We start from the raw sequence: 70,862 nt of genomic DNA on the forward strand, positions 1-70,862 counted from the left end.
TTAAAGACTCTATATGCCCTTGTGTTTGAGTCATAACCGAGTAAAAAGCCTTCTACAGTCTTAGGAGCAAATTTAGATTTTCTACCTCTTTTAACAAGAATAAAACATTTGCTACCAAAGACTCTAAAATAAGAAATATTGGGCTTTTTACCGGTTAGGAGTTCATATGATGTCTTCTTGAGGATTCGGTGAAGATATAACCGGTTGATGGCGTAGCAGGCGGTGTTGACTGCCTCGGCCCAAAACCGATCCGAAGTCTTGTACTCATCAAGCATGGTCCTTGCCATGTCCAATAGAGTTCGATTCTTCCTCTCCACTACACCATTTTGTTGTGGGGTGTAGGGAGAAGAGAACTCATGCTTGATGCCCTCCTCCTCAAGAAAGCCTTCAATTTGAGAGTTCTTGAACTCCGTCCCGTTGTCGCTTCTTATTTTCTTGATCCTTAAGCTGAACTCATTTTGAGCCCGTCTCAAGAATCCCTTTAAGGTCTCTTGGGTTTGAGATTTTTCCTGTAAAAAGAATACCCAAGTGAAGCGAGAATAATCATCCACAATAACTAGACAGTACTTACTCCCGCCGATGCTTATGTAAGCAATCGGGCCGAATAGATCCATGTGTAGAAGCTCCAGTGGCCTGTCGGTCGTCATGATGTTCTTGTGTGGATGATGAGCACCAACTTGCTTCCCGGCTTGGCATGCGCTACAAATCCTGTCTTTCTCAAAATGAACATTTGTTAGTCCTAAAATGTGTTCTCCCTTTAGAAGCTTATGAAGATTCTTCATTCCAACATGGGCTAGTCGGCGGTGCCAGAGCCAACCCAAGTTAGTCTTAGCAACCAAGCAAGTGTCGAGTTCAGCTCTATCAAAATCTACCAAGTATAGCTGACCCTCTAACACTCCCTTAAATGCTATTGAATCATCACTTCTTCTAAAGACAGTGACACCTACATCAGTAAATAGACAGTTGTAGCCCATTTGACATAATTGGGATACGGAAAGCAAATTGTAATCTAAAGAATCTACAAGAAAAACATTGGAAATAGTATGGTCAGGTGATATAGCAATTTTACCCAATCCTTTGACCAAACCTTGATTTCCATCCCCGAATGTGATAGCTCGTTGGGGATCTTGGTTTTTCTCATATGAGGAGAACATCTTTTTCTCCCTTGTCATGTGGTTTGTGCACCCGCTGTCGAGTATCCAACTTGAGCCCCCGGATGCATAAACCTATAAAACAATTTTAGTTCTTGACTTTAGGTACCCAAACGGTTTTGGGTCCTTTGGCATTAGACACAAGAACTTTGGGTACCCAAACACAAGTCTTGGAGCCCTTGTGTTTGCCCCCAACAAATTTGGCAACTATCTTGCCGGATTTGTTAGTCAAAACATAAGATGCATCAAACGTTTTGAAAGAAATATTATGATCATTTGATGCAATAGGAATTTTCTTTTTAGGCAACTTAGCATGGGTTGGTTGCCTGGAACTAGATGTCTCACTCTTATACATAAAAGCATGGTTAGAACCAGAGTGAGACTTCCTAGAATGAATTTTCCTAATTTTGTCCTCGGGATAACCGGCAGGGTATAAAATGTAACCCTCGTTATCCTAAGGCATGGGAGCCTTGCCCTTAACAAAATTTGACAATCTTTTAGGAGGGGCACTAATTTTGACATTGTCTCCCTTTTGGAAGCCAATGCCATCCTTAATGCCAGGGCGTCTCCCATTATAAAGCATGCTACGAGCAAATTTAAATTTCTCATTTTCTAAGTTGTGCTCGGCAATTTTAGCATCTAGTTTAGCTATATGATCATTTTGTTGCTTAATTAAAATCATGTGATCATGAATAGCATTAACATCAATATCTCTACATCTAGTACAAATAGTGACATGCTCAATGGTAGACGTAGAGGGTTTGCAAGAATTAAGTTCAACAATCTTAGCATGTAGTATATCATTCTTATCTCTAAGATCGGAAATTGTAACTTTGCAAACATCAAAATCTTTAGCCTTAGCAATTAAATTATCATTTTCTACTCTAAGACTAGCAAGAGAATCATTCAATTCCTTAATCTTAGCAAGCAAATCATCATTATCATTTCTAAGATCGGGAATTGAATCAATACAAACATGAGAATCAACCTTAGCAATTAATCTAGCATTTTCATTTCTAAGGTTGTTAATGGTCTCATGACAAGTGCTTAGCTCACTAGACAATTTTTCACATTTTTCTACCTCTAGAGCATAAGCATTTTTAACCTTAACATGTTTCTTATTTTCCTTGATTAGGAAGTCCTCTTGGGAGTCCAAGAGATCATCCTTTTCATGGATGGCACTAATTAGCTCATTTAATTTTTCTTTTTGTTCCATGTTAAGGTTGGCAAAAAGGATACGCAAATTATCTTCCTCACCACTAGCATTATCATCACTAGACGATTCATATTTAGTGGAGGAGTTGGATTTAACCTTCTTCCTTTTGCCGTCCTTTGCCATGAGGCACTTGTGGCCGATGTTGGGGAAGAGGAGTCCCTTGGTGACGGCGATGTTGGCGGCGTCCTCGTCGTCGGAGGAGTCGCTAGAGCTTTCGTCGGAGTCCCACTCCCGACAAACATGGGCATCGCCGCCCTTTTTCTTGTAGTACCTCTTCTTCTCCCTTCTTCTCCCCTTCTTGTCGTCGCCCCTGTCACTATCACTTGATAATGGACATTTAGCAATAAAGTGACCGGGCTTACCACACTTGTAGCAAACCTTCTTGGAGCGGGACTTGTAGTCTTTCCCTCTCCTTTGCTTGAGGATTTGGCGGAAGCTCTTGATGACGAGCGCCATTTCCTCATTGTCGAGCTTGGAGGCGTCTATAGGTTGTCGACTTGGTGTAGCCTTCTCCTTCTTTTCCTCCGTCGCCTTGAATGCGACGGGTTGAGCTTCGGATGTGGATGGATCATCAAGCTCGTTGATCTTCCTCGAGCCTTCGATCATGCACTCAAAACTTACAAAATTCCCGATAACTTCCTCGGGGGTCATTTTAGTATATCTAGGATTACCACGAATTAATTGAACTTGAGTGGGGTTAAGGAAAATGAGAGATCTTAGAATAACCTTAACCATTTCATGGTCGTCCCACTTCGTGCTCCCGAGGTTGCGCACTTGGTTCACCAAAGTCTTGAGCCGGTTGTACATGTGTTGTGGCTCCTCCCCTTTGCGAAGTCGGAACCGACCGAGCTCCCCCTCGATCGTTTCCCGCTTGGTGATTTTGGTGAGCTCATCTCCTTCGTGCGCGGTTTTGAGCACATCCCAAACTTCCTTGGCGCTCTTCAACCCTTGAACTTTGTTATACTCCTCTCTACTTAAAGAGGCGAGGAGTATTGTTGTCGCTTGAGAGTTGAAGTGCTCGATTTGGGCCACTTCATCCTCATCATAGTCTTTATCCCCTATGGACGGTACCTGTGCACCAAACTCAACAACATCCCATATACTTTTGTGGAGTGAGGTTAGATGAAATCGCATTAAATCACTCCACCTAGCATAATCTTCACCATCAAAAGTTGGTGGTTTGCCTAACGGGACAGAAAGTAAAGGTGCATTTTTAGAAATGCGAGGGTAATGTAGGGGGATCTTACTAAACTTCTTACGCTCTTGGCGTTTAGAAGTTACGGAGGGCGCATCGGAGTCGGAGGTCGATGTTGATGAAGTGTCGGTCTCGTAGTAGACCACTTTCCTCATCCTTTTGTGCTTGTCCCCTCTCCGATGTGGCTTGTGGGAGGAAGATCTCTCCTTCTTCTCTTTGTGGTGCGAAGAAGATTTCTTCTCCTTCCCTTTGTTGGAGGAGCTCTTCTTCTTCTCCTTCCTCTTGGTGCGGGACTCTTCCGATGAAGTGCTCCTGTGGCTTGTAGTGGGCTTTTCGCCGGTCTCCATCTCCTTCTTGGCGTGATCTCCCGACATCACTTCGAGCGGTTAGGCTCTAATGAAGTACCGGGCTCTGATACCAATTGAAAGTCGCCTAGAGGGGGGGTGAATAGGGCGAAACTGAAATTCTCAAAAATAATCACAACTACAAGCCGAGTTAGCGTTAGAAATATAAATGAGTCCGCGAGAGAGGGAGCAAAACAAATCGCAAGCAAATGAAGAGTGTGACACGCGGATTTGTTTTACCGAGGTTCGGTCCTTGCAAACCTACTCCCCGTTGAGGAGGCCACAAAGGCCGGGTCTCTTTCAACCCTTCCCTCTCTCAATCGGTCCCTCGGACCGAGTGAGCTTCTCTTCTCAAATCACTTGGGAATCAAACTTCACGCAAGGGCCACCACACAATTGGTGCCTCTTGCCTCAATTACAAGTGAGTGCTTGATCACAAGAAAGAATCAAGAAAGAAGGAAGCAATCCAAGCGCAAGAGCTCGAAAGAACACAAGCAAATCTCTCTCTCTAGTCACTAGGGCGTTGTGTGGAATATGGAGAGGATTTGATCTCTTTGGTGTGCCTAGAATTGAATGCTAGAGCTCTTGTAGTAGTTGGGAAGTAGAGAACTTGGATGCAATGAATGGTGGGGTGGTTGGGGTATTTATAGCCCCAACCACCAAACTTGACCGTTGGTGGAGCTGTCTGTCGATGGCGCACCGGACAGTCCGGTGCACACCGTACAGTCCGGTGCCCCCGCCACGTCACCAGTGCCGTTGGAAATCGACCGTTGGAGTTCTGACTTCTGGGCCCGCCTTGATGTCCGGTGGCGCACCGGACACGTACTGTAGAGTGTCCGGTGCGCCAGCATGGGCGTGCCTGCCCTCTGCGCGCGCTGGCGCACAATAAATGCGCTGCAGGTAGCCGTTGGCGCCTGAAGTAGCCGTTGCTCCGCAGATGCACCGGACAGTCCGGTGCACACCGGACAGTCCGGTGAATTATAGCGGAGCGGCTGGAATGAAAACCCGAGGCTGGCGAGTTCCTGGGGCCGCCCTTCCTTGGAGCACCGGACATGTCCGGTGCACACCGGACAGTCCGGTGAATTATAGCGGAGTGGCCTCTGGAAATTCCCGAAGGTGGCGAGTTCGAGTTAGAGTCCTCTGGTGCACCGGACATGTCCGGTGGCACACCGGACAGTCCGGTGTGCCAGACCAGAGGCCCCTTTGCTCTTTTGTTGAACCCAACTCTTGGTCTTTTTATTGGCTAAGTGTGAACCTTTGACACCTGTATAACTTATACACTAGAGCAAACTAGTTAGTCCAAAGATTTGTGTTGGGCAATTCAACCACCAAAATTGTTTAGGAACTAGGTGTAAGCCTAATTCCCTTTCAATACGCTTTTTTGTTTTCATGCATGACAATCTGTTTCCTTTGGTCTCACATTCCTGCCATTCTAAATTTGTGTGCCGAATTGCATAAGTACCTACACCGCGTAGCATAATTAGTTTTAGTATATATCATAAACTATTTATAACGAGTATAGGTGCATGGATGTTGGAACGACCCTACATTTATAGAGAAAATAAAGCATTAAAAACGTTTTTTTCATACATGCCAATCCATTTTTTCATCGTACATTTTTCCATCCTAGTTTTGTGCGCATGCATCAGCTAACATATTTTATACAGTATACTGAATTGCATAAATATCTACATCATGTACCATATTTAGTATCAGTATATATCAAACTGGTCCTCACGAGCCTAGTTGCATGACTGTGGTAGTGATCCTATATTTATAGAGAAAATAAAGCATTTAAAAATAGAAACTGTTACACATTTTTTCCTAAATTTACGTGCAGGCAGGGAAACGTGTTTGACTCACGCATGCATTCATTTTTTTGCGCGCGCAGAGTGGGGTGGGTATAGGTGTACATTCGGGTCGCTCGGCCGGCCCGGCCCAAGCCTCAAAAGGCCCGTCTTGTTTGAATTTCGGGCCAGCCCGACCCATTTGAATTTCGGGCCCTGCCAGGTCGACCCACGGGCCTAGCCCACGGTCCACGGCCTGGCATATAATTGCTTAAACGTGACGTGCTCATTTCGGGTGGACCAAAATTATAAAAGCCCGAAATTCAATTTTGGCCCGAAAATCATATCAGGGCCCGAAATTCAGTTTTTGGCCCGAAATTCACATCAGGGCCGGAATTCACATCACAGCCCTAAATTCGAAACAAATTTAATAAAACAAATAAAAGATAAGACAAATAAACTTGACCAAAAGCAAACTTAATATTTGTATGAAGTTACCAGAGCTATGCAATGACTACCTCGTTTACAAATCATTTTGTTAGAAGGAAAAAGAGTATAATCAGCTCTATAAAAAGTTCATAAGTTCAGTTCATTATCTAATGTTCATAACAAAAGTAAAATTACATCACATACTCTAATTCAAAGCTACAAAAAATATCTAACTAGCATTATCTCTAACTTTGTGTTCATTATAAGTACATAAAAGTTTGGAATGAAGTGTGGTTTTAATAAATATATGACCATTCTCGTGCCTTATATGAGCCATTTCGTGCCTGCCTAAAACGGGTCGTGCTCGTGCCCGCCCATGGGCCGCGACCTCGGCACAAACTCGGCTCGATATATCGGGTCGCGCAGTCCTGACACTAAAATATTTCGGGTTGTGTCGTGCCTGGGTCGTGCTTTTTTCGTGCTTCGGGTCGGCCCATCAGGCCCGGCCCAAATGTACACATATATGGGTGGTGGCGCACCCGACAGCCTGGTTTGGAAAGTGGGTGGGCGCGCTGGCCTGGACTAGGTCAGAGGGGTGGTCGGCCTAGGCTTCCTCTAACTATTTGAATCCAGGGCTTTTAATATACCTACTATATATATATATCCTTTACAGTCTCATCTAAAAGATTTCATCCCCAATATCTCCATCGTCTCCAACAATGTCCTCTAAATCACGTCCTCTATACGTAAATACCTATATTAGAGACATTTTTATTTTTATTTTTTACATATGTATTTGTCGTACTCTCAAATGTATTGTACATATTTTAGTTTTGCAATGCCGATTTGTCGGTATCCTCGATATGGGATACCACTCCTGCTATGTCCAGGTGAGAACCCAATGGCTGCCATCAAGAAGTTCCGGGGTGGCCAGTCCGACACGGGGTTAAGGCCCATCATATGAAGTTGTGGTCTAGCCTAGGCTCGTTTTTGGGATGGACCGCCTCCGCCACAAGCCCCATAAAGGGAGGAATCGACAAACCTCAACTATAGGTCACAGTTCCTATGAGTGAAACCTGGACCACCTCATGGACTCATCGGATTCCTGGAGAAAGATGTTCGAAGGAGCCCCACGACCCTGAAAAGAAGACACTCTCTTGTTGCAGCACCGAATCTCTGGGATAGTTCTCGGACCAGTATATGACCTCAACTCCGGACCCAGCTCCCTTGTAACGTGCCCTCCCTTGGATTATAAAAGGGGAAGCACTTGCGATGCAGAGTGGAGGTCGATTGACACTCTGACCCACTACTCACAAGCTCTCAAGCAATACAACTCATAGTGGATATAGAGTATTACACTCTGTCGGCCTAAACCACTCTAAATCCTAGTGTTTTCATATTCATCAGTTGGGTCAGGTAAATCCCTAAGTCCCTCCTAATCTTAGGATCAGGGCGGGTGCACTCCGACACCGACCTAAGGATTTCCCCTCCAACATTTGGCGCGCAAGGTAGGGAGCAAGCTCTAGATCCTGGCCCCTTGATTGATATGACATCCCGCTCACCTTCTAGCAAGCACGACCAAGGCGATCTTGCCGACATCTGGCGCAAGGTGAAGAAGCGACGCCTCAAGCGGCTCACCATTGATCTCAAGCAGCGCCTTAACAGGCGCGCTGCTGCCATCATACGACGGGCGACAGAGGCCTTACCCATGGCGTTTGAGGTTGCTTTCTTTGGCACCCCGCCAGGCTCCACTGCGCTCGAGGTCGCCACCATTGGCCTCCAGCCGCACACAGTCGCATTCGAGGTCGCTGTCATCGGCCAACAACCAAGCATGGGTGAGGTTAACCCCACCAGCTGGCCACTAGGTTCCATGGTACATGGAGCCGTCACCCCCAATCCAGGGAGTGACTTCTTCTACCTGCCAATGGGTTTCAGGAAGCCATGACAACAGGGGTACGCCTTTGTAAGCATGGCTTCCTCGCTGGAATCCATTGGTAAGGTGTCGTGGGCCGCACTAAGGGTTGCGTGGCTTGCTGCGTCGACTTACACCCTCGCCCTCTAGCGGACGAAGTGGTCCTCGCCATCGGCCTCCAATCAAGCCTCATGGCATGCTCAGGCTCCAATCACATCGGTGGAGCCCAGCAATCAAGCCAGTAAAGGTTGTGCCTTCGCCAACCTCAACATGATGGAGGCGGGCTACCGGCTGTTAGGAGCGCACCCACGTGACCCTCAGGCCATACAAAGGCGAGGCCAGGGCTCACGTTGGCTCGCAGTGGCTAAAATTAGCTTTAAATTTTATGCGCATCCATGTTAAAATATTAAATTTCTCATATAAGCCGAATGTTTTAGGAACATCCTTAGTGACATCTGACCCTTATCCTCGTTTTGTGTGGAGGACCGTGTGTTGTTAGTTAGGAAAAAAATAATAGATAGTATGAAAATAATATTTTATGGTTGTAGTAGGGTATAAGAGAAGAATTTAGACAGGTTGATGATGTGACGCGATAATCTATACTACTTATTAAGAAGGTAAGAGTAGTCTGCCGTCCCCCGTTCCGCGCGCAGAAAAAAAATCAAACCATGGCTGCTCAAGGATCGAACCTTGGATCTATTGAGCAGAATGCCTAGACTTCCACCCTCTAGCCAACATGACTCATGTTGAATTGTGTACAACTTCAACTAAGACGTCTTTTATGTTTAACCCGCCGTCCACTCTGTATGCTCACTGAGTCTAGAAAAACATTTATAGCTTGGCCCCTGATCTTTCTGGAATTTGGGACGCAGTCCAGGAAATAAAGAAAATAGGGAAAAGGAGTTTAGAAATTGATTTTTAGTTTAAAAATAATTGCATAAACCCATTTAATTCATGGAAATTTCATATTAAATCCAAATGAGTTCATTCCAATTTCTATAATTCTATAATATTATTTTTTTATCACATAATACCTATGTTTTGTCATGAAAACAACAATAAAATTGATTTCCTAATTAATCCTATATCAAATACATAGAAACTTTGGAAATTCGTAACTTCTCCATTTTAATTCCAAATTGAATCGTTCCAGTTGTGTTAGTCTCGTATAAATATTTACTACGCAGTAACAACATTGATTATACCATGTTTCATACTTTTATAATTAGATATTTATTTATCCTATGTTAATTGGGTTAATCTATGTCTATTGGATTAATTTATTTAATATATAAATATAATATTCTAACTTTATGGTTATACGATATTTGACCATTAGTCTTGCAAACACACACACTTACCTTTTTGTTTAAGCAAAAGCGTATGGTGGTACGTGTCCGATGACTAACGATGTACGAGGGAATTTATTCCGGTATGTGTGAAACGTGCTCTCCAATAATGAGACCATGCAGATCGTGACATATATCGAAGTCTGCATGATACTGATGGTTGCAATGTAGTGGTGAAACAGATAGATTATAAATAACCAAATTTATGTATGGTCAGGATCACAAATTGATTATGAAACATTTTCTCATAACGGTATAATATATATTTTGTATATAAGTTATCGTAGTATATTGGTATTTTATATTCCCGTTGCAACGCACGGGCATTCAGCTACGATTGATATAGGCATATAGAAACAGTAATCTATACTAACTATTAAGAACTTACTGTAGACTGCCCTCGCCTCCCTACGCCCGCCCACCCGCACGTCGCAAACCTGCAAACCCCACCGCGACCAAGGCGAACCGTCCTCCCGCTCGCACACCGTAAGCCCGCAAATCCCGCCGCGGCCATGGCGAACCGCCCTCCCGCCCGCCCTACCGCCCGCACGCAGCAATCCCGCCCGCCCAACGCATGTCGCGCGCCCACCTAGCGCGACCTGTGGAACCCTGCAGCCGCCCCGAACCAGCCCAAAGCGAGACCGGAGGGGCACGAGTGCCACCACCTTGATCCCGCCCGCTCCTCCCCAGATATCCTCGCCATTGTCGCCGCCATGCCCGGATTCGTGCCCTACTCGCCCAGATCCGACCACGACTTTGATTTCCCAACCGACGCAGGAGCGGTGGGTCTGACCGGTCGCGACCCGTCTTCTCATGGGCGCTTGCTGGTGTGGTTTGTTGATCAAAATGGGGATGGTGGCGGGCTTGCACAACCGCAACGAGTTCGTCATGATCCGCCATGACGACGATGCGCCAGGCCCGGTACATCCAGCCAATCCAGTGCCGCCCTCGCTGCCTGCTTCAGATTCAGTTTCTAGCGGCTCATGTCGTGCACGCGCGTCTGTCGCAGGATCTGGGCCGAGGTGTTAGTCTTTAGTCTAACGCTTGGGGTTCGGCCCTCAAATGCGGTCGCTTCTGCGTGCCTCTGCTCGTAGATTTTGCCTGTCCATTTCAGCGATGCTTCCGTTGCGCCGTGTAAGTCACAATTGCCTTTGTTTATGACTACTACACCATTGAATTAGTTCATCTTATGTAAATTCGAAATTACCTTCCTGGCATTTTGATCTTAGCCTCGACTTTAAGACTAATAGACACTTGATCGTAGGTTGATTTTTACAGGCTGTTGCTCACCAGTAAAGTGCATGAGTCACTTAGGTGTCCTGTAATGCTGAATTTCTGATTGCATGTGTGCTGACTTTGTCGTTATCTCGCTAATGCAGGCTAAGCCCACAAAGAGTGCGAATGGGCAGGTCTGCCAGATTTGTGGTGACTCTATAGGTGTTTCAGCCACTGGCGATGTCTTTGTTGCCTGCAATGAGTGTGCCTTCCCTGTCTGCCGCCCATGCTATGAGTATGAGCGCGAGGGGAACCAATGCTGCCCCCAGTGCAAGACTAGATACAAGAGACAAAAATGTTGGTTTCCTGGCAACTTCTTTGAGTGTGTGTAACTTGTATGAAGCTAGCATGACGGAGTTCACATCACATGCTTACTTTACGTGAATAAAAGGTTCCAGGCTTGCAGCATAGTGGATATGCCTTATGATAATGACATTCGACAACCTAGATTAAGCCATCTACTTCATTTTATTCTCTATAACAGTAATTAACGAATTCTTCTTACTTCCTCTGCACCAACAACTACGACGGTAAGCGACCATGCCCCTCGTTCCAAGATGAATCTGACACGCAATCTTGTGCTCATGGTCGTCATGCGTCGTTTTTTCTGTTTCGTTAGGGGACTACAAGAACAAGGATGGTGTCAAGGGCCTGTGCGTCGTGGGCGCCATAAAGAACTGTACCTCCCAGCTCCCCACCTATGGGAGATCTTCTCCCCCATAATGTAATGTCGCTACTCTGCTACTCGTATGTGCATGCTCCAATTCTGCAAAGTTTTGGACAATTTGTCATTAACAGTCATGAACGTTGCTTTTCAGCAGTGCAGATAATATAACACAAGCGCTCATGTTCCTCTCGCACTTCATCAGAGACATACACCAGGTAGTACAAACCGCAAGCAAGGTTTGATGTGCTCTATTTGGTGTGTTTGATCAGATCAACAATGTGGCTGATCGCTCATGCTACTGATTGCTAACACAACTACTACCTGTACTCCATAGCCACTTCACTCCGACAAAGGAGGGAACACCGTCGACTTCCACTGGTACGCAAGGAAGACTGTTTTACACTATGTATGTACATCAAATACTGGACATCATCAGTCATGATCTTGAAATCTATAGGAACCTAGATGCTAGGGCATGCTCTGTTTTGTTCACTAATTGCCCGGTTTGGAACGCCAACATCATCTAGCCGACTAAAGACGACTTCTATGGAGACAGCGTAGCCGGTTACATCGACACACTGAAGAAAAACATAATGATATGGAACTAGGATAAGAGTTTTCTATAGATAGAGAGAAAGAGAGAAGCTAAATGTTAATTATTCAGACCTTTATTCGCTCGGTAGCACAGAGAATGGTCGGAGAAGTGTCCAGCTGGGAAGCATGCAGCAAGAACCAGACTGTATGTCCAGATATGTATATATGATTTGCTTCACATTCAGATTTTTTGTGCTTGGGCATTTAATTGATCTTTGTATGTTGTTGCATCGAGTGTTTTTTCGTTGATTAATACAATAATTTTCATAATTTTCTTTATGTTTCAAATCCTTCGTAAAGTAAGATTACTCTCTGAGTTTTTGAATGGTTATAAATAAATATCGCAAGATATGCGTCTGAGAGCATCATTGCATCATGCCACTGAGCATACAAGGGTGTTAAGGAAGACTCAACCCTAGAAGGTACTACTAATACTAGCACATTAAATTAATGCCTACATTCCTGTTCTGTAGTATGCACACCGGATTTGTATTGTTGTCGTACTATTGATGCATGATTTTAACTTGAGGGGGCAAGAATACGCTAATTAATTTGTGTTTATGTTCTTGGTGCAGATCCCTATTTCTTATAAATCTTATCTCTACTGTTCCATTCACCTCTCTCTCCTCTCCCACATTTAAACGGTAAAAATCTAAAATTATGCAAGAATAAAGATTAATAATTTGTGAGTCGTGGCAATGCACGAGCACCTGACTATGTTTGGTTAATGCATGTCTGATTTCTGTTGACGAGTGTTTCAAACAACAGCTGTAGGTTTGGGGCAGTCAACTTGTGTAGGCATTGGTGGTGACCCGTTCAATATCACATATACACATTTTGAGATTAAGACCTCATATTTTAAGCAAAAGCCTTCCTTTTTTAAATCTATTATGAAATATCTTGTCATGGATTTTGTACTTTGCTCTGTGGAATTAAACCCTTGTCTGGCATTATCTGGTACTTGAATACTTAAAGTGTATTTTTTTATTCCAAATGCTACATACATATGTTTTTCAGTCAACACAACTCCATCTCATTTTGTAGTTTTCTTAGTGTTCAATACTATTTGGATTCTATTAAGTCAGAAATAGCAAAGATAACATAGAAAGGTGGACTTCCAAATGCAGAAGCAATTGGAAAATTGTACATCTTATGCAACTTGATCGAACTGTTATATTTTATATCTTTTGTTTAGCATTTTTTAATCCACATGTAATTCTCTATCATATAAAACTCTATATTGATTCTTTAAAATAATTTATATGAATTTGATAATGTTTGTCACAACTCACACGAATTCTGTATACCATAATGAATTGATGGTTGAGAGACTATGCACGAGGCATGCAAATTAACAAGACTCATACAAGCGTCGAACAATGTGCTGATGATGATCAGAGACACAAGGGCAGCACATGATCAGGTCTTAACATGTTTGGCTTCCGAAGAGCCTTTTCTCCAGATCCCCAAGGAAGAAAAAGATCCGGTCAGATATATGTCGATGCTCATCCCAACGTACATAAGCTATCAATGGTATTATATGTTCCCGTTGCAACGCACTAACAACGGGCGTCAAACAAACCCAATCCTACCTGGATTCTATACGGCAACTGCAGTATCAAACCAAACACCACTGATGGTACAGTAATTACCTCTCCGACCAACATTGCTCCCCCCTCTGCCTGCGTGTGGGTCAAATGCGAGGGAGGCACAAGCTCATTCCTTTTGCACGCCTTTAAAGCTATCCCCACACACATTCTCGTCGATCACTCTTCTTCCTCCTCCGCACACGCGCACATGCGACCAGAGCTTAGCTCAGCTTAGCTTATAGCAGTATAGCTTATTGCTTATACTGTCTCCCCCTCGGCTTCGTCGCTCGGAGGTGTGCACACACACAAACCGAAGCCCTTGCCCTCCCATCCCCCTCCAAACGCGCGCAACCATGGAGAGTGGCGGCATCATTGCGCCGTGTACTCCCCAATGATTGATCTCTCATCGTCTCTTCTTCCAACCACCTCCTCGTCCTCGCACTCGCACTCGCACTCGCCCTTCTCTCTTCCCTGCCCGGCTGCCCGCTTGTCTCCCCAAAATGACCAGCAACAGCAGCCAGAACATGAGCAGCTGCAGCACCGGCGGAAGCGACGCGGCGGTCGGCGGCGGCAGCTGGCTCGGCTTCTCGCTGTCGCCTCACATGGCGGCGACCATGGACGGCGCGGCCGACGGCGTTCCGGTGCAGCACCACCACCACGAAGGCCTCTTCTACCCTCCCGTCGTCAGCTCCTCGCCCGCGCCCTTCTGCTACGCTCTCGGCGGCGGCCAAGATGGCCTCGCCACGGCGGCCGCCAATGGTGGCGGGGGGTTCTACCCCGGGCTCTCCTCTATGCCGCTCAAGTCCGACGGCTCCCTATGCATCCTGGAGGCCCTCCACAGGAGCGAGCAAGAACGGCACGGTAATAAGCATTCAAGCTAGCTCCTCAACCAATCATTCAATGGCATTGTTTCTAGCTAGGCCGGCATGAGATCTTCCGAGCACTAACTAGCTCGATCGTACTTGCTACAGTCGCGTTCTTGGTTGGTTCGTTCGTAAGCTAGTACGCTTGTTTTTTTTTTCCTATGCATCTTGGATGGCTCTCTGACAAGTCCTTGTCTCGTGATCGGTCAGGGGTGGTGGTGTCGTCGTCGTCGCCCAAACTGGAGGATTTCTTGGGCGCGAGCGCGAGCACGGCGATGGCGCTGAGCTTGGACAGCTCCAGCTTCTACTACGGCTGCGGCCACGGCCACGGCCACGACCAAGGCGGGTACCTGCAGCCAATGCAGTGCGCGGTGATGCCCGGCTCGGGCGGGCACGACGTGTACGGCGGCGGGCACGCGCAGATGGTGGACGAGCAGTCCGCCGCGGCAATGGCGGCGAGCTGGTTCTCCGCCCGCGGCAATGGCGGCTACGACGTCGACGGCGCCGGCGCCGGCGCCATCGTGCCGTTGCAGGGCCACCCGCACCCGCTCGCCCTCTCCATGAGCTCCGGGACGGGGTCCCAGTCCAGCAGCGTCACCATGCAAGTCGGCAGCGCCCACGCCGACGCCGTCACCGAGTACATCGCCATGGACGGGAGCAAGAAGCGCGGCGCCGGCAACGGCGCTAGTGCCGGGCAGAAGCAGCCCACCATCCACCGCAAGACCATCGACACATTCGGGCAGCGCACGTCGCAGTACCGCGGCGTCACCAGGTATCCTCCCAACTCCCGACCGTCCGTACGCCGTCGCTGTCGCAGGCGCGCGCGACCCGCAGCATCCGGCGCCCGTGCGATCGAGTCGCTCACTGGCCGCGTGGTTTCCCACCGTGCAAAAGCAGGCATAGGTGGACGGGGAGGTATGAGGCGCACCTCTGGGACAACAGCTGCAGGAAGGAAGGGCAGACCCGGAAAGGCCGGCAAGGTACGCGCCACTGCCGCCATGGCAGCCTACGCCATTCAATCTCAGTCACTTCACCTAGGAGTAGTAGTAGCAGCAGCAGCAATTTCCTGAGCTAGAGCCTGATGAACTGCGCTCCCGTGTCTCACTCAACCTGCGCCCATGGGATTGGCTTAACTTCTGGGACGTACTCCATCCACTACGGCAACTCCCCCCTGCACTGCAGTTTATCTCGGTAAGTACGCGCTTCGTATCTAATTACTGCAGTTTATCAGGTGTCTCTCTAAACAAGAGGTCTCAGGTTTTGTCTCCTTGTGTTTTCTGGTTGTCTAGGCGGGTATGACGTGGAGGAGAAGGCCGCGAGGGCATATGACCTGGCGGCGCTCAAGTACTGGGGGACGTCCACGCACGTGAATTTCCCGGTAATGAACCGAAGACAACGATAGTCTGAGTCTGAGAATGGTGTTGTCTTGTTCACAATGTGTGCTGATTGATGATCTTGGTGTTGTCCATTTTAACGCGCCGCGCGGAGTCAGGTGGAGGACTACAGGGAAGAGCTGGAGGAGATGAAGAACATGACCAGACAGGAGTACGTCGCTCACCTGAGAAGGTACTGATACTATCTATCATCTGATGCTGTCTGTTTTGGTCGAACCGTAGCTTGCATGCTCACCATGGATCGCCATCTGTTCCAGGAAAAGCAGCGGCTTCTCGCGCGGCGCTTCGATCTACCGGGGAGTCACCAGGTTTGTGCACCACGGTCCACGTACGGCTGGATCATATCAATGCCAAACACACAGCCCATTTGCTCGAAGGTTTACTGAAACGAACGCTAGTATTTCCCGCAGGCATCACCAGCACGGGCGGTGGCAGGCGCGCATCGGCCGCGTCTCGGGCAACAAGGACCTCTACCTCGGAACGTTCAGTATGTGTTCGTCTTTCACCTTCTCACGCTTCCAGGTCGATCGGTATCAGTGCTGGAGAAGCCTGCGATGCAAGCTCAACTCCTATCTATCACGCATCATGGTCACCGCCGGTGTGTGACTGACTGCTCGCTGCCGGGCTATCCGTTGCCCGTCGCGCAGAGGCGTGTCGCGGTTTAAGGACGCAGGGTGTCCAGTCACAATGATCGAGAGCCGAGCGAGCCCAATGATGCCCCTGCTGGCTGCTCTCTGGCGACGCCCTGGTGGCCCTGGCCCCCTCTCCCAAAGAATGTTTTGCGCCCCTGCCCCCCCGCGTGCTTTTGGCTCCGTCGCGCATGCGCCGGCTCGCCGGCCCCATTCGCCTCGCTCTGGCGTATGCACCCGGCCTCCTTTTCCCTAAGGCTGGCGCCGCCGCAGTCGGGCGGGATCCGGGGGCGCTGCGCTTTGCGTTCGCACGCTCGGTCGCGCGCGTCGCTTTCGCGCTTTGCCTGTTTGTTTGACCGCGCTGCCCGAAAGCGCATTTCCGACGTCGTGTCGGCGTTTAAGCGGCTGTTAAGGCGGGAGCCGTTTTGGTGCAGGCACCCAGGAGGAGGCGGCGGAGGCGTACGACGTGGCCGCGATCAAGTTCCGCGGCCTCAGCGCGGTCACCAACTTCGACATCACGCGGTACGACGTGGACAAGATCATGGAGAGCAGCACGCTGCTCCCGGGCGAGCAGGTCCGGCGCAGGAAGGAAGGCGCCGACGCCGCGGTCTCGGAGGCCGCCGCCGCGCTGGTGCAGGCCGGCAACTGCATGACGGACACCTGGAAGATCCAGGCGGCGCTGCCGGCTGCCGCGCGGGCCGACGAGCGCGGCGCCGGCCAGCAGCAGCGTCAGGACTTGCTGTCGAGCGAGGCCTTCTCGCTGCTCCACGACATCGTGTCCGTCGACGCCGCTGCTGGTACAGGGACAGGGGGCATGTCGAACGCGTCCTCGTCGCTGGCCCCCAGCGTGAGCAACTCCCGGGAGCAGAGCCCGGACCGGGGCGGCGCCAGCCTCGCCATGCTCTTCGCCAAGCCCGCCGCGGCGCCCAAGCTGGCTTGCCCGCTGCCGCTGGGGTCCTGGGTGTCGCCGTCCGCGGTGTCCGCCAGGCCGCCCGGCGTGTCAATCGCGCACCTGCCGGTGTTCGCCGCGTGGACCGACGCATGAACAAACATCCGTGTCATTACCAGGGTACGGTTCTTTTGGTTTGCTTAGAGCGTGCTTTTTAGCTGGGTAAGGTTAGCTGCGTAGCGGTGGTCTGATCAGCATATGTGAGAGGAACTAGCCATGCGTGTCTGCTTTGGCCTCCTGCGATTCCTCCTCCAGTTGCGTTGCGAGGAGGTTTCTTTTTGTAATACCGGGGCTAGATAGCACAGCATGGATCTCCTCCTGTAGCCAACACTAATTTGGAGTAGGATGGTTAGTGTTGATCTCCTAACTTCAATTAGGAAAAATATGCCAAGTAAGATAAGTTTAAACCTGTGCGCTTTGCAATTCATCAATGAGCTGGGATTCAGACCTCAGACGCATGAGCAGATGAGCTAGGCTAGGGTCGTGCTAGCGGTGCTTCTACGTTCCCGTCTCCGGCGGCGGAGGCTTTCGATCTGATCTCTGATGTCCAGGTTCAGTTTCATATCATACGGTGCTCCGTGCTCGTGCTACTCAGCTAGATAGCCTGGACTCGCGGGACGAGATGACCGGTCGCACTGTTCCCGTGCAGTTGCCCCCCTCTCGGTCCATGTCGCCTCGCAACACCTGGAGAGAGGAGACGGCCCACGGCTCTGTCCGCACGTCCTCTCCGCTGCCCCGGTGACGCAGCGCAGGTTGGGTTGCCGGGAAATCAGCAAGCGCGGCCGGCGCCGCACCGCCCCAAAGCCGGGATCCGCTCCGCCGCCTCGTCCCTACTCCCGGGCCCCGGACCGCCCCCGCTTTCCGTCCGGTCATATCTTAGCGCCAGAGCCGCCCCCCCGCCCGCCAAACACGCGGACGCCGCCTAGCTCACAGCGACGCGCGGCGCGGTCGGCGCTGCTTGCGGTGTGGGCGGGGCGGGGGCATAGCGGCGAGCCCTGCGCCGGCGCTAGCCGCACGTCTCCCGTTTTTCCGTCTCCGTCGTCCACGGCTCCAGGCGACACGCTCCATGCGCAGGACCCTTACGCAGTTTCGTGCCCGTGCGCGGCATGCCGGGCGTCATACGCCCATATAGGCTCAGCCTGTTTCGTGGAAGTGCTTCCTGGGCTTAGGATCTAGTATTTAGGACAGCTCTCAAAAGCCAGAGCTGGCCAACCAGGAAGCCTAGTTGAAGGCCCGGCCCATGTAGCATTTTATTGGTGCCGGGTTATTGGCGACCCTAGGCATTACTAGCGCTAAAGGAATTGCTGGTGAGGTCCAAGGTCAGGGACCATACTATCCTCTGATGGCCGCCCTTTCCTAAGATCCCCTTTTGCGTCGTCGTACTGTGGCAACGACGATCCCTCAGTCAGATTTCAACACACAGACATCGAAAACCCCATTTATCAATGGTATGTATCGTAAACACTTTGTTCTGAGCCACTGATTGTTCTCTAATTCTTCTATTTGTTCAGAGCTATTATTGTTTGTTCAGAGCTTTCACTGAACCATTGATTTCACTGATTCTTCTTGCAGCATATGAAGCCCCATAAGTCAAAATAGAATTATGTACATAAAACCAACAACAGGTTGATAGAAATGGGAGAATGTGTTCCGTGCTCTCAAGTGAAACATTAGTTTGTGCTATTCGTTTTGTATACTCATACATAGTATGTCATGAAGACACATCAACTAATCTATAAATCGTGGTCTGTTCATTGCTGGAAGCAAGTTAAAAATGGTTGTTTGATTCATCTTTTAGACCGTCTGCATCAGTGTATCCAAAGTTTATCCAAAAAGGACTATTTTGCACTGTTTTATATTGTATACTGTTCGGAGTGAAGTTTAAATATAAGTATGCGGATGCGTAAGCTGCTGAAGATATTCTTGGTTCTAGTTTTCTGTAGTGTTTGCACTATCGCTGTTAGTCGGTAGAATAATATATGGATTATGGTTCAGTTTGCTTTCAGTGCACGTATGTATTTGGTGTTCACTACCTGTTTGAAACCAATGATTACAATGTATTTGAATAGCGTTGTGTGCAGTCATGATGGGCATGTTTATTTCAATGACGGAAGTACATGGTGATCAGATCATGTCGGCGTACGTGTGGCAACGCAAGCAAAAACGCCTGATTCGTCTCACCGGCAGCAATGACGCGAAGGAAGACGATCGTTTGTCGTGGCCCACATAGCTTGTTTCAAACTTTTTAGGGGTCAGTTATGAGAGCATCTCCAAGAGAACACACAAAATCTTCCTAAAACCAATATTAGAGATTAAACCCATTTTTTATTACTCCAACAGGACCCTCTTTATGCCCACATTTTTTCGTGTCCCGCATATATGACCTGTCGTCCCACAAGTATGAGGGAGAAGAAATATCTCCCAAACGCCTCGCACACGCATTCTAGAAGCGTGAAAATCACGTGAAATCTAGTGCACAACATGCAGCGATCTAGAAGGTGAAATCTCGTACGTTTGTTTATGGGCCAAGCCCTTTCTATCGAGTGAAAACATGGGTGATGCAACAAAAAAAAAAGACAATTCATGCCTTGGGTTTTTTAGCTGTCCCAGTTTTCACTTTTAGTCTTGTATTTGGGGAACTGCTGGAGTAAACAAAGTAATTCATTGCTACAAAAATTTAGTCTATTCCCAATAATCAGTTTTTGGGAAAAAAAAATAGTATCCTACTAGAGATGCTCTGAGTCGTTTGCTGCGGATTTTAAATTTTTGGGAATTTTTTACACCCTCCCATAACAAGTTTTGGGGAACAATTTTTAGCGACGTTTCTAAGTTGCTCTAAGGTAGCTAAATGGTGAGGTGTACGAGAGAGAAAGAGAGAGAGGAGAAGATGGCTATAAACTTAGTCTAGACACAAAAATTTAAAAAAAACTTTATTAGAGAGACAAATGGGGTCCTACATTAATAGTACTAGTATAATATCTGAGAGTTGCGACAGCACACAATCGTATTTGATGCCTACAAAATTTAATATCAAAATGAACATATGGTCTACATATTATATATTAATCTGGTAAGAATAAATATTGCACCTTATCTTAGACAAAAAGCCGAAAAAGATATACGTTAAAAAGAAGTCTAACCCTTTTATACAGGTCGCTCAGTCATTCAACTAGTCAGGTAATACGATATGAGAGTGTTGTGTTGTGTGTAGCTTCCTATCGTGTTGCACTTGACTGGTTTCTTAAGGCCCATCTATGAGGTGACGGCCCATTGTTAGGCTAGAAGCGAAGAAAAGAAATATATCTACACGCTTCGCATTTGACGCACGACACGAAACTAGTGCTTTAATGTATCAGACAAATGTTAAATACAAACGAATGAAGTAAATGGTAGACTACAAAGACCTTTACCGTCAAGGCCATCTCTAAAAAAAATGAGGCTCCATAGCAAACTCAACTCAACGGTAGACCCTAAATATGTATATGAAACTTTATATCTATAGTATAGTTAAGACATACTTTTACCCTCTTAAATAACTTAAATATGTATTGTTCCATATCAAATATTAATATTACAATAGTAAACACAGTGTTGACCTCATATTCTAGAGAATAACGTCAACCTAGATCACTATCGGAATCCGGGCCTTTGCCGAGTGCCGGAGGCTTTGCCGAATGCTTTTTGTCGGTCACTCGGCAAACTCCTGCGCTCGGTAAAGAGCTTGTTTACCGAGTGCAGGACACTCGGCACAGCGAAGCACTCGGCAAAGACGGCTCTCGGCAAAGGGCCGTTAGCGGCCGTCTACAGCTGACGGTCGTCAGTCTTTGCCGAGGGCCGGAAGCCGACACTCGGCAAAGTCTTCTCTTTGCCGAGTGTCAAATATCTGGCACTCGGCAAAGAGAGTCTTTACCGAGTGTCTTCTGTGGACACTCGCCAAAGCATATTTTTATTTTTTTATTTTGGCCACCAAACTTTTTGTCTTATGTTCCTACACTATGTAGACCTACATGTACCATTTTGGGACAATTATAACAGTGTTTTCTATAGCTAGTAGATTTAGTTCGTTTATTTGGATTTCTTTGGAAAATTCAGATTTGAACTACAGGTCACTCGAAACTTGGAAAATCGTGCATGTAAAAATGATATCCATGCTACTTAGCACAAGTTACGACCGATTTCAGGAGCGGACCGGAAACTTCGAGCATCATACTCACTCAACATGGCCGTGAACTTGCCATTCAGTTGTTTAAAAATTGTATAAAACACAGACAAAGTCAGAAAATCATGAAACCTGTCCACGTGTCATGATATCATATGTAGAGGCTGTGATAAAAATTTGAAAAAGTTTTGAGAAAGCTGTGACGCACTATGTGTACAAACCTAAGAGATCCACATTGAAACTCTATGATTTTATGTGTAGTTCTTTTAAGTTTCTACACATAATGTCTCACAACTTTCTCCAAACATTCTATTTTTTTTACAGCCTCTACATATGATATCATGACACGTGGACAAGTTTCATGATTTTCTGAGTTTGTTTGTGTTATATAAAAATTTTAAATAGCTGGATGACAAGTTCACGACCATGTTGAGTGAGCATGGTGCTCGAAGTTTCCGGTCCGCTCCTGAAACCGGTCGTAACTTGTGCTAACTAACATGGATATCATTTTTGCATGCACAGTTTTCCAAGTTTCGAGAGACTTGCAGTTCAAATGTGATTTTTTCGAAGAAATTCAAATAAACAAACTAAATCTACTAGCTATAGAAAACACTTTTCTAATTGTCTCAAAATGGTACATGTAGGTCTATATAGTGTAGGAACACACCACAAAAAATTTGGTTGGGAAAATAAAAAAAATGTATTTTGCCGAGTGTCCAAAAATGACACTCGGCAAAGGAGGGTCTTTGCCGAGTGTCAAGGCCATAGCACTCGGCAAAGAACCAAGACTTAGGCACCGGTATAGGTTCTTTGCCGAGTGTAATATCTCTGACACTCGGCAAAGAGGCACGCTTTGCCGAGTGCCGTACGTAGCACTCGGCAAAGAACCTGACATGGGGACCCTCCCTGACGGGTTCTTTGCCGAGTGTCATAGGTGGCACTCGACAAAGATTGATTCTTTGCCGAGTGTTGTCGGGCAGGCACTCGGCAAAGACGTCGTCTCCGTCACCCGGCTCCGTAACGGCTGCTTTTCTTTGCCGAATGTTGTCTGGCACTCGGCATGCCTGAAAAAAGTACTCGGCAAAGAAGGATTTGTCGATACACTGTATGCCGAGCCTTCTTTACCGAGTACGACACTCGGCAAATCTTTTGCCGAGTGTTTTTAAGGCTTTGCCGAGTGCTTAGCGGCGATTCTGGTAGTGGATGACGACGGTTCGGTGTAATCATAGATAAAAGTAGTGGTGGTCTTAGCGTCTACCTACTATTTGTTAATTGGTCAAAGAAAAAATTATAGGATGCCCCATCAATTTAGGGGCCATCTGCACAAACACATCTCTCATGTGTCTATCGATGGTCCTATTTACTGTTGGTAGTTGTCTATATTATTAAACTTGCTCCAAATGTGACTGGGTGGGTGTGGTGGCTACTCGAAAATACGTATACCGTCTCCAGAAAATAATATTAAATAATTATAATATATAATTAGTATCACTGATAGATAGTTACATTTATTTATATAATAAATTTATATGTAGATATAAATATGGTTAGTATTTTGTATAAATCTAGTAAAGCGTAAAATATGATGAACATAAAATATTATAACGGCATTTATTTTAGAACAAAGTACTTCGTACCCTCGCGAATCCATTTGCTGGACTGGGCTGCCAGCTATTTTATAGCTGGGAATCCTTAGACCGCGCGGTGAAATATTTATTTGTTGACCATTGAAGATGAGTCTGTATTCCGTGGACGCGGGGTTTGTACCGAGTGTTGCTCGCTGTCAACTGCGCGTCTTTTACGGTTGCAAGTTATTGCGTTCGCTCAGGTACGCACACGAGTACTTCATACATCAGGGGCAAAAAAACCCCACTCCACTCGAATTATTTTTTTAGCACTGGCCAGAGCCCATGCCCCAGGAGGGGCCCTGCAATAATGCATGACGTCACCATCGTCCAAGCAAATTGTGCTACACGGTAGGCAAAGACAAAAGCATCATTTAAAAGCAAGTTTAATAATATAGTCGGCTACAGGCTATAAAGACCTTTGCAGTTTATCTTATATCCGATATGTATAATCGTTAGCTCTTTACAATTAATATATGGTCAACTTGTCTCTCTTTTATAGAATTCTTGATTCCCGTATATAAACTAAACTAGCAGCGGCCGCTTGTACCGGATCGCTGGACTCGGCTGCGACCATGATTGGCGTGGCTCGAGAGTCGAGTCCGGTCCGGTCTGCCATAATCGCAAGAGGTGAAGTCCACGTGGCACTGACCGATCAGGGCAATCGCCCGTCCCTTGGCTTATACTGCACGACGAGGGGCGTCCGACGAACGCCGGGCAGATAAAGGGCGATGCACTCGATCGCCCATTATCATTCTCTGCTTGGGCGGAGGAGATCCCAACCACCACCACCACTGCACCACACTCCACACACCACCGCGCGCGCGCGTCCACCGCCCACGCACGGCCGCGCCACCAAACCCGTCATGTGAAACGCGCTCGCTCACGCCTCACGGTCATCTTCGTCCTCGACCAGCAGAAAATGCCTCGGCACGGCTCCTCCAGCTGTCCCGCACGCAGTCGCGGCGACGTGCGGTGTGCCGTGTGCATGGGCATGACGATTGACGACTCGGCAAGGGTCCAGCAGCGTTGCCAGTTCTATGCCATGGTGCGTAATGACGAGGACAGAAGGAGTCGAGTCTCGCTCGGTTACTCACAGCTCAGCTCCAGAGCAGGAGCCCACGTTCATGCCTGGCAGCTAGAGTTGTTAATAGCTTCACTCTTCATGCCTGGCAGCTGAAAGACAAACGTTCCATTTCATCCTACTAGTCCGGACTTCGGACCTAGGCCTGCAAATGGGGTGGGTGTAAATGGGTATTTTAGGTGGGTTTAAGAAATGGTTTTGTTTTGGTAGGTTGTGATGGGTTTTAATTATTAACGGGTTGGGTTGAGTGGGTTTATTTTATATTGTGGGTCAAAATGGTGGATACCCATGGGTATAGATGGATTTGTATAGGTATGAGTTTCCATGGGTATTCACCAATCAGACTACCACTTTAATCAGTACCATTTTATTTCAGATTTAGATAAGTCTTTGATTTCTTTAGTCACACACAGCACACTATACTATATCATTTTATCAGTACCATTTTATTTAAAAATGTGACCAACTATAAAGTTGCATAACTTTTTGATATCTACAAATTCTATTTTAATAGTTTCTACATCCGAGATCGTTTACAAAATTTGAATTTTAAATTTGAAAACTTCACACGAATTTTTCAATGATAAGATGATTTCAAATAAAAAAGTTGACAATTACAAAGTTTCATAACATTTCAAGACCTACAACTTTTATTTTGGTGGTTTTTCCATCCGAGGTAGTTTGAAAAATTTAAAATTCAAAATTCAAACATAGTTTTGCCTGGCAAGATGATTTCAAACCAAAACATTGTCAACTACAAAGTTTCATAACTCTTCAATACCTACAACTTTCACGTTGGTGGTTTTTTCTTTCGAGGTTGTTTTCAAAATTCAAAATTTAAATTTTTTAAATTCAGGCATAGTTTTTGTTGACAATATGACTTCAAATGAAAAAGTTGTCAACTACAAACTTCTATAACTTTTCAAGATCTACAAAGTTTATTTTGGTTGTTTGATTATTTGTTCATCTCACATGATAGTTCTAACAATATGCACAAATTCGATACATATCTCTCGTAGTTCCATAAACTATGAGAGAGATATAGATTTTATGAACAAATTTATTTTTAGTTTATCATATGAAGAAATGTTCAAAATATAAAATGTACATCATGATGAGTTATACAAATTTGTAGTTGAAAACTTTTTCATTTGAATTAATTTACTGCTTTAAAATGTGATTTTTAAAATGTGTATGCGGTTGGCTTGATGTGAGACAATAAGCTAAACCCACGGATTTTTCATGGGTTTCCACCCAATTACGGGTTGGTTTGGGATCAATAATGCTATTGGATGGGTTGGGTTTAACTTCCCTCTAGTATTTTTGGTTGGGTGTGGGATGAATATTAAAGTAATTAGATTTGGGTATGGGTGGGAGTGGATTGGATTTTTTGCCATTAGCAGGCCTATTCGGACCCACGTTCCTTGAGCAGGAGATTGCTTCTCCAGCTACTTCTACTGCAGCCAGTTGTCTTTTTTTTGGGGTGGGGGTGGGGTAGGAGGAAAGAGGAAAACGGTCCATAGAAATTTTACATGTATGTCTAGTCAGGGAAAAAAAATAAAAGTTCTGCTCGACAGAAAGAACCAGTTTGACCAGCTGCTGGAAGTAATCTTGATCCACAATGATTACGGGGCATATGAAGGAGACACAGATCTTCCAATCATGTGACACCGCGCTCGACAACTCCCAGCTTTCCCCAGCGTGGGACGGGGGGCAGGTACAACAAACACGTATGGACGAGCGCGGGATCTGGATCTCTACTCCCTACTTGTGCGCACAAGTGGAGCAGCAAGCAACAGATCAGCGTCCAGCAGCAAGTACACGGGCGTCTCCCTAATCCAGCGGCGACTCTCTGTTTACCTTCACCATTCGTACAGGCGAACAGGCCCACACACATGAAAAAACAAGAGAAAACTGTATCTACACCTCCGTACAGGCGGAGGAGGTTGCTCTCTCACGTGTGGGATACCATGCCGTGCAGCCAGGACAGATCCGGGAAGGCTCAACCGCACAACGCATGTTCCGAATCTCAGCCAAGAAGCGCCCAAGAGCTGCTGCCATGCCATGCCATGCCGCCGTGCCATGGCAGCCAGCCAGAAATAACACATCCCCCTCCTCTCCCAGCACTTCCATCCATGGTGACTCACCGTTTTTTTTTCCCCACACCTATCAATTTCCTGTTTTACACATTTCACTCGACCTGCTCGCCTATGAGGTCAAGGCCTACTAGCAAGAAGGACACGCCCTGGAACAGGAGGAAGTAGAAGTGTATGCCCTGCTTCGACAGCAGGCTCCGGGCGGCCGCGGTCAGGAGCAGCATCGACAGCGCCAGCTCCTTCTTGTATATCCGGTTGTGCTTCTCCTTCTTCTTCGCGGCGGCGTCCTTCCTCGACGCCGCCAGCTGCTGCTGCTGTTGCTCCTCCTTGGCGACGGCGTCGAGGTTCGGCGCGGAGCCCGTCCTCGTCGCGTGCTTCACAGGCTCCTTGGGCGGGGCCAGCGCGATGAGGTCGCCCTCCGACGAGCGGCCCGACTTCTTGGTCACCACCCACTCGTACGCGCTCCCCAGCTGGAACAGCCCGGAGATCATCGCGTTGAACTTGGTCACGGACATGGTGTTCTCGAAGAGCAGGTACGGGATGATGAAGGGGAACGACTTGGGGGACGGCAGGATGTTCAGCAGGGACATCAGGGCCGGGACGTAGCACACCACCCAGTCGGGGAGCTCGGCCTCCGGCACGAACATCGTCATCGGGAGGATGATGCAGAACAGCGTGAAGGAGTAGAAAGGCAGTATGAGCTTCCGGAGCAGGAAGAAAAGGAATATCAGGTTCGCCTTCTTCCAAAATGCAATCTGCGTCCAAGTGAAAGAGAGAGTGGACAGCACATTAGAGGTCCGGTATGGTAAATTGTGTTCACAGCAATTGTGTTCACATTAGAGGTCCGGTATGGTAAATTGGATCCATACATTCAGATCAAGAGCATGATACATAAAACATCTAGCTTTTCCATGCGTTCATTAGCATGTAGCCAAAGAAAACAAAGCATTACAAAGATATATTTTATTAGTGATAATTCGATCTTACTGAACATTATATGTTAATTGAACAGAATATGCCAAGCATGCTATTCAGAGTTGACGTTACACAACGCTGTTAAAAGAAGCAAAAATGAGGCCTTAAAAAAATTTCGAGATATCCAGCAAAGCAACAAATTTAAACCCTGATTGCAGTGACGATGATATTTCTTTGTGATTCCTACTGCTACAGATATTGATCGAATAGCCACGAATAGAATCCAAGGTTACATGATAGCACCAAAACATAAACCATAAATGTGGTGCCAACTATAGTGCTCTTGATTTAAATCATAATAACCATTATAGACACGGCAAGTTCCTCTCCAAAAAGGACATCAATAAATTTGCTTATTAACAGCATAAATTGAGTTACTATGTAGTGGATAAGCGATCATGTACAAGCATAAAGAGCATTGTCATACCTTGCATTTGATGATGTCCGGTAAACAAAGCCTGAATAGCTGCATTGGACCCGAATGCCACCGATGCTGCTGCTTCCTGTAAGCCTCATAAGACTCGGGCAATTCGCACTGGCACTGTCCACAATACAACAAAATCAGCTCAACTGACACAAGCAAACACCAATTAGAAGATTTTTCATATCAGATATCAGACTAGTACCTCAACGTCATTCAGGAATATAAACTTCCAGCCATGGAGATGTGCCCTAACAGCAATGTCCATATCCTCCACGGTTGTCCGTTCCAACCATCCACCTGAGTCCTCCAATGCCTTGATCCTCCACACCCCAGCAGTGCCATTGAACCCAAAGAAGTTTAAGAACACTCCATTCACCTGCTGTTCCACCTCAAAGTGGAAGCAAAGGTTAATATATTGCAACCGAGTCAGCAGGTTCTCATCCTTATTGACAAAGGACCATCTTGCTTGCACTAGCCCAAGCTCATCATTGTCCTGCAATGGTCCATTCGATGGATCAGACTTAAGGAGTACAAAAACGCAAGACAAACATCTGAAACTAAATTTCCCCGCAATTTACCTTGAAATGTGGCACAGTGCGCTTCAGAAAGTCGGGATGAGGTTGGAAGTCTGCGTCAAAGATGGCAACAAACTCGTACTCCTTCACATAGCTGCAGCTCATGGCCGACTTGAGGTTTCCAGCCTTGTAACCATCCCTCAGCACACGGTGCCTGTACACAATCCGGGCACCCTGCTGTTGCCATTTGGCCACCTCTTCTCTGATCAGAGTCTGTGTGAGTGGGTCGTCCGAGTCATCCAACACCTGGACCAAGAAGTTGGATTTGGGCCAGTCAAGGTTGCACACGGCCGCGATTGATTGTTGATACACCTGAAGAAACCCCAACAGCAAACCAATTGTCAAAAGACTGAAAGGTAGGTGACCAGATTTGCTTATTTAGAGCGAGAAAGACAGCACCAACCTCCTTCTCGTTGCACATTGGTATCTGCACAAGTACCATGGGGTAGTACCCGGCATCCGGGTCCTCCGCATCAGGCAATGCAAGCGACCTGGGCTTGGGCTTGATGCGCTTGATGTGAATGTAGAAGCAGCCGAGGCACTGGATGAGTCGGTCGGCGCTCTGGATGAGGAAGAGCACGACGCAGGCGTCGGTGAGGAACTGTATCCCCGGCGCAACGTAGGTGGCGCGGAAGCGCAGCCAGGAGGCGTACAGCGACTCGAGGCCGATGGCGGGGAGTGCGAGCGCGGAGGCGGCGAGGTCCCAGCCGTTGAAGTACGCGGCGACCTCGACGGCCAGGAGCAGCAGGGAGACGACGAGGAAGGCCTTGATGAAGGCGTAGAACCTGGAGCGCACCACGGGGCTCTCGCCGGCGGCGGCCACGACGCCGGCCTCGGCGTCGGTCCTCCCCGCGGCCACCCTGCGCCTGGCCGCGCCGCCGAGCGCGACGGCGGCGGAGGCCAGCGAGGCGAGGCACCCGGCGGCGCGGTGCGCCTTGAGGAGCAGCACCCACCTGATCTGCTTGGCGTTCTTGGTGCGGCCCCCCTTGTTGCGGCGGCCGGCGGCGGCGGCGGCGGCCAAGATGTCCTCGTCGTCGTCCTCCGGCGAGGAGATCTCGGAGATGGACCAGTTGGGGTTCTCCATCTTGACCACCACCGGCGTGCCCCGGTAGGCGTCGCCGCCGGGCTTGCCGCCCCAGAAGCCGCTCCACGGCGCCATCAATGGCCGGTCCAAGGAGCCGCCGCCTCCCCCGGCCTAGGCCCCACGCCTCTCGTTCTCTCGCCTCCCGAAATAGCCACGCAATCCGCCACACGCTAATCCTGGGCTTCTTTTTGCTTTTGGCTCCCCCCCAAGCTCCAGTCCAGTCCAATGCCAATCCCTCTTCTCACAGGAAAATCCCCAGAGGTTACTGGTACTAGTGGTACCCTGCAGAAGCTAGCTCCGCTCCACCTCCGTTTGAGAGTGAGCTTATGAAGGAAGAGGAGGGGAGGCGTGGGGTGGGGTGGGGAGCTGATGCTGCTGAGGCCTGAGCGGAGGGAAAGCGACGAAGGACTGGGAAACAGCTCAACACGTCTTGGTTGGGAGAGAGAGAAGAGAGAGATCCGGCCGAATAGAAGCCCCCAATATTTTACGATGTTTCTTTCTCTCGTCCTTCCGCATGTCTGTGGTCTTTCGCAGCCAGTAGTTTTTAAGATGAGTATTCCTACTTCTGCCCTTGGTTTGGTGAGGCTTTTTAATCTGGGCAGGAGGAGAAGGGCAGAAGAGGAAACATCATGATAACCTGCCTACCTGTAGCCGTTTGAATCAGCTTTTTCTTTTTTCTTTTTGTCGCCAGATTTCACAAGAAAAGAGAAATTGCGATATTAGGATCTCGAGAGTTTCGTTGGTCTTCTTGGCCTATCTATTTTCGGTACTGCATATTCACGTCTCAACTTTTGTTCTGTACTAATTGGCTGTGTGTGTTCTCATTTTTTCCCCATCCTTTTCTTTTCTTTTGACCTGGCTAGTGGTGCAGTGCAAGCTACCAGGGCGCTCTTTTCTCTCTTTTCAGAAAAAAAGAACAGTTGTTCCCTCATGTGCGCAGGAGGCACCCTTGGGCCATGCTATCGTAGAAAAGCAGTCCCTATCAAAACAAAAGTTACAAAGTAGACAATACTATACACGAAGCCACTTCCATTCCACCCCAGTCGAAAGGAAAATTCCACTGCATTGGTCAGCTTGTTCGCTGCGGCTTGCTGCGGCTGCAATCCGGCTGCGGCTGCGGCTTCTACAGTATTTTTCTCTCTATGGATTGCAGCTGCAGCAGTCCAAACAGCTGCAACAGTGTCGGCTTGTAGCCAGCCGAACACGCCCGGTAACTTTCACGGGACGAGCCCAAAAACCTTGCAGGAGACAGGTTTTACCCAAAAAATGTGTGCTGTTAAGAATCCTGTACGGTTCCTCAAATGGCGCATTTCGATGGATACATTCTATTGTCTCTGTTGCAAATGTCAAACAGCCGTTGGTTTCTGGTTGGCGCTAAACTGCAGCTGAATCCATAAAGACAAAATAGTGTAGAAGTCGTAGCCGTAACTGAACTGTATCGAACAAGTTGAGAGTATGCTCCAAAACCGACTAGTACGTATTTATTTGGTTCGATTTCGGGCAAAATTTGATCCGGCATGCTAAAAAAGGTAATTTTGAAACTAATCGCATAAGCGGCGATTTTATTGACGAGAACGAATATATTAATTGTAATTAGATCATGAGTGGCTCATAGGTGCTGCAGTAAATGCAGACTAATCAAAGGCTTAATTAAGACCAATAGATTCATCTCGTCAATTAGCTCCCGCATATGTGATTATTTTAATTAGCCACCCCCCCCCCCCCCCCCGCTTATAAAGTTATAAATTGTTTTTTTCTGTAAAACTAGTTCCCGTCCATCTAATTAGCATACAACCCCTACACGGTCCAAAACACGGTGCTAGCCTTAAGAGGACGTCAGGTAATTAACCGGTTCGCCGAGGTCCATGCTGCAAAAAAAAGGGAGGCCAAGGAGCCGTAACTCTTGACCTGTGCCTCCCCGTGAATACTGATGAACAGGTAGAGTAGAGGCCAACAGCTAAAACAGAGCTGGCCAGCCACGGCGGACATCACCACCGACGCGGCTCTTTCAAACTGAGCCGTCCGATGTGTCCCCAGGCGAAGGAAAGCGACGCCGGAGGAGAGAAGAGGAAGGAAAGCGAAGGCGGAGGAGGTGTCGTCGGACGCGGGCCCCGCGCCCCTGGGTCTGCAGACACGGCCATGCGGGCCCCGCTCCACGGTCGGTTGTCGCACGCGGGGTCGCGGGCGCGTTCCCGAATCGCCCGTGCTGCCGTGCCGTGCGCTGCGCCCGCCGCAATTCAATTCCGCTGCTGCAACTGCAACTGCAACACCACACTGTCCGCGGCCGCAGCCCGCCTCGCTAGCTCCAGCTAGCGATGGAAGGAACTGCTCAGTGCTTAGCCCGTCCCGTCCGTGGACAGTGCCCGTGCGAGCCAGTCCGGTGCAACCCCGACCCCGAAGCTAGCTGGACGTGCGGTGGATTGCATCTGCACACTGCGCAGCGCTGCATCGCGGGCGGAAGGAGGGTGAGTACGTGGACGTCCGGACGAGACAGTAACACGTGGCGTGGGCGCGTGAACGTGAACGCAGGCAGTAGATTGCTGGAGCAAACAAAAGCAGAGACGCATGTACGCTCTCTCGCTCTAAACACGGTAAGTACACGTGGTCCACCGTTGTACGGCTGGTTAATGAAGGTGCGGCAATGGCGCGCGTCGCCGGTATCCGTCGGAGGTGCATGGACGACCAGCCTCGCAGGCTGCTGGAGAGTGTAGGTGCAATGCCGAGAACGCGTGATCATCTGGTCACGCATAAAAAAAAAACTATCGTCGGGTCCGGTCGGGTCGGACCGTCGGAGTGAGGAGTCGGACTGCCTGCGCGCAAATGCCGAGAACGCGTGAGGACTGGAAGAAGGACACCAGGTGGCCTCGGCGACGAATATTCGCCTGGTTTCTATACTACTGTCCAAACGTCAACGGCAGAGAATTCCTGCAGCATCGACGAGGCCGCCCATTGTTTTTTTTTTCCACTCTCTCCCTCTTGATCGACCTTTTGATGCTACGGATTACTCTAGTGCAGGTGCAATGGCATTCCCCAGAAAAATTCATTCGTTATCCCTCTGGCTCGATCCACATGCTAAGTAGTATAGTAGGAATAACAGATAGAATTACTTCCGATGATCCGATCTTCCAGAAACGTTAGCACATCCGGGTCTCCCTCACCGTGAGGGCGTGCACCTGTTGATCGTTCTGACGTTTTCTCCAAAAACCTTTATTTATCGACTTGTTATTATATTATTAGGCACCGTTTGGTTTGAAAGACTAAGATTATTCTCTTCATTTTAGTTTTATTTAGTTCCTAAATAGCCAAACAATTGAACTAAAATAGGGACTAAACTACGTAAATCTCTAGTTACTTAAGAGGTGACTAAAAAGAACTAACCAATATTAATTCTACCGTTTGCCCATATTTATTTTAGTTGCACGAATAACGAGAAAATATTAAGGAACCTTTTAGTCTTCTTATGAGTCATTTAATGTATTCTAAATATTTTTATTTTCTATAACCAAATAGTGTAGTGACTAAAATTTACCAAGAACTAAGAAACTAAACATGCCTTATTATACATATACACTTGGGAGGGAAAACGCTTTCTGCTGGTCTCCCACATTTGCGTGCTCCCTGCTGCGCCGTCCAGGTGGCAGGTAGGGGGGAGACCGGATACGCCGCCCGGCGCATGGTTTGGCTCCGCCAGCCGACCGCAGTCCGATCCATGTGCCCTTCGTTCCCATAGCTCCTCCACCTGACCACCTGTGGCCATGGCTCTCGGCTGAAACATCGGGCTCGGGACGCGTCCTAGACTCCTAGTGAACGCGGAAGTTGGAAATGTCTCGATCGATATGTCTCCGGCCTTTAAGCAAAGTCGGACAGGGTCTTGTCGAGTCAAAGCACGAGAAATCAAAAGCGATTCATCGGAGGAAAAAGTGGGGGGAAGAAAAGGTGCGGTGCCGTCCACCCCGTGCTGCATGCAACTGCGCGTTCTCAGGGGCTCATCTATGTATGTTTATGGCCCGGCCGTACGGGGCGATGACAAGTTGATCAGAGCAAGTAGGACCCTCCCTCCATGCCGCGCACTTTAAACATGTGCTAACTTTGGTGAGCACATCGTATTTATTTTTACCGTACGTATGTTTGATCGCGCTTATCCTCTCACGTACTGGTAAAAACTTGTAATCCAATAATCTGGGGAAAAAAAAGAGCAGAGCTCCTCCTCGCATCGCTGAAGCTAACGACTAAGGGCTTGTTCGTTTAGCCCGGAATTCATCCCGAAATTGTTCCAGCTAATCAAACCTTGTATAAATTAGATAACCAATCCGGCTAGGAATAGTTTCGGGTGGCCAATCCCCAAGAACCGAACGGGCCCTAAACCGGAACGTCACATTTGGATCGGCAGTGGACCGACCGACCTTCCGGTCAGCATGCTTTCCTAACAGGCATCCGCGGCCCGGCCGCGAGCACCGCGATTTTTCTCGAGCCAATCCGGCGCGGAGTGGCCGGCCGCCGGCCGCGGCCGAAAACGAACGACGCACCACGCATGTGAGCGACAGTGAGACACTGTCGCTGGACCCGGCTGGGGGTCCTGGCATGTGAGATCCACAGTTATGGCGATGATGACAGTGCCGGCGGACGCTCGGAACACGGCCCTAAAAACACAGCTTCCCTGGTAACTACTACACTGCACACCCTGCCAAGTGCTTATCACACGCAGCTTCTTCACTGCTCCAACGCCGGTGGCAGTGTGGCACGATACAGTGTCTGTTCGTTCCCGTTCTGACAGCAACCTTGTTACCGCATACTCCTTTTCTATAAGCTTAGACGATCTAACTAGACTTGGATTGTTTCCCGCTACTAGATGCCGGACAAAGATGCTGATGCCCCCGTCTTTTTTTCTCTCTCTGCGAAGGAGACAAGGACAGGATGCAGGGGAACCCTGCGGCAGGGGAAAGTGCGCGCACCGCTTGCCTGTCACGTAACACATGCCAAATCGGCAATTAACCGGAGGCCCCACCTTGTCCTCCCCCTCCCCCAGTCCAGATAAGCCTGTCTGGGCCCATCCGGCCGGCGGCCGTGACCTCGCCGCGGGCCAGTGCCAGCCCGACTCCGCCGACGTGTGGGGGCACGCCGCCCTCTACAGCCCCCGCGGATGCCTGCACGATTTCCGGCGGAGTTTGGCTGCCGCCGCCGCCATGCTTCCACGTAGTGGTGGTAATGAACTCTTAATTTTATCCATTAAGACAAAACACTGTAGAAGCCAATACTGATACGGGTTTGTTGGAAGTCAAATTGAGCAGCGCGGACAGTCCGGCGCTGAGGCCGGACGGTCCGCGGTCCGGACAGTCCGCGGTGGTGGCGCGGACGGTCCGCGCGCGCGCAGAGTCAGTTAGGGTTCCTAGTTTCTCGCGAGATTTGTTACCTAAAACCGCGGAATTAACTCGGGAAACAGTTGGAAACGGATCCAGACCTCCCCCTTTATATAGATGAAGGGCTACGGCCGATTGAACCCCCCATCAATCGAACAAATCAAGTCTATTTCTCGTTTTTACCTTATGCATTAGGAATAGTTCTAGTCTAGTTCTAGTTTAGCCTCTCAATCTCCAAATTCTCCGCCTCTCTTCAACTCTACGTCGATTAGAGGAGTCTAGGTCGGCCTGCCGAGCCTAGACCACACCTAGGATCTCTCCTCCCCGACGGGGTCCCTCCCGGGAGCGAGATCCAGGCGCCGCCGGCGACCTTCGCCACCCCCTGCGCACGCGCGGACCGTCCGGTCTGTAGGCGCGGACCGTCCGGCCGTCAGGCAGGGAACCTTTGCCCCTGCTCCAGGTCGCGGACCGTCCGGTCCCTGGTCGCGGACCGTCCGCGCCTGTGCAGAGAGCACCGCCACCGGTTCTTGTTGAGTGTTTGGCGCTCCAAAAAGGCGTCAACATACTTTTTGGCGACTCCGCTGGGGAAGGTGTTTAGATCTACTAAAAATCAGGCCCTCAAATGGCCGGTTCTAAAGATCACACCGATATCTCCCCGGACAATATCCTGAAGCCGGCTGTTGAAAGTCTGACGACCGATGAGCAACAGCAATACGAGGACTACATGCGTCAAGCGAGAGAGAAATTCTTATCACAATACACGGTGGATCGCCACCAGAAAGTTGTCAAACATGGAGAGACCGACGTCGCATCTCTTCTATCTTCGCTTCAAGTCCCCAACGTAAGTAAACCCGACGACATCCAATTTATTAAACAGTATGTAGATCAGCAGCAGGATCAAATGAAACAACAGATTGTAGGGTTAGAAGAGTCAATTAGAAAATTAACGCGTACGTTGGAGAAGTCTGTTGCTCCTAGTTTTCCATCATATGAGACTAGTAACAGGATATCTATGTCTAATACATCGGCAACAAATGGGGATTTGCAGCCCCAGCCATTATATGGTATGCCGATGAACTCATATACAGGACAAGTACCACCACCGCCATCCCTGCTTGGTAGATCGGCACCCATGAACACGGTCGGACCGTCCGAGCTTCTGCCCGGACCGTCCGGCCCATATGCAGACCGTCCGGCTTGCTCTGTCGGACAATCTGGGGCCGCCCTAGGACCACCGCCGTCCCTGCTTGGTAGACCGGTGACCCTGGACGCGGTCGGACCGTCCGAGCTTCTGCCCGGACCGTCCGGCCCTTACGCGGACCGTCCGGCTTTCCCTGCCGGACAGTCTGGGCCCGCACCAGGACTACCACATGGCGTCCCGATAATGGCAAACGCAACCGGTCAGTTCGGATTTACCACCGGACAAGCTGGATACGCATACGCAGAACCTGTTGTTGCACACCATGCACCAAATTATTACACACCACAGCAGCAGTATGTTTTGCCCTCTACATATTTAAACCATAACGCACCATACAATCACAGACCGATCAACACTATCGATCGGTCACGACAAGAAGGTCGGTATACTAATGCCCGACCAAATGATCCCCACAGCCCAGGATCCGGTGGTCTGCCACCGGGGTGCAATGGAAAAAATTAGGGAAGAGATGACTGAACTATTTCGAGATAAGTTCGGAGTTAGTGTAGCCAGAGTAGGGCAATCATACCAAAAGCCGTATAATCACCGGTTTGACACTGTCCCATATCCACAAGGGGCAAGGATACCAGAATTTTCTAAGTTTTCTGGTGAGAATGGGAGAAGCACACACGAACACATAGGCCAGTTCCTAGCACACCTAGGCGAATTGGCCGATGGAGAAGCATTTCGTGTTCGGTTATTTTCTTTATCCCTTACTGGTACCGCTTTTGCATGGTACGCCGCCCTGCCTCCTAATTCCATTAATTCCTGGAATGAGTTAGAAAGTAAATTTCATGAACATTTCTTTACCGGGGAATATGAATTAGGGTTAGCTGACTTAGCTTCAGTTCGACAAGGACGCGAAGAATCGGTTAATGATTATATCCGGAGGTTCCGGGACACTAGAAACCGATGCTTTCGGATCCATGTCGCAGACAAAGAGCTAGCAGGGTTAGCTTTTAATGGGTTGCTATCCTACTTAAGAGACAAATTAGATGGGACCCAGTTCTTTTCGATAGCCCAGCTACATCAGCGGGCTTTAGCCTGTGAAAGCCGATTTAAAGAGACATCAAAATCGGCCGCCCGTACTATACATCTAATAGAGCGTGATAGTTCAGATGATGAATCCGCAGATGTATATACCGCTGAGTTTATTTGGCCAACAAAGGCCAAATCTTCAGCATGTTCTTCCTTACAGCCGGTTCAAAAGAATCGGCAAGAAGAGATTAAATTTACCTTTAATGTTGCCAAATGCGATAAGATATTTGATGAGCTACTTAAAAATGGCAACATTAAATTAACTCATACTATCCCTCCTATAGATGAATTAAAGAGACGTGCTTATTGTAAGTGGCATAATTTTTTTTCTCATGCCACCAATGACTGTAATGTTTTTCGTCGACAGGTACAATCGGCCATAAATGAGGGCCGATTGGCTTTTCAGGAAATGCAAGTGGACACACAACCATTTCCTGTTAATACAATAGATATCGCATGCAAAAAGATCTTAGTTCGGCCCGAAATGGCCGATAAAAGCAAAAGCAAAGACATCATCATTGACGATCCTCGCACGTCAAATATATCGCAAAAGGAGATTGCTCGAAAGGCTCCGGACGATAAGGCTAAAAAGTCCGGAGGCACCGGGGGGCAGGCACAATTAATGAGCCAAGCACGACAGCCTAGCCTGAGCATCACAGACGGTGTGACACCTACGTGCGGACAGTCCGGTGCTCAGACAGACGGTTTGGCTAACTCTGCCGGACAATCCGCTTATGGCCAAAGGCGTCAGCCTCCACACAAAGCCTTAAAAGGGAAAGAGACGCAACGGCAAAGCACATATGGTCGGTTGATCAAAACTGACTTTACCTTTGATCAGTTACTCCCCAAGAATACTAGCAAGAAGACCGTTCTACGTGATCGGTCAACGAAGAAACATCGGTCACCTGCTAAAACAAAACGGGTAAACAAAACGGCTCGAAAGGCGACACAACAAGCATCGCCTATTCATCCTATGAGACCAAGGTACTTTCCACCCGTTTACTCATCGTCGGTATATTATCCTGTTCAAACATGGAATGGTACGATGATGAATCCATGGTATATGTATAGTCCCTTTGTCTATCCAGGCTGGGGGGCACCTCCATTCTATTCCTATTTATCCATTGATCAAACGGTCATGGCCGAGAAAGATACAATCTGAAACGACCTTTATACATTGGTGCTTTATTGAATGAGCTCCATATTGAAAAGCCGGTGACTTACATCAGGCTTAGTTCATATGCTTTTGGTTCGTCAACCTTTACCAAAAGGCAGGGGGGCATATGTTGGAAGTCAAATTGAGCAGCGCGGACAGTCCGGCGCTGAGGCCGGACGGTCCGCGGTCCGGACAGTCCGCGGTGGTGGCGCAAACGGTCCGCGCGCGCGCAGAGTCAGTTAGGGTTCCTAGTTTCTCGCGAGATTTGTTACCTAAAACCGCGGAATTAACTCGGGAAACAGTTGGAAACGGATCCAGACCTCCCCCTTTATATAGATGAAGGGCTACGGCCGATTGAACCCCCCATCAATCGAACAAATCAAGTCTATTTCTCGTTTTTACCTTACGCATTAGGAATAGTTCTAGTCTAGTTCTAGTTTAGCCTCTCAATCTCCAAATTCTCCGCCTCTCTTCGACTCTACGTCGATTAGAGGAGTCTAGGTCGGCCTGGCGAGCCTAGACCACACCTAGGATCTCTCCTCCCCGACGGGGTCCCTCCCGGGAGCGAGATCCAGGCGCCGCCGGCGACCTTCGCCACCCCCTGCGCACGCGCGGACCGTCCGGTCTGTAGGCGCGGACCGTCCGGCCGTCAGACAGGGAACCTTTGCCCCTGCTCCAGGTCGCGGACCGTCCGCGTCTGTGCAGAGAGCACCGCCACCGGTTCTTGTTGAGTGTTTGGCGCTCCAAAAAGGCGTCGACAGGTTTAAAGACAATCCAACAGCCTCTCTGACGCGCCGTCTACCACGACGAAGTCAGCTTCTGACGCGCCGCCGACCGCCCGCCGTCCACGCCGTAAGCTTTTCGTTACTTTCTGTGTTTGTGTTTTACTCGCAGTATGATTCGTTTGTTTCTAGCCCTCCCACCATTTGTTAACGCGGAAGCGTACGAGCTCTAGGTCTAGGGTGTATCAGCCGTTGGTTTGCCGGCCTGTTCAACGCAACGCACGCGTCTGCACTCTGCAATCCGTTTACCACGCCGCTCCAGGCCGGCCGGCTGTCTTGGAACGTTTTCCGCTCCCAACAGATCGCCCTCACCTCGCGAATCTAACGTGCTTGTCTCGCCAAAGACGACGACGCATACGACGGTGCCAAAAGTCTCAGAGTACTCCAATTCTTCACGCGTGGAACTCACACGGCTACACAGGTGCCGCGCCGAAATACGAGCCGCGGTTGCGTTTGGAGCATCCGGAATGCGAATGCAGAAGAAGCTTCGTGCTACAACCTAAGAAGAGATTAACCAAAAATACTTGTCTCAATTTATTTATTTATTTTAACAGAGGACATCCCCATTTCTGTTACTACTACTCACGTAGCAGAAATACAGAGAGTTCAGACAGAGACACATGCATAGCAGGAATTGCACGGCAGTAGCGACCTGATTCGGATTTGTCGTCCTAAGGGAAATCCAGCGAACATCAATCGTAGTTTGCCAAGGATTAACCAAGGCGACCAGGATTAATTACACCAGGAGATTGTTCACGCCAGAACAGGATCAACTCGATCTACCATGCACCAAAAGATTCATCTCTCGTAACAAACAGACAAGGATCAACCACACCTTAGTTCACCGTAGATTCATTCAGCATCATCCTGAGATGGAGCATCACCACTTTCAGCATCCTCAGAGCCCGTAATCTGCTTATCCATCCTTGCGTTGGCAGCACGAACAAGCAATTTTGCACTTTCATGACACAATTGGAGCACAAACCATGACAAGTAATATCAGCCGAAGAATTGATCAATTTTTTTTATATCAAAGCACGTCTTATTGATTGTTTTCCACAAGGCTCAGCAAATAACAGATACTCCAACAATGTGAGCCTCATTATTTTTTGGCAAAAAAAAAAAAAAAAATAAGCCACATCCAACAATTTGGCCACACTTCCCCGGACTAGTTTTGCGACGGGACATGTAAAAAAACAAATGTTCAATTGATTTTTGCTGAGGACAGAAACAGCATGTAGCATCCCCTAAACCAGTTGCTCCTCATCATATTATCTCTGGTTAGCAGAACATTGTTTTCAAGTAGCCACATAAACGTTTTGATTTTAGGAGGGATTTTTGCCTTTCTATATATGTTTCATATATTGTCCATGGGTTGAACTGGAAAGACCAGCGTATACATAGTTTTAGCTGTAGATTGTTTCTATTTATCCCATTTCTTAGACACCGAGTCTGGTGGAGTCTAGAAGGCAAAACCTTTGAATTTCTCGTAGATCATCTCTCACCTTGATCTGTCGCAGTCATAAAGCCATCTTGTGCATTATTCAGTACAAGGGGATACAATCTTAAAATGAACCTAAGGTAATTACTTGCCTAACCTTTCGGGTTGGCACCCATTCTTTGGAATAGTGCATTTCTTACACATAGTAAACTAACAAGACATCCGCTCTGGCTTCTCGATAGTCAACTCCTTAGGTTAGTTCGAAGTTCTAGTTTTATTCCATGGTCCGAAGGAATTTTCTATATATTGGAACAACAACTTTTGTAGATATATAGCCCCGGGCATAAAAACCGAAACCGAAGACCGAAACCGAGAAAAACCGATACCGAAACCGAAAATCCCGAAACCCGAAGCCCAAATACAATTTTTGGGTATGTAATGTGAAATCCCGATCAAATTTCGGATCTTTTCGGGTACCAGATCGCGGTACCCGATTCTCCCGAATACCCGAAATACTTACGGGGTCACTGGGTGCCTGACAGCCTTAACTATCAATTCTCACGGACCCGGTCCCGGTCCCGATCCCAGCCCAACTCTGCGGGTCTGGGCGTCTGGCCTTGATGAGTCTTGCTTGCCCACAGGCTACAGCGGTACAGCCCAGCCCGGCAGCCCCAAGATCATCTCTCCTCAAGTCTCAACCGGTCAACCCTAGCTAACACGGGAGCGATAGCGAAGTCTGGCGACGCACCGCCGCCAACTGCAAGCTATGGCTGGCAAGCGGCTGCCACAGCACCACCCCCACGCATCCTAGGCGACCAAGCGGCGACACGGATAAGGCACGGCCAGCAACAACCGACGACCAAGACAACGTGTGAGTCCTTCTCAAACTTCTGCTTCCTGCTTGCTTGCTTGCCTACTTCGTTGTTCGTTCCCTTCTAAAACTAGTAGAGAATGGTCCATATACTTGAATAATTGAATATACACCGTCAATGCACTTGTAAATGGTGATTTTTATTCGATGCAAAAAATAGTATTAGCTTATCTATGGACTTTGGAATTTTTGTGCGTGTGCTACAGCAGTACAGCTATACGGCTATTTTTGTGCGTGTGCTACAGCTATATGGCTTTGGTATTTTTATTCGATGCAAAAAATGATAGCCGATCAGGCTGAAAAAAGCTACGTCCAGGAATTTACCCTTTTCAAATATTGGAGCTAGAGTGAAGGGCACACACGTTTTTCAATTGTAGAGGCACACATGCTGTTGTTAAATGTTCTATACTTCTATCAAAAAGCTGTTGTTAACTGCTCTATCAAAAGCTGCCGTTAAATGTTAATAGCCTGAATAGATATGATTGTTCTGTCTAATTATCCTTTTGGGGTTTTTTCCTATAGATGGCAGAACCTAATTCGCGCACGGAGATGGAGGTTGAATCACTACCAGTGGGTACTCAGACATCGCAGATTAATCAAAATTCAGAGAGGTTAGTTATTGAACAAGATGTTGTTGAGTTGGACAAGGATGGAGATCTGAGTGGAAGGAAGGCGATGGCACCAAGGTCTGAGATGTGGAAGCACTTCATTAAGATCAAAGATGATAAAAGGGAAGGGGAAAGAACAAGCTTCCACTTCAGTTTCACATGGAGATCTGAGTGGAGGGAAGGCGATGACAACCTTTCTTCATTTATTTATTTTTCTTCATTATTTCACTGCTCACTTTAAATTTGACTTGTTGCAGAATTATTGGAAGAATTTGGTGCCAAAGGGAAGGGGAAAGAACAAGCTTCCACTTCAGTTTCACATGCAACAGCAACAGGAAGCAATTCACTGGAACATGGAATATCCAAGTCCTAAGCATTGCTTAATTGTGTCATGATTCTTCTACTTTGTCTTCTGTTCACTACTTCACTCATCTGGAAACCATATGCTGCTGTCACGTGCTAGAATTTTAGTCTGTAATGTTGTCCAATTGGACTGAATTGACTCTGGTATAATGTTTTCCAGTTGGACTTGGACTGCTGTAATGTTGGCACGTTGCTGTAATGCTGTCCAGTTGGACATGGACTGAACGTGTGATGTTTTGGGGGGCTGTATTCTGAGCAGAAATGATGTCAAAACTGCTGTAAAATGTGCTGCCATATTGTTCGGTCTGAGTATTAATATGCATGAGCTGCTCCTGTCTTGCTAAATTGTTGCGTGTATTGAATGGGTTATGGATATGACTGTATGCGTGCAGTCTTGCACTGATTTTTTGTTGTTTCGTTGGAAGATTACATGGTTTGATGTGCACTGAAATTGGGTAAAATGGGTTACCCGATACCCAAACCCGAATTTTTGGGTACCCGAAATGTTGGGTACCCGTAATTTTGGATATAATTTCGGGTTCCATTTTTAGAAAACCTGAATTATAAAAAACCCGAATAACCCGACCCGAAACTTCGGGTAATCCCGAACGCCCAGGGCTAGATATAGATCTTCAATGAGGGACCTTCTCCCCCAACAATCCGTGACATCAAATAGATGTCGTATAAAAATATAAGTAATAGGAAAAGTAATAATGTTTGGTTGATACTACAAATGTTATTATTTTATTATATTATATATATTTGGTTGGACTAAGGAAATTAAAACGACAGTTGGAGCTGGAGAGAGTAGCACCGACCAAAAAGAACGAGGCAAACGGAAATCTTTGCAAGGATACGCTACAAAGCAAACAGGTGTGCCACCAACTTATTACTGTATCAACCTGATACACTGCACACTTACCCTCATCACCGATCACGGTCAGAAAACCCGACACCGAGTAATGGCGTGTCGATACCGTGTAGGGCACCCCGGCCCCGAGTCACGTGCGCGCGAGCCACCAGGGATGCATGCTGCTGCGGCGTCGCGGCTGATCAGATCAGCTATTCAGCTGAGCGGCGAGGAGCCACACGAAACGCAGCGCGCTCGATCGAATCGATTACTACCCGCAATCAATCCGAGATCCGTGGCACTGTTCACCGGATCACCGGCTGCGCGGCTCGACCGGCCGTGCCCACGGCTGCATTGATCAGAGGTGCCGGGGCCAGGGCCAGGGCCAGGGCCCGCCATGGATGGCTGGCTTCATGGCGGAGCTGCCGTATCAGTTACGTGCGATGTACATGCAGTGGTCCATTGCCTTTGAGGGGGGCTTCGGCGCTTGGCGACACTGTAGAAGCGTTTTTTCGGATTGGTTGGGCGGCAGCGCGCCAATGACGCTCCCCTCCCCTCGTGACACCCTGTGTTGGAAATTTTCTTGAATTTGCCTCGTGACGATCTGGATTTTGTGGGACGAATTCGCATGCAGCCCAGAACAAGGAGTCAAGGGGTATAGTGATACTGAGATAAAAGTGTCCCACGGGCTGGGTGGGCGGCTGGGCCTCCTTTCCCCAGTTTAAGTTACAGAAAGGATCAAATTCCAAAACATATTACAGAAAGAATCCTGTTGGTAGAGGAATTCACCACACGATTCGCAGAAAGAATCAGTGTACACAAGTCAACGAAATCCAGAAAACGAATTCGACGCCGTAAATACAGAACTCATCGTTGGAGGAGACAGACGACAAACACAACAGTTGGAGCGCCCTAGTTCTGCATGAGCTCAAGCGGCTGCTGTTTGGAACCTCGACGACAGCTTCACGGCAGCCTTCCTATCCTTCCCAGTCCGGGAAGGTGGTGGTGGTGCCGGAAGGCCTCTGCGCAAACGGAAAGTGAAGAGAAATGTGTGTGTCAGGTCTGCCAGCGGTACAACGGAGTGTTAGCCGCCAGTGTGAGGAGTTCAGCAAAGAAGTCCTACAAACCTTGCTGGTTTGGTTGTTCGTGTTGACGATGCAGCCCTACAAACTCTCTCCGGTTCCACAGCTTTGCGCTGGATGCCGTTGTTGAAGGCCGGCCTGGTGGGCTCACCGAGCTGCTGAGCCGTTACAGCAATCTGGGCGCTTTGTTTCTTCTGAACATAGATGGTGAAAGCGCAGGTCAGCATGAGCAGTCGTACTTGAATTCGAGTAGGAAGTATTTGGCAGCATCGATGTTCACCTGTTTCTTGCCGCAGGTCGGCGGCTTGTCTCGTCCCTTGCCATGGGTGTGTTTGTCCATTTGCTGCATTGTATTGTATTGCAAACATACAGACAGACAGTCAGCGACCGACCCGGCTGTTGAAACTTGAAAATGCCGGGCGTCAGGAGTGCTTATGAACTTACCGTCACTTCTCTGTTTGCGTCCTTGAGTACTGCCATGGAGTTATTCTCAGCGAACGGCTGCCTTTTCTCTGGTTTTGCTTCTTTAAGCACTCCTCTTTCCTGTAAAGAACAGGACCAGTGAGAGGCAAAGCTTTTTTGCTAGCGACTAATCCTGCAGCACAATGGGATTTGGAGGGTGTAAAAGCTCACATCAGTCCTTAGCCTGAATGGCCTAGGATTGGTGGTTTTCTTGAGCTTTCCTGCCTGCTCTTGATGCACTTTCTTCTGCAATTTGGCCACCTGCATTTGGTACACAGCAGCATGTCAGGTTCTTCACATTCTAACTACAGATAAAAAAGGCTGCATTTTTTTTTCAGTACCATCAGTTCACAGTAACAGCAGTTACCTTCAGAGCAACATTCTCCTTCAGAGGAATATTCTCATTGTTCTCCAACAGTCTGTTTTCACTTCCATAATGTGAATTGTCCAATGCTTCTTCACTCGGAGCACTGGACACATTCTCCTTGTTGTCATCTGAATTGCCATATCGCGATGCATCCACCTCGATTCTCAATTCCTGCAGCACCACCTTCCTTTCCTGATGGGAGCCAGCAGTTTCTGCAAGCGAGTTCTCGTCTGCAGCAGTGCTGCAACCATTTCGGTTCTCTCCGTCAGGTCCAGCATTAGCACGCTTCACTGAGCGTCCTAAAATTTTCTTCTTAGCATTGGTCTTGGATTCCAGCCCCCGCTTCTCGCTCTTGGCCACCGTGGTCTCTTCAGCCTTCTTGGCCGTCTTCATAATCTTCGGCTGAGGCTGAGACATGTACCTGCTCGGCACCTCCCGGCACGCCAAGTTCAGCTTCCTCAGCTTCGAACAGACCTTGGATACCGCCCCCTTGCTCTTGTCCGCCGCCGGCGTCTGGACCGGCTCCTTTTTTGGCGTCGTGCTCATGAACAGAGACTTAACGACCGTCCCTTTCCTGGCTGCAGCGGCCAACGGCTCCTTCTGGTGCTTCACACTGTGAAACAGCTCCTGCCTCGGCCGGACGGCCTTGCTCCGCGGCGTGGTCAGTGCCTTCTTCCTCTCGCTGGGACATTCGACCCTGGCTGTCTTGGTGCGAATTGGGGACGCTTGCATGGCGCAGATCCGCTCGACCCTTGGCTTGGGCTCCGCCGGTGCCTTCCCCGCAGTCTCAGTCTCTGCGCTCAGCCTCGCGAACCGAGCTCTCGGACGCTTCGGCGGCGCAGAGTGCGGGCATTTCAGCATCGAGCTGCGTTAAAATCAGAATCCGGACTATAAATCTGAACAGAAGATGAAGCATCCAGCTTAAGTGGAAGCTGTCGGTACCTCTGGTTCTTCTTGCTGATAGCCTTCTGTAGCCTCACGTTGGGGCTTCTCGCCGCCATGACCTGCCAATTAGCATCACACCATTCATCAATCGCAGGCTGATGATACTAATGAACACATGTGAGAGAAGGGGACAAACCCGCATAAAGAAGCTCCTGTCCAGGGCCTCAGGGTCGACCTGCTCATGGCTCTGGTCGCAACCTGCATACCACGACACGGATCATGACCCTTCGCTAGCCAGCGCAGAACGCGCGACACAGGGAAGAACTATGAAGGGGGTTCGACTCGCGAGGGAGTTTATCGACCACTTACCGACTCGTAGGCAGAACCAGGCGGGGTCGTCGTCGGGGCGGCCTGCGTCGGGCGCGGTGAGGTCAACGAACTTGGGCGCCTGGATGTCCTCGTAGAACAAGGCATCGTCGTACTCTTCCTCCTCCTCGTGGTCCGGGAGCCTCGACGGGATCTTCATGGAGTTTTCTGGACCCTCGACGGGGTACGCTGGCGGGCGATCGAGCAGGCAGCTGAGCTCGCTGGCGCGGCGGCGGGCGGTGGCGAGGTAGCGGTGGTGCTTGGGCTGAGATGATGCCTGGTGGCGATGGATGAATTTGAGATCGCGGAGGGGGAGTGTCAGCGGGTGGAGGGTCGGCAGTCGGCACTCGGCAGGCTGGGCAACTAGCCGTTGGAGCGGCGGCGATGCGTTGGATTAGAGGGGATTTTTATTTTTTTTATTAAATAAAACGGTGGGTGTCGGCACATGGCAGCTCCGGAGACGTTGGCAACGGGCAACGGCTGCAAGTTGAACTGGTTGAATTTGATGCATCTGCAGAATTAGGCTATCTCTCTGGCAGATTCATATAGTATTCACTATTTCAAAATTCACTATATAAATAGTCTCTTCATTCATAAATATATGATATTATTGACTTTTTTTTAAAAAAAACTTTAACCACACGTTCTATTAAAAAAATAATAAGTTATTATTATTTTTTGATTTGTTTGATCATTTAAGATAGTTTGTGCTTGACTTAATATTTTACATTTTTAATAAATATTTTAAATAAGACGAGTGATTAAAGTTTTCGAAAAAGTCAATGATATCATATATTTGTGAACGGAGGCAGTAGTGTTAAACAGTGTTGTCTACAGTCTCGTGTCCTTTATTTTACACTATCTGCTGGATACAGTCTTAGGCTATCCACACTCATTATACCCTATTTCTCTACCCTAAAAGGAATACTCCATTCTGGTCAGCGATATTCTCAGCCATTGGCACGTCAGTCGTTGGTTGTTATTGGGTTGTACATTTATACACCAAAGTGGCAAAGTGTCTTATGCATAGGATATGTTCCATATAATGTGTGAGAGGATGCAATAATATCAAGGCATAAAATGAAGATAAATATTGAGTGCTAACATGTTAATTTCAAGTGGGCAAGGACCTATTAAAGGTCTGAGATTAATACCAAGTGGGTAAAGAAGGGCTTGAACCCGATGAACATTATAAAATCTTAGCAGGTCGAAAGACAATTTTTCTAGAGCTGACAAGTAAAACATAGTTCTTATCTCTAAGCAAAGCCAATTCTGAACTAGCAAAGAAGAATAAGTACCACCACCTAGCCACAGATGGTTACCAATCCCAAATGGAGACAAGAAGATGCAGTGAAAAAGGTCGCTGGATTGTCAGCGCTGTTCGAGCAACTGGTGAAAAGGACAACCAATTGGATCCGTGTTCAAAAACCAAGAGAAAATGAGACTGGTTGTCTTTTTGATAATCCAATTGTTGAAGAAGCAACAAAGAATATTTATGTGATGGCAGTTAAGAGTGAAGGATCATTTAAGCCACAAAGATAGAGAGACATCCTTATGACTGGTCTCAGTAACCCCGAGCATTCTAGTCGTGTACGAGGCATCTTGTTTAAAGAAGGATGGAAATAAACATTTGGACCATGGTGGGAAGGTATGTACAAGAAATGTGATCGATACAAGGAAGCAATGTCAGATTATCTTAAGAAAGAGCTCAATGTTGTTGAATCCTCCTCTAATTGATATAACAATTGGTGAGTGAGATGTCTGTTCAACAGATGACCACTCATGCTCCACAGATGCAGTTGATTCCAGCAACTCAACTATCTTCCACATAGCGTCTAACAGTTCAAAGCTTTATCGTGTCTATGGAAAATAAGGTCTGCTATCTAGTTGATGACATCACAAGACCCGTGCCGTGCTCCTTAGTTATAAGATATGGTATTAGCAATATTCGTATAAGGAAAGTAGCCATAGGTCTTGCGATCCCAGAACACCACTTCCATGGTCGCAAAATTATAGAAGAGTATTGCATGGTAGAAGTGTTGACAATTATCAAAGATACGAAGACAACATGCTAGACATCCCTAGTCTCGAGGATATTGAGACACTTGGGCAAGTTATGAAAAAAATAATCATTTGGTCTCGATGGAATGTCCAATTATGTGTGCCACAATCATCATCCTCTGACACATCACGCACATAAACTCTACTCATATGAATATTTTTAAAGACTAGGTCGACGGGAACGTCCCTTAGCAGTGAAAATATTTTTAGATAAAGGAAGCTTGTATTGAAAATACCAAGTCATTACATCAAGAGGATACAAATCCTTGGTACAGAACTTCCGGCCTCTGCCTAATGCACATAGCAGATAAAAATATAATACCGTAGATTCTTGATGATTCTATTTCATAAAAAATCAAACCTAGAATTTGAGATGCTACTAAACTCTTGTGATATCGTTAGGCTACACTCACTTCCGTGGCTACAATCACTTCGGCGTAGGGAGAATCAAAATATTTTAAAACTATGGTTTTAAGATATTATAGCTTTAAAATGTCATTACACAAGTACATTATTATTTATATTACTCCAGATAATACTTATTTAGAGATAAAGTATTTAGGGCCGGTTTGGTTCGTTTTTTTCTAATGAGCTTTTCTGATAATTTAGTTGTGGAGAGAATCTGAATATCATTATGTGCGGAGAAAGATAAAATAGTCCATAGAGTCTAGGATGTAGAAAGTTACGGTTTTCTACTATCGCAACGACTCGACCGATTCGATATTCAAGTTGATTTCTGATGGTTTTGACTAAAAATAATTATCATAGAAGCGGGCTAAAAAACTGAACGTTTGGCAGTCTGCAACAATTTCTGGTAGCCAGAAGGCAGAAGCTGAAAAAAGTTGAAACAAACAGGACCCTATATGCCTGTTTGTTTTAGCTTTTTATAGCTTCTGGCCACCAAAAGCTGCTGCGGACTGCCAAACACTCAGCTTTTCAGTCAACTTCTATAAAAAATGATTTGTTAAAAACCATCCAAAATCAACATAAACACATAATTCATCGAGTAATTGCAATAGTATGAATCTGTCGCTTTCTAGATCGTAAACCATATGGATACATTTATCTTCCTTCGCATGTAATCCCAACTATAGTAAGATTCTCTTCACAACCAGATTCTCCCCACAGCCAAATTCTCAAAAAAGCTGGTCAGAAAAAGCCGAACCCCTATTTCTTAGACTTGACACCGGCTGTATTACTGTCCTTGCTCTCAGCGTGGTTGAGAAGCCTAATATCAATAGTGTTGAGAACTACGTTACCACGGATCACCAGACCTGTGCCCTTCCCTCCTGTCAGCAGATTAGGCGCGAGAAGTCGTGGAAGACCCGTATCCCTTCCCAGAAGCATGACAGAGGAAACACACGAGACACGATGTAGGGTTGGGCCTTTGGCCTCTTTCTCTTATCTGTATTACGAGGGGGTGTACAGGTTTCTTATATAGAGATGTGAGACCCCTCAGGGGAAAAGCAGATATTTACCCACATAACTCTAACTAGGGTTACTTAACACTCCCCCTTGGGCGAATACAACGACCAATACATGCCTCGTTAAAACTCCAAAAAAAACCAGTGGGAAAATGTGAAGAAAGAGTGCATGGTGTTACAAATTGCATTTGCACTTTGTTGCCTCATTAAAAACCTCATGTGAGAAACTTCAAGAAAACTCACCAAGGGAAAAAGAGTACAACAGCTGTCATCGTGACAGATTTCGATCCTCTGGGATCTAGATTCTATCGAATCTTCTACAAGGGCTAACTTTAGAAATGTGCCCCCTGATCCTTGCAAAACCGTATCAATAAGGCAAAACATCTTCTTCTGGAAGTATATGCACATAAAGATTTAGCAAACGAACTGCATATCCTTGCAAGGACTATTTCAATAACTTTACCTCTACTCACTTCTAGGATATACGAGGTAAGTGCACGTATCAATATAAATAAGCCACTTTGAATGATGGTGTTCGATCGACTAGATCTATATATTTGATAGAAAGTTCCATAAAGGTTCACATATTGATCATCAAGCTCACACGTTCAGGGCATAGAATATGATATTTATTGTCTCACGATTGTGATCAATATAAGCGTTCGCTCCCCCTGACGATGACATCTGTCAAAGTCGTTATCCCTCATAACTCAAGCATATTCTTCAAGATATATGTCTCATTGTTCATCTGGAATAACGAGAATGGATGAGGTTGGGGTGCTATCATTTTCTATCTTACACCACAATTTATACATAGTTGTGCAAAGCAAATAACATGTCCTTCAATAGGACTTAGCGATAATATAGTTGCAATAGTACATATTCCAAATATGACACATCGCTCTAGGCGTTCATCCTTTGCAACATCTATGATGGTGTAACAAAAGTCCATCAAAGATCGTAATCCATCAGGGATTTTTCATCGATCAGATATATCGTTATAGTCTCCCATTCTGGCACAATGGGAATATTTTTCCAGTAACACCTAAACCTTATAGGTTTCTGCCATCGTGGCTTTAGAGGATACCGTAATTCCACATCTAGTGGAAAATACCATGAGTAAAGATCGTGGAATACACATGTGCTTATTCGGTGAACTTTAAGTCCTTTAGTACCTCATCTTATTCCTTTTCGGGTCTGTATGAGTCTTTATCCCTTTATAGGGATTATCAAACTTTGGTGTTTAACACAAACTTTATTTCTTCTGGAAAGGTTCCACTAAGGAACTATAATCTCATCTAGGAGATATTCTCTCTACATAAGAGAGTGTTCATTCGTCAGGAATGTATTATTCGGTACGAGATTTATATGTTGCATATTTATAATTCAAAGATATGGGCCCTCCTAGGATCTCATGACGAATCTTTAGAATCCTATTAACTGTACATTTTAAGTCATGTCATTTGCCAGATATATTACATAGCGAAACAGTGTTTATTCAACACATATGTGGGATGGGTCTCTCACAAGATGCAGCCAAGTTCGTACGACATAAATACTGCGTCGTATTACCAGGGCACAGCCAGTGTTCAGCCAATGCCATAACTCAGTCGATTAATAACGTAGTCTGATCGACGTGTCTGAGTACCCACTATATAATTTAATCGCTCGACGTGAGTCCAAAAGCTCAACACATCATAAATATTTAGAGCGTATAAAAATGCTCATCATAATCTTCACATGTATTTTTCTACTAATTATTTACTGCGAGAAATAATTGATTAAGGAAGAAACTGCAATATAAAACAAGTTTTTTTATTCTATTTTTATTTGCAACGTAGAATAAATAGAATTAATAGCATATGTTTCATATTTTTTTTGGTTTTTCTCAGCCGCACGTCACGTCTCGCGCCTGGTCAGAGAATCAAAGAAATGGGGCCCACATTTTTTCTCTCCCGGATGACCCGCTCGTGCACATGCATGGATACGTCCGCAGCCGCATGCGCTACTTTCATTTTGCATGGCTGAATGAGTCAACACAAATATCTTCTCGGGGAGAACAACATGCAAGCCTTTTCTCCGCCGTAGAACATAACGACGCTTGCGACAATGCGGCGTGAGGCCTTTTCGTGATGCATGTCATGCGAAGTGGGATCTGGTTGTACCGCGTTGTGCAAGCCTGATCCTTTCCTTCTAGCCGCTAGAACCGGTCAGCGCGGTGGCCGGGAGCACGAGCATGTTCATCGTCTGGGCACGTGAATCGAGACTGATCGACTTTCGATCACTACTCTGCTCCGTCCAGCAGTAGACTCGTGGGCTTGCCAGCAAGGCAGTACGCGCGGCATAGCCAGCAGAGCCGCCGACGGTGTGCTGCATCGTGCACATGGCGCGGACACAACTTGCTTCGTGCCGGGGCGAGCTTGGGCTGAGGCGTGACCGACGCGAGTACCCGTGACTAGGACAACATGCCCTCGACAACGACGACATGCACCACCAATTTTCCGATGAACAGATCAAAACAGTGAATCTATTCTACTTAGAAGACACACCACTCGATTACGTGGAGGAACCGAAATCTGTCGCGTAGGACAGTTCGGCTAGGCCGGGGACCTACCGACTTGACGAAGAGTTGATAGAGATCCAATCCCGCAGCAACGTCGAGGTAGAGCGTGCTGATAACATGTTGAGAACTACGTTACCATGGATCACCGGATCCGCACCCTTCCCTCCCGTCAGCAGATTAGGCGCGAGAAGTCGTGGAAGACCCGTATCCATTCCCAGAAGCACGACAGAGAAAACACACGAGACACGATGTAGGGTTGGGCCTTTGACCTCTTTCTCTTCTTTGTATTATGAGGAGGTATACAGGTTCCTTATATAGAGATGTGAGACCCCTCAGGTGCAAAGCAGGTATTTGCCCATATAACCCTAACTAGGGTTACTTAACAAATATTCCCAGCGCAGCCTGATTACCTGGGTCAAAACCATTAGAATCGGCGTCTGCATAATTTGCCTTCTAACATGCAGCCCAATAAGCCATTCCATTCGAACACTGAGGGCCTGAGACTGCTGAAAGTCGTCGGCCCATCAGGACCAGAAAGGCCATGTGATCCTTCCCTGAATCCCTTCCCCCACGCGGCCATGCCGCTTCCGAGTTCCGACGCTCCCGGCTCCCCGCTGGGCTCTCTGTCGTGCCGCCAAAATTTTTGCCGCCTCGTCTCTCGTCTCGGGCAGGTAAGGCCGTAAGGGGATTCTTCCGGCGACCGGCGGGAGCTCGGAGAGGCGGCAGCCGATTTGACGATTCCCTGATTCGTGCTGACCCGTCGGTGTCATCTAGACGAATTCCCTTCCCCATAATGACAACAGGTGCCAAAATTTCATCCAAGTCGTCCTTCTCTAGTGTTCGGTTGGTTCGTTGTAGGGTTTGGCTGGGACTAAAGGTATTTCTACCTTGTTGCCTAATTGTCAAAGTAACCATTAAAGTATAGAGTGCGTGTTTTAGGTTGTGGTCTTATCCTTTTTTTTTTCAGTGCAAAAGTGATTTGTAACTTATTTTTTTAGATGTGTGATGTTTTCTAAGTGTCTTTTTATCTTCTTTTTAATATAACGATACTTAGCTTTCCCTTCCAAAAAGGCCATCCTACAGTGCGGTAGTTGTTATCACTTATGAGTGCTGTCTTTCGACCAGGCAGGATGCCCGAAATAGAGTTTAGCTGTGTTTTGGCTTCTATGTCCTTACTTTGTAGGACTTCAACTTTATTTAACACGTTCAAACGCACGGTTCATGAAAGACCCAATATTCCTGATGTATCTAATATATAATCAACGAGCTTGCATTCTCATTCTTTAATGGATCATAGTTTGAGGCCGAAACTACATTAGAGCGTATCCAATAGTTTTTCTTAAACTCATTCTCTAAATTATCATTTGGAAACCTTATATCTTTTGACCCTCCATCATCTCCATTTCTTTAGATCTTGTGCGCACTTTAGAGAGTCATCTCCGTTTTTCCTTTTTGGTTTGCAAGAAATTTGGAACAGAGAATATATATATTTAGAGATTTAATTAGAGAAGCAGTTGAAGGATATTTGTTCACTAAAATATCTGTTTCTATCAATTATGAGGGATATAACGAGCCTCTTGCTCTGATAAAGTTTTTTTTCCATGTATAGCATCAACCATAAACAGGATATATGATAGAACTGTATTGCAAAGATATGTTCTTTTCCCTAGAAATAAATGTTGATGAAGCACATTTACCGAGTAAAGGGTGCGTCGTTTCCACCTTTTTTTATTTCTCTTTTGACAAGTAGAAGTAGGGACCATTTGATTATTCTAGATCATGAAAAGAGGTTCCAATCTTGCTCTGAAAGAACACCTGGTAGATCCCAGGTTTATTATAGTGTCTCCTCAAACGTAAAATATGTGGTTCAAGAATGAAATCAATTACTCTGCTGAGAATGCATGACAGTAACTTCAGATTCCTTTTTACTGACATAGATAACTTAATTGGCTTCAGATGCATCTTTGACCAAAAGACCCAACATGCCCTCCACCAGTTAGTATATCCATCCATGAGAAACTAGACATGGCTAACATTGTTTTAGATAAAGTAGTCAGATTATAGTACACACAAAATAAAACTAAATCGACAATATATTGAGTATTATAAGAGAATTTTAAATCATTTTTATAACAGGAATGTTGTCAGTGTTACACTATTAGAGGCCTTATCGACACTATCTATCTAAGTTCTCTGTTTTTTGAAGAAATCTCTGAGTTGTCTGTTATGCATATTATTTTTTAGGAAGGTGAGATCAAGGATGTGGGAGTGTTTTTCAAAATGTTCGATTAATCACAATTAATCGTCTTAATCAGGTTTAGGGGGTCCTATTAGGGCCTTCAACCCGATCAGTGCGACCAAGTTTCTGGTCAGATGACTAATCATTAATTAATCATGATTAATTATTCGATTAGGAGCCTCAACGACCAAGTTAGGAGATCAACAATTGGACTTGTTAGAGAGGTAATTTGTTGGGCTGGAAACTTGGCTTTTAGGTTCAATAGGATTAGGCCAAAATAAAGAGAGAGTCAGGAGCGGCGCCAGCCTCCGGTCAAAATAGAGGGCGCCAGCCACCAATCAAAATAGGGGACACCACCATTTTTGCCTCCCGCACACGAGAAGAAAGAGGCACCACCGACTCCTTTCTGTCCGCCAATCCGCTGACCTCCTAGCCTTCTACCTCCTCCTTCCTTTTGTCCCTCCTTTCCCTTCTATCGAGCCTCCTCTGGTTTGCCTCCGGCTCTTCAATCCGCCCCTCCTCTAGTTCGGTAGTTGCTCCAAGCCTCCAATTTGTGGGCCTCTTGAAGATGAGTTCCTCCTCCTCTGGTGATGAATTTTGTTGCTCCCCCGCTTCCCTCACTAAACTCACAATTGTTGGCTTGTTGCTACTCTTTGATGTTTATGTGGTGAATGGGTGGTGTTTGTGTAGGGTTGGAACACCAACGGGCAATGGTGAAAGTGTTAAAGCCAAACCATGGCATAGGGGATGATGATGATGATGATGATGAGACTGAAGCAACGACAAATTCCTCTGTAGCCTCAACTAGTCCAAATGCTAAACCCTTAGATCAGAAAGCTAGCTACCACCAAACCTTCGCGAACAAGCTGTTGATCCCAAGAGGAAGGCTCGATCTAATGATCCAAGCTAGAAGTATGGATGATGAGTAGATCCGATGAAGAAAGACTTTTTGTAGTGTGTTTTTGTAAGAAGATAGTCCCTTCAGGAGTAAGGAGTTTCAAGCAACACCTTGCTAGATGGGGAGGTGATGCATTGGGGTGCCCATTATGGTTTCAAACAGTTAAGATAGAGATGATTTCTTTACATAAAAAACTCGGTCGGTAGGGGAAAGACCGCCCCACGGTATTATAAGGTCACGAAAGCTGCCCCCCCGGTGCAGCATGAGGGTCCACCCTCTATAGGCCAGATCTTTACTCGTGCTTTGAGCCCTCCCAGGTACACAAGGATTCAATCTCCATAGGTCAGTCCATCTCATGTTCACACAACCAGGGTAACCAGCGAGTGACCTTTTTTAACCCTAGCCCGAAATTTGCTCCCACAGGGATTCGAACTCAGGACCTAAGGAGTGCTACTCAGACCACCTAACTAACTCAGCTAGAAGCCCTTTCACATTTCTTTACTTAAAGAAAAAACCAAGGAGGTGTTTCAAACCTCGCTCCGACAAGGAAATTTATTGTGCTCATTCCAGGTTCCGGAGGGTGTGCGGTGGGCGCAAGATTTATACTGGTTCGGGCAGAACGTCCCTACATCTAGTCATCGGCGGCTTGCGCTACCGACACTATTGATGATCAAAGCTCGTAGTAGGGGTTACAAGCAGGCGAGAGAGGGAGGAGAGACTCCCAAGTGTCTTGTTCGTGATGGACATTGTTACAAAGTGGAGTCCTAGCTAAGTCTTGGCTTGGCGACGGGGCTTCGACCTCTGGCTCCTCCTGTTTGTTGGTCTTCTGGGCGACGTGTGGGGGTCCGTCGTTTTGGGTGTGTGCTCAAAGAAGCCGCCCCCCTGTGTCCGGGGCCCGTCCTCCTTTTATAGATTGAGGGGGGGGGGTCGACCTGTGGTGGCTTCCTTGGGAAGGAGCCACCAGGCGATGGTAAAACTGGGCGTCTTACTGTATGGTAAAGCCACGCGTGCTCGCGGTTGTTGGGCTGTCCTGTATTCTTTATTACGGAGTCGGATGGCGCGAGAAGCGTGGGCCTGGACACCATCATGTGGGATATGCTGGCCCTTGACCTTCGTAGCCTGGGGCTCGGCGTGGCTCGTCTTGTTGTGCCCTGTTAGCGACCTGTGCGCTCGGGCCTACTCCCGATAGGTTATGTGTGCGCCGCTGGCTTGGGGACATACAGTCCATAAATGCGCCACAGTCCGAGGGGCTTGTAGGTCATGAGTGCTCTACGACTCGAAGGGTCCGTAGGTCATGAGTGGGAGGCAGACTAGCGCATCCGCTGTGGCTCGGCGCCAGGCGTAGTTAATGCGGCCGGTCATTTATGACGGGTCGGTCTCGAGCCAGGCGTGGGATCCACTCGAGTGGTTTTCCTTCGATACGCTTGCCCTCCCCCTGTCTGGTTCCGCCACGCCTGACCCTATGCTCGGTATCGTGGGGTTCGTCCGGGGGCGGGTTCTTTCAGGGTGGACTCTATCTATCTCCTCCGTCTGACCAGCGGGCCCCAGTTGTCGGAAGCCTCTTCCCCAGCATGCTCCCTGACTGATGGGCCCCAGGGTTATCCCCGACAAGGAGTGTGGTGCATGTGAATATATCTGAAGAAGGTGAAGATTGAGAAGATGGAAATGAAGAGGAACAAGAAACTGAGCCTCAAGTTGAAGCATCACCAGTGCCTAGTTTGGGGACAAGGGTTAAGCAAACAAAGAGGAAAATTGCATAGGCTTCCATCACCTCTTTTATGGTGTCAGCTCCATCAAAGCCTCAAACTCAAAAGCATTCAAAGTCAGTGAGTGCCATGCTTTGCAAGAAATCTGAAGTAGTTGTAGAGAGACACAAATCAAAGACTTCTCAAACCTACTCTTAAGCATTGCACAAACAAAAATCAAAGGAGACAAAGCAAATTGGTATTGACCATATTACTAGGTTTTCTATGAGACTGGCATGTACCATTCGATGTCATCAACTCAAGAAGTTGGAAGACTGTGGTAGAGTCAATTGGGCAATATGGTCTTGGGTTGCGCTCACCATCATACCATGATCTAAGGGTTCCTTTGCTTGATTGGGCTGTGAGTAGAACAACAGAATTGAGACAGAAGCATGAGGAGGCTTGAAAGGAATATGGTTGCACCCTTATGTCGGTGGGTGGACTGGTACAAGCCACCGCCATATAATCAATTTTCTGGCCAACAGTTCAGCATGGACCTTCTTCCTAGATTCTTTTGACGCTTCAAGTGAACAGCAAATGCACAAATGTTGGTAGATTTGTTGGAGAAGCAAATTAATAAGATTGGGAAGGAATATGTTGTGCAAGTTGATATTGAGTCATTGACAATGGAGTCTGTTGGGGACCTTCGGCATCCGAAGGTCCTCAAAAACAGGATTTAACAGTATTTCTGGAGTATAATGTGTGAACAGGTATCTTCGGACTCAGGTCGGCATCACAGCAGACCAGAATAATACGAAGGTCGGTACAGCGCCGAAGGTGTAAGCAGGAAAGCTTCGGCGTGACAGCAGAAAGTGGAACCGACTTAAAGATGAAAAGGCTATTTAGACCTCAACAGATTACTATAGAATTATTATCAACTGTAAAGGGCATGAATGTAATTTTGTATGGGTTGTGTCCCGCGCCTATAAATAGGTGAACAATACTCTCATACTGTTCACGCTGACTTGGCATTCGCTTTTTGCGTCACGCTTGTACTATCATTTCCTTCCAGTTGAAGGTACACTTGTAATTCAACGATACTCCTGTTTATGCTTAATAATAATGCATAATTGCGCATGTTGTCATTTATATTTCTTACATTTCATCCTTCGTCATTATATAATGAATCTATGAAGGTATTCCCTTCATGACCTTCGTCCGAAAACTATTATACCCTAAGGGAAATAATGTTTCGAAGGACGAAGGACTTTAACAATTAACATCTTCTGTGTTGCCTTGTTCTTAACCCATAGCATTTGAGAACAAGTCCCCAACATTGGCGCCCACCTCCGGTGAACTCACTTCCACTCTAAGTTTTTTGAACACCTTCGGCGATCATAAACCTTCGTTATGGCGCCGAAGAAGGCTTCAGCAACTGGAGCTGCAGCTCTGCAACCACTGGACCACAATCAGGAGACAGTCTCCCTGAGGGAGGTCCGAAGCCAGAAAAGGAAGGCTGTCAGCCCGACACCACCAGAGGTCGAGATAGATCAAGAAATCAGAAATATGGAGATGCTTCATCAACAAGTACAGAGGAAGAAAGAAAAGATGGCCAGGCTAGCTGAGCTGCAGAGGCAGATAGACGAAGCCTCTGAAGAAGTTCGTCACCTTGCCCAGGATGAGCAGCACCGAAGGCCTCAACACCAAGATCTCCATCAGGAGGGTTTCCCCAACGAGGATGACTGGTATGACAATTTCCATCATGAGAATTTTGTTTTTGATGATGCTTCTCCTCTGTCCGCTGAGCTGCAGGCTACACCTTGGCCTCCGTCCTACAAGCCGCCCCAGCTTCCCGTATTCGATGGCCACTCAGACCCGAAGCAGTTTTTGATGAGCTACGAAGCAACAGTATCTTCGTATGGTGGCAATGCTTCAGTCATGGCCAAATCTTTCGTTATGGCTGTCAGGAGTGTGGCTCAAACCTGGTATTCCTCCCTTCGACCAGGAACGATCACTTCATGGCAGAAGCTGAAGGATTTGTTGTTAACTAGCTTTCAAGGATTTCAGACGAAGTCGGTCACTGCTCAGGCTCTGTTCCAGTGCACCCAAGATCACGAAGAATACCTTCAGGCGTATGTCCGAAGGTTCTTGCGTTTGAGGGCACAGGCACCAACGGTGCCCAATGAAATTGTCATTGAGGCCATGATCAAGGGGCTTCGGCCAGGACCGTCAGCTCAGTACTTCGCTCGGAAGCCTCCTCAAACTTTGGAGAAGCTGCTCCAGAAGATGGACGAGTACATTCGAGCCGATAATGATTTTCGCCAAAGAAGGGAGGAAGCTTTCAGGTTTTCTGAAATGACCAGGGGCTTCGGAGGGAGGTTCTACCCGAGGCACGTGAGATCAATTCATAACTCTACACAAAATGATGATAGAGGCAGCCAACAACAAAGGCCACAATGTTCCTCACAGGCTTCGGGGCAACACCAAAGCTCCTTCAGACCACCAGCTCCAAGAGGCAGAGGCGCCAGGGGCTTTGGAGGAAGATTTGGCGATCAACCGAGAAGAATCTTTTGCTTATTCTGCGGTGAGAACAAAGGCCATACTACCAGGATGTGCCATGTTACTATTCAGAAGCAAAAGGAAATAGCTGAAGCAGCAGCACAACAAGCTCAGCCGAAGCAGGTCATGCATACAGCTTCGTATCATTCGCCCTACATTCCAGAATATGTGGGCAATCATCCTACAGTTTCTGTTGCTTCGGCGAGTCAGCCTCAAGCTTCTTGGCAACAGCCTCCGCCTCCACCTCCGTTGCAACAAGGCCAGCAGCCAGAAGGGAGCCAGTATGCTCCACACCAGAGGGACTTCAGAGAGCAGTCCGAAGCTCGTACAGTCAATAGCACTGTGCCAGAGTCAAAGCACATCTATTGACAAATATCCTACCTTAATAGCAATCTTTTTCATTCAGTTTTATTTTCTGTAATAAAGGACATTGTTTAGGCTTCATGTAATTAGTTTCGTTGATTCCTACAAGGAAAATATATTTTCTTTACAGGCTTATATTGATAACAAAGAGGACCTTCGAACTATTGAAAATTCTTCGAAGCAATAAAAAGTCGTTCTAAGGAACGCAGAGTAAGTTTGCCGAAGTTACAAAAAGTCGTTCCAAAGGGAGCGCAGTGTAAGTTTTCTGCTCCAAAGTCGTTCCAAAGGGAATGCAGAGCATACAGCGAAAAGTCAACGCTGATACCGCCTAAGTAAAAGGCGAAGCGCGAAAAGTCAACGCGAATATACCGCTGAAAGTAAAAGGCGAAGAAGCTCCTAAGGGAGGCTTACAGCGAAAAATAAACGCTGATTCCGCTGAAGTAAAAGGCGAAGAAGCTCCTAAGGGAGGCTTATAAAAGATTGTGTTTTATTGCAGGGATGCGTATGTATCTTCGGAATAAACATCATCTCACATAACATAACATCATCGCATCATTTCGCATAGCATAAGCATCATACATCATTTTGCACATGGCACAAGAGGTAGACACATTATCAATCTACAGAAGAACGCTTTGAAAAAAGGGAGAAATCAGTCACAAAAAAGATACATCATTGATCTTCGGAAGTGTAGCTTCGGAAAATATTTTCACGAAGCCTGGATATTATTCATCAGAACATTGGATATTGTTGTGACAAAGATAAATTTTTCTTCACGAAGCATGAAAAGAAGGGAAGGTGTTTTTTCGTCAAAGACTCAAAAGCGGTACGTGTAAAGTTTCATGCATCGTAAAGAATTGACTAACAAAAATAGGTATATTACATTTGAGGTTACAAAATGTTACAGTATATTACATTTCCGAAGTTTTTTACAAAAATACTTAATCTTCTCTCAAAACGACTTCGGCAGCCTCGTTCAGGAGCCGATTGACGACTTCGTCCATAATATCTTCAGCCATCTTTTTAATTTCGTCGTCTCCTTTCGGCTGAGGGCCCGAAGACGCGTTAGCAGGATCTGAAGTAAGATAGGATACGGATACAGTGCTATTACAAATCGCAAACAAATCTTAAAGCCTAAGATTACAACACAATAAAACTATCAGTTAATACCTAATTGACCTTCGGCCTCTGCGCTCCTTTCAGCAGCCTCAGCTACTTCTCTAGCATCGTGAATTCCCTTTTCACTTCTTCTAATAATTTCCCCGGCCATTTCTCGGCCACCATTATCCCAAATATCGGTAAAAAATTTTCCACCAATTATACTAGCTTCGGCCGAAGGATCTCTTGCATCTTCAAAAGACAAAGCAGCTTCGGATTGTGCTAAAATTTTTACATGTTCGCAGCCTTTCTTCTCTAAGATGGTGGCAAGTCCTCTGGCGCCAGAGAAGGCACATATATCTCCACGGCTATTTAAAATTTCTTCGAAGGCTTCAGCTTCGTGGTCGATCCACTCGATGGGACCTTCGGGATTGCCTCTCGTAAAGTTTTCCTCACTTGAAAATGCGCCGACCTTGGCGAAGCTAGCCTTCAGCTTTTTAACACATTCTATAGATTTGTTATAACATCTCTTTTTGGACGACCGAAGCTCTTCAACAGTTCCTTCTAGGTGATCTGCCAATTGGTCGCTGAGTTCTCGCTTTGTCTCTTCAAGTATGCGTTCTTCCTTGGCTCTGGCCAGTTGTTTCCGAAGATCTTCAATTTCGCGTTTCTGAGCTTCAGCTTGACCTTTAAAAGCAGATTCGTCTGCCTTTATTTTATTTATCAATGAGTGTAATATTTTATCTTTCTCGAGACCTTCGTTCCTCAGTTCAATAACTTCGGAACGAAGGTTGCTCAGGGCTATAGAACACCCTTCGTCTTCAGCATCTTTCTGTGCCCTGAGGGCATTGCTAAGTATCAGGCCCTGCAAAGAGAAATATGTGTGTGTCAATAGATTTAAACAAGCGAAAGATTTTGGACTCAACAAAAATACAAGGATTTCATTTGTCGCACCTTTAAGCTCTTGTAAGCCAGGCTGTCGGCCAGATCGTTCTTCGACAACACCGAGAGCCCGTCTTCTAAAGTTGGGAATCCGAAGCTCTTGCTCATCTCCCGACAGACAGAAATCTCCTTGCTATCGGGGAGACAATACAAGAAGTCTTCTTCTCCACTGCCATTGAATATTAACGCTCCCCCTTGGGCGAATACAGCGACCAATACATGCCTCGTTAAAACTCCAAAAAAACCCAGTGGGAAAATGTGGAGAAAGAGTGCATGGTGTTACAAATTGCATTTGCACTTTGTTGCCTCGTTAAAAACCTCATGTGAGAAACTTCAAGAAAACTCACCAAGGGAAAAAGAGTACAACAGCTGTCATCGTGACAGATTTCGATCCTCTGGGATCTAGATTCTATCGAATCTTCTACAAGGGCTAACTTTAGAAATGTGCCCCCTGATCCTTGCAAAACCGTATCAATAAGGCAAAACATCTTCTTCTGGAAGTATATGCACATAAAGATTTAGCAAACGGACTGCATATCCTTTCAAGGACTATTTCAATAACTTTACCTCTACTCACTTCTAGGATATACGAGGTAAGTGCACGTATCAATGTTCGATCGACTAGATCTATATATTTGATAGAAAGTTCCATAAAGGTTCACATATTGATCATCAAGCTCACACCTTCAGGGCATAGAATATGACATTTATTGTCTCACGATTGTGATCAATATAAGCGTTCGCTCCCCCTGACGATGACATCTATCAAAGTCGTTATCCCTCGTAACTCAAGCATATTCTTCAAGATATATGTCTCATTGTTCATCTGGAATAACGAGAATGGATGAGGTTGGGGTGCTATCATTTTCTATCTTACACCATAATTTATACATAGTTGTGCAAAGCAAATAACATGTCCTTCAATAGGACTTAGCGATAATATAGTTGCAATAGTACATATTCCAAATATGACACATCGCTCTAGGCGTTCATCCTTTGCAACATCTATGATGGTGTAACAAAAGTCCATTAAAGATCGTAATCCATCAGAGATTTTTCATCGATCAGATATATCGTTATAGTCTGCCATTCTGGCACAATGGGGATATTTTTCCAGTAACACCTAAACCTTATAGGTTTCTGCCATCGTGGCTTTAGAGGATACCGTAATTCCACATCTAGTGGAAAATACCATGAGTAAAGATCGTGGAATACACATGTGCTTATTCGGTGAACTTTAAGTCCTTTAGTACCTCATCTTATTCCTTTTCGGGTCTGTATGAGTCTTTATCCCTTTATAGGGATTATCAAACTTTGGTGTTTAACACAAACTTTATTTCTTCTGGAAAGGTTCCACTAAGGAACTATAATCTCATCTAGGAGATATTCTCTCTACATAAGAGAGTGTTCATTCGTCAGGAATGTATTATTCGGTACGAGATTTATATGTTGCATATTTATAATTCAAAGATATGGGCCCTCCTAGGATCTCATGACGAATCTTTAGAATCCTATTAACTGTACATTTTAAGTCATGTCATTTGCCAGATATATTACATAGCGAAACAGTGTTTATTCAACACATATGTGGGATGGGTCTCTCACAAGATGCAGCCAAGTTCGTACGACATAAATACTGCGTCGTATTACCAGGGCACAGCCAGTGTTCAGCCAATGCCATAACTCAGTCGATTAATAACGTAGTCTGATCGACGTGTCTGAGTACCCACTATATAATTTAATCGCTCGACGTGAGTCCAAAAGCTCAACACATCATAAATATTTAGAGCGTATAAAAATGCTCATCATAATCTTCACATGTATTTTTCTACTAATTATTTACTGCGAGAAATAATTGATTAAGGAAGAAACTGCAATATAAAACAAGTTTTTTTATTCTATTTTTATTTGCAACGTAGAATAAATAGAATTAATAGCATATGTTTCATATTTTTTTTGGTTTTTCTCAGCCGCACGTCACGTCTCGCGCCTGGTCAGAGAATCAAAGAAATGGGGCCCACATTTTTTCTCTCCCGGATGACCCGCTCGTGCACATGCATGGATACGTCCGCAGCCGCATGCGCTACTTTCATTTTGCATGGCTGAATGAGTCAACACAAATATCTTCTCGGGGAGAACAACATGCAAGCCTTTTCTCCGCCGTAGAACATAACGACGCTTGCGACAATGCGGCGTGAGGCCTTTTCGTGATGCATGTCATGCGAAGTGGGATCTGGTTGTACCGCGTTGTGCAAGCCTGATCCTTTCCTTCTAGCCGCTAGAACCGGTCAGCGCGGTGGCCGGGAGCACGAGCATGTTCATCGTCTGGGCACGTGAATCGAGACTGATCGACTTTCGATCACTACTCTGCTCCGTCCAGCAGTAGACTCGTGGGCTTGCCAGCAAGGCAGTACGCGCGGCATAGCCAGCAGAGCCGCCGACGGTGTGCTGCATCGTGCACATGGCGCGGACACAACTTGCTTCGTGCCGGGGCGAGCTTGGGCTGAGGCGTGACCGACGCGAGTACCCGTGACTAGGACAACATGCCCTCGACAACGACGACATGCACCACCAATTTTCCGATGAACAGATCAAAACAGTGAATCTATTCTACTTAGAAGACACACCACTCGATTACGTGGAGGAACCGAAATCTGTCGCGTAGGACAGTTCGGCTAGGCCGGGGACCTACCGACTTGACGAAGAGTTGATAGAGATCCAATCCCGCAGCAACGTCGAGGTAGAGCGTGCTGATAACATGTTGAGAACTACGTTACCATGGATCACCGGATCCGCACCCTTCCCTCCCGTCAGCAGATTAGGCGCGAGAAGTCGTGGAAGACCCGTATCCATTCCCAGAAGCACGACAGAGAAAACACACGAGACACGATGTAGGGTTGGGCCTTTGACCTCTTTCTCTTCTTTGTATTATGAGGAGGTATACAGGTTCCTTATATAGAGATGTGAGACCCCTCAGGTGCAAAGCAGGTATTTGCCCATATAACCCTAACTAGGGTTACTTAACAAATATTCCCAGCGCAGCCTGATTACCTGGGTCAAAACCATTAGAATCGGCGTCTGCATAATTTGCCTTCTAACATGCAGCCCAATAAGCCATTCCATTCGAACACTGAGGGCCTGAGACTGCTGAAAGTCGTCGGCCCATCAGGACCAGAAAGGCCATGTGATCCTTCCCTGAATCCCTTCCCCCACGCGGCCATGCCGCTTCCGAGTTCCGACGCTCCCGGCTCCCCGCTGGGCTCTCTGTCGTGCCGCCAAAATTTTTGCCGCCTCGTCTCTCGTCTCGGGCAGGTAAGGCCGTAAGGGGATTCTTCCGGCGACCGGCGGGAGCTCGGAGAGGCGGCAGCCGATTTGACGATTCCCTGATTCGTGCTGACCCGTCGGTGTCATCTAGACGAATTCCCTTCCCCATAATGACAACAGGTGCCAAAATTTCATCCAAGTCGTCCTTCTCTAGTGTTCGGTTGGTTCGTTGTAGGGTTTGGCTGGGACTAAAGGTATTTCTACCTTGTTGCCTAATTGTCAAAGTAACCATTAAAGTATAGAGTGCGTGTTTTAGGTTGTGGTCTTATCCTTTTTTTTTTCAGTGCAAAAGTGATTTGTAACTTATTTTTTTAGATGTGTGATGTTTTCTAAGTGTCTTTTTATCTTCTTTTTAATATAACGATACTTAGCTTTCCCTTCCAAAAAGGCCATCCTACAGTGCGGTAGTTGTTATCACTTATGAGTGCTGTCTTTCGACCAGGCAGGATGCCCGAAATAGAGTTTAGCTGTGTTTTGGCTTCTATGTCCTTACTTTGTAGGACTTCAACTTTATTTAACACGTTCAAACGCACGGTTCATGAAAGACCCAATATTCCTGATGTATCTAATATATAATCAACGAGCTTGCATTCTCATTCTTTAATGGATCATAGTTTGAGGCCGAAACTACATTAGAGCGTATCCAATAGTTTTTCTTAAACTCATTCTCTAAATTATCATTTGGAAACCTTATATCTTTTGACCCTCCATCATCTCCATTTCTTTAGATCTTGTGCGCACTTTAGAGAGTCATCTCCGTTTTTCCTTTTTGGTTTGCAAGAAATTTGGAACAGAGAATATATATATTTAGAGATTTAATTAGAGAAGCAGTTGAAGGATATTTGTTCACTAAAATATCTGTTTCTATCAATTATGAGGGATATAACGAGCCTCTTGCTCTGATAAAGTTTTTTTTCCATGTATAGCATCAACCATAAACAGGATATATGATAGAACTGTATTGCAAAGATATGTTCTTTTCCCTAGAAATAAATGTTGATGAAGCACATTTACCGAGTAAAGGGTGCGTCGTTTCCACCTTTTTTTATTTCTCTTTTGACAAGTAGAAGTAGGGACCATTTGATTATTCTAGATCATGAAAAGAGGTTCCAATCTTGCTCTGAAAGAACACCTGGTAGATCCCAGGTTTATTATAGTGTCTCCTCAAACGTAAAATATGTGGTTCAAGAATGAAATCAATTACTCTGCTGAGAATGCATGACAGTAACTTCAGATTCCTTTTTACTGACATAGATAACTTAATTGGCTTCAGATGCATCTTTGACCAAAAGACCCAACATGCCCTCCACCAGTTAGTATATCCATCCATGAGAAACTAGACATGGCTAACATTGTTTTAGATAAAGTAGTCAGATTATAGTACACACAAAATAAAACTAAATCGACAATATATTGAGTATTATAAGAGAATTTTAAATCATTTTTATAACAGGAATGTTGTCAGTGTTACACTATTAGAGGCCTTATCGACACTATCTATCTAAGTTCTCTGTTTTTTGAAGAAATCTCTGAGTTGTCTGTTATGCATATTATTTTTTAGGAAGGTGAGATCAAGGATGCGGGAGTGTTTTTCAAAATGTTCGATTAATCACAATTAATCGTCTTAATCAGGTTTAGGGGGTCCTATTAGGGCCTTCAACCCGATCAGTGCGACCAAGTTTCTGGTCAGATGACTAATCATTAATTAATCATGATTAATTATTCGATTAGGAGCCTCAACGACCAAGTTAGGAGATCAACAATTGGACTTGTTAGAGAGGTAATTTGTTGGGCTGGAAACTTGGCTTTTAGGTTCAATAGGATTAGGCCAAAATAAAGAGAGAGTCAGGAGCGGCGCCAGCCTCCGGTCAAAATAGAGGGCGCCAGCCACCAATCAAAATAGGGGACACCACCATTTTTGCCTCCCGCACACGAGAAGAAAGAGGCACCACCGACTCCTTTCTGTCCGCCAATCCGCTGACCTCCTAGCCTTCTACCTCCTCCTTCCTTTTGTCCCTCCTTTCCCTTCTATCGAGCCTCCTCTGGTTTGCCTCCGGCTCTTCAATCCGCCCCTCCTCTAGTTCGGTAGTTGCTCCAAGCCTCCAATTTGTGGGCCTCTTGAAGATGAGTTCCTCCTCCTCTGGTGATGAATTTTGTTGCTCCCCCGCTTCCCTCACTAAACTCACAATTGTTGGCTTGTTGCTACTCTTTGATGTTTATGTGGTGAATGGGTGGTGTTTGTGTAGGGTTGGAACACCAACGGGCAATGGTGAAAGTGTTAAAGCCAAACCATGGCATAGGGGATGATGATGATGATGATGATGAGACTGAAGCAACGACAAATTCCTCTGTAGCCTCAACTAGTCCAAATGCTAAACCCTTAGATCAGAAAGCTAGCTACCACCAAACCTTCGCGAACAAGCTGTTGATCCCAAGAGGAAGGCTCGATCTAATGATCCAAGCTAGAAGTATGGATGATGAGTAGATCCGATGAAGAAAGACTTTTTGTAGTGTGTTTTTGTAAGAAGATAGTCCCTTCAGGAGTAAGGAGTTTCAAGCAACACCTTGCTAGATGGGGAGGTGATGCATTGGGGTGCCCATTATGGTTTCAAACAGTTAAGATAGAGATGATTTCTTTACATAAAAAACTCGGTCGGTAGGGGAAAGACCGCCCCACGGTATTATAAGGTCACGAAAGCTGCCCCCCCCGGTGCAGCATGAGGGTCCACCCTCTATAGGCCAGATCTTTACTCGTGCTTTGAGCCCTCCCAGGTACACAAGGATTCAATCTCCATAGGTCAGTCCATCTCATGTTCACACAACCAGGGTAACCAGCGAGTGACCTTTTTTAACCCTAGCCCGAAATTTGCTCCCACAGGGATTCGAACTCAGGACCTAAGGAGTGCTACTCAGACCACCTAACTAACTCAGCTAGAAGCCCTTTCACATTTCTTTACTTAAAGAAAAAACCAAGGAGGTGTTTCAAACCTCGCTCCGACAAGGAAATTTATTGTGCTCATTCCAGGTTCCGGAGGGTGTGCGGTGGGCGCAAGATTTATACTGGTTCGGGCAGAACGTCCCTACATCTAGTCATCGGCGGCTTGCGCTACCGACACTATTGATGATCAAAGCTCGTAGTAGGGGTTACAAGCAGGCGAGAGAGGGATGAGAGACTCCCAAGTGTCTTGTTCGTGATGGACATTGTTACAAAGTGGAGTCCTAGCTAAGTCTTGGCTTGGCGACGGGGCTTCGACCTCTGGCTCCTCCTGTTCGTTGGTCTTCTGGGCGACGTCTGGGGGTCCATCGTTTTGGGTGTGTGCTCAAAGAAGCCGCCCCCTGTGTCCAGGGCCCGTCCTCCTTTTATAGATTGAGGGGGGGGGGGTCGACCTGTGGTGGCTTCCTTGGGAAGGAGCCACCAGGCGATGGTAAAACTGGGCGTCTTACTGTATGGTAAAGCCACGCGTGCTCGCGGTTGTTGGGCTGTCCTGTATTCTTTATTACGGAGTCGGATGGCGCGAGAAGCGTGGGCCTGGACACCATCATGTGGGATATGCTGGCCCTTGACCTTCGTAGCCTGGGGCTCGGCGTGGCTCGTCTTGTTGTGCCCTGTTAGCGACCTGTGCGCTCGGGCCTACTCCCGATAGGTTATGTGTGCGCCGCTGGCTTGGGGACATACAGTCCATAAATGCGCCACAGTCCGAGGGGCTTGTAGGTCATGAGTGCTCTACGACTCGAAGGGTCCGTAGGTCATGAGTGGGAGGCAGACTAGCGCATCCGCTGTGGCTCGGCGCCAGGCGTAGTTAATGCGGCCGGTCATTTATGACGGGTCGGTCTCGAGCCAGGCGTGGGATCCACTCGAGTGGTTTTCCTTCGATACGCTTGCCCTCCCCCTGTCTGGTTCCGCCACGCCTGACCCTATGCTCGGTATCGTGGGGTTCGTCCGGGGGCGGGTTCTTTCAGGGTGGACTCTATCTATCTCCTCCGTCTGACCAGCGGGCCCCAGTTGTCGGAAGCCTCTTCCCCAGCATGCTCCCTGACTGATGGGCCCCAGGGTTATCCCCGACAAGGAGTGTGGTGCATGTGAATATATCTGAAGAAGGTGAAGATTGAGAAGATGGAAATGAAGAGGAACAAGAAACTGAGCCTCAAGTTGAAGCATCACCAGTGCCTAGTTTGGGGACAAGGGTTAAGCAAACAAAGAGGAAAATTGCATAGGCTTCCATCACCTCTTTTATGGTGTCAGCTCCATCAAAGCCTCAAACTCAAAAGCATTCAAAGTCAGTGAGTGCCATGCTTTGCAAGAAATCTGAAGTAGTTGTAGAGAGACACAAATCAAAGACTTCTCAAACCTACTCTTAAGCATTGCACAAACAAAAATCAAAGGAGACAAAGCAAATTGGTATTGACCATATTACTAGGTTTTCTATGAGACTGGCATGTACCATTCGATGTCATCAACTCAAGAAGTTGGAAGACTGTGGTAGAGTCAATTGGGCAATATGGTCTTGGGTTGCGCTCACCATCATACCATGATCTAAGGGTTCCTTTGCTTGATTGGGCTGTGAGTAGAACAACAGAATTGAGACAGAAGCATGAGGAGGCTTGAAAGGAATATGGTTGCACCCTTATGTCGGTGGGTGGACTGGTACAAGCCACCGCCATATAATCAATTTTCTGGCCAACAGTTCAGCATGGACCTTCTTCCTAGATTCTTTTGACGCTTCAAGTGAACAGCAAATGCACAAATGTTGGTAGATTTGTTGGAGAAGCAAATTAATAAGATTGGGAAGGAATATGTTGTGCAAGTTGATATTGAGTCATTGACAATGGAGTCTGTTGGGGACCTTCGGCATCCGAAGGTCCTCAAAAACAGGATTTAACAGTATTTCTGGAGTATAATGTGTGAACAGGTATCTTCGGACTCAGGTCGGCATCACAGCAGACCAGAATAATACGAAGGTCGGTACAGCGCCGAAGGTGTAAGCAGGAAAGCTTCGGCGTGACAGCAGAAAGTGGAACCGACTTAAAGATGAAAAGGCTATTTAGACCTCAACAGATTACTATAGAATTATTATCAACTGTAAAGGGCATGAATGTAATTTTGTATGGGTTGTGTCCCGCGCCTATAAATAGGTGAACAGTACTCTCGTACTGTTCACGCTGACTTGGCATTCGCTTTTTGCGTCACGCTTGTACTATCATTTCCTTCCAGTTGAAGGTACACTTGTAATTCAACGATACTCCTGTTTATGCTTAATAATAATGCATAATTGCGCATGTTGTCATTTATATTTCTTACATTTCATCCTTCGTCATTATATAATGAATCTATGAAGGTATTCCCTTCATGACCTTCGTCCGAAAACTATTATACCCTAAGGGAAATAATGTTTCGAAGGACGAAGGACTTTAACAATTAACATCTTCTGTGTTGCCTTGTTCTTAACCCATAGCATTTGAGAACAAGTCCCCAACATTGGCGCCCACCTCCGGTGAACTCACTTCCACTCTA

The 70,862-nt window shown here is 46.8% G+C and overlaps 3 protein-coding genes and 1 pseudogene across 5 annotated transcripts; 1 reads left to right on the forward strand and 3 right to left on the reverse strand.

The window, feature by feature from the left end:
* The first annotated feature begins 13,648 nt into the window (after positions 1-13,648).
* On the forward strand, positions 13,649-17,770 carry LOC100217129 (uncharacterized). 2 transcript variants are annotated; one of them, XM_008667493.3, is made up of 9 exons: positions 13,649-14,369; positions 14,582-15,143; positions 15,269-15,351; positions 15,554-15,562; positions 15,661-15,749; positions 15,864-15,937; positions 16,023-16,073; positions 16,176-16,252; positions 16,829-17,770. In XM_008667493.3, exons 1-9 carry the CDS (start codon positions 14,009-14,011, stop codon positions 17,437-17,439), a joined length of 1,917 nt encoding a protein of 638 aa, XP_008665715.1. In that variant the 5' UTR covers positions 13,649-14,008; the 3' UTR covers positions 17,440-17,770. The 2 variants fall into 2 exon arrangements, with proteins under 2 accessions (XP_008665715.1, NP_001346556.1); NM_001359627.1 differs by having other exon boundaries at positions 13,679-14,369; positions 15,266-15,351; positions 16,829-17,747.
* Positions 17,771-26,039: 8,269 nt separating this feature from the next.
* LOC103644075 (probable xyloglucan glycosyltransferase 9) lies at positions 26,040-29,798 on the reverse strand. The gene is made up of 5 exons (NM_001348006.1): positions 28,685-29,798; positions 28,285-28,593; positions 27,909-28,199; positions 27,710-27,823; positions 26,040-27,062 (listed from the first exon to the last, which is right to left on the reverse strand). Exons 1-5 carry the CDS (start codon positions 29,438-29,440, stop codon positions 26,403-26,405), a joined length of 2,130 nt encoding a protein of 709 aa, NP_001334935.1. The 5' UTR covers positions 29,441-29,798; the 3' UTR covers positions 26,040-26,402.
* A 9,614-nt stretch (positions 29,799-39,412) lies between these two features.
* On the reverse strand, positions 39,413-43,459 carry LOC112694684 (uncharacterized; annotated as a pseudogene). The gene is made up of 2 exons (NR_157324.1): positions 43,105-43,459; positions 39,413-39,857 (listed from the first exon to the last, which is right to left on the reverse strand). The product of NR_157324.1 is annotated as an uncharacterized protein (transcript).
* Positions 43,460-43,806: 347 nt separating this feature from the next.
* Positions 43,807-46,564, reverse strand: LOC100383269 (uncharacterized). Its single transcript, NM_001175929.1, has 9 exons — positions 46,198-46,564; positions 46,025-46,086; positions 45,886-45,947; positions 44,944-45,808; positions 44,748-44,837; positions 44,559-44,657; positions 44,395-44,457; positions 44,160-44,308; positions 43,807-44,054 (listed from the first exon to the last, which is right to left on the reverse strand). Exons 1-9 carry the CDS (start codon positions 46,352-46,354, stop codon positions 43,961-43,963), a joined length of 1,641 nt encoding a protein of 546 aa, NP_001169400.1. The 5' UTR covers positions 46,355-46,564; the 3' UTR covers positions 43,807-43,960.
* Positions 46,565-70,862: the final 24,298 nt, after the last annotated feature.

Source organism: Zea mays, chromosome 1 (assembly GCF_902167145.1).
Source record: "Zea mays cultivar B73 chromosome 1, Zm-B73-REFERENCE-NAM-5.0, whole genome shotgun sequence".
NCBI lineage: Eukaryota > Viridiplantae > Streptophyta > Magnoliopsida > Poales > Poaceae > Zea > Zea mays.

What these genes read in the sequence shown, in the direction of transcription:
- LOC103644075 (NM_001348006.1), bottom strand. Translation starts at nt 29,440, where the DNA reads ATGGCGCCGTGGAGCGGCTTCTGGGGCGGCAAGCCCGGCGGCGACGCC. An exon ending in CAATGTGCAACGAGAAGGAG is followed by an intron (nt 28,594 to 28,684) that starts GTTGGTGCTGTC and finishes GGGTTTCTTCAG; the next exon opens with GTGTATCAACAATCAATCGC. An exon ending in CGGACATCATCAAATGCAAG is followed by an intron (nt 27,063 to 27,709) that starts GTATGACAATGC and finishes ACTTGGACGCAG; the next exon opens with ATTGCATTTTGGAAGAAGGC.
- LOC100383269 (NM_001175929.1), bottom strand. Translation starts at nt 46,354, where the DNA reads ATGAAGATCCCGTCGAGGCTCCCGGACCACGAGGAGGAGGAAGAGTAC. An exon ending in CTGGTTCTGCCTACGAGTCG is followed by an intron (nt 46,087 to 46,197) that starts GTAAGTGGTCGA and finishes CGTGGTATGCAG; the next exon opens with GTTGCGACCAGAGCCATGAG. An exon ending in CGACCTGCGGCAAGAAACAG is followed by an intron (nt 44,309 to 44,394) that starts GTGAACATCGAT and finishes ATCTATGTTCAG; the next exon opens with AAGAAACAAAGCGCCCAGAT.
- LOC100217129 (NM_001359627.1), top strand. Translation starts at nt 14,009, where the DNA reads ATGACCAGCAACAGCAGCCAGAACATGAGCAGCTGCAGCACCGGCGGA. An exon ending in TACGTCGCTCACCTGAGAAG is followed by an intron (nt 15,938 to 16,022) that starts GTACTGATACTA and finishes CATCTGTTCCAG; the next exon opens with GAAAAGCAGCGGCTTCTCGC. An exon ending in CCTCTACCTCGGAACGTTCA is followed by an intron (nt 16,253 to 16,828) that starts GTATGTGTTCGT and finishes GTTTTGGTGCAG; the next exon opens with GCACCCAGGAGGAGGCGGCG.